At 36.0% G+C, this 72,089-nt stretch overlaps 4 protein-coding genes and 1 pseudogene across 4 annotated transcripts in view; 2 read left to right on the forward strand and 3 right to left on the reverse strand.

The window, feature by feature from the left end:
• LOC110737117 (pseudouridylate synthase 7 homolog) overlaps positions 1 to 4,367 on the reverse strand; it is an 11,868-nt gene extending 7,501 nt beyond the window's left edge. Inside the window, exons 1-10 of the mRNA XM_021917489.1 lie at positions 3,980 to 4,367; positions 3,805 to 3,883; positions 3,511 to 3,708; positions 2,553 to 2,767; positions 2,111 to 2,183; positions 1,644 to 1,700; positions 663 to 742; positions 512 to 574; positions 345 to 432; positions 49 to 151 (exon numbers count right to left, since the gene is read on the reverse strand). Coding sequence (XP_021773181.1) covers positions 49 to 151; positions 345 to 432; positions 512 to 574; positions 663 to 742; positions 1,644 to 1,700; positions 2,111 to 2,183; positions 2,553 to 2,767; positions 3,511 to 3,708; positions 3,805 to 3,883; positions 3,980 to 4,221 — 1,198 coding nt within the window. The 5' untranslated portion in view covers positions 4,222 to 4,367. The remainder of the gene's footprint in view (positions 1 to 48; positions 152 to 344; positions 433 to 511; positions 575 to 662; positions 743 to 1,643; positions 1,701 to 2,110; positions 2,184 to 2,552; positions 2,768 to 3,510; positions 3,709 to 3,804; positions 3,884 to 3,979) is intronic.
• Positions 4,368 to 17,165: 12,798 nt separating this feature from the next.
• LOC110737118 lies at positions 17,166 to 22,135 on the forward strand (annotated as a pseudogene).
• Positions 22,136 to 28,268: 6,133 nt separating this feature from the next.
• LOC110737120 (BSD domain-containing protein 1-like) lies at positions 28,269 to 30,121 on the reverse strand. The gene has a single exon (XM_021917490.1). It carries the CDS (start codon positions 29,837 to 29,839, stop codon positions 28,589 to 28,591), a length of 1,251 nt encoding a protein of 416 aa, XP_021773182.1. The 5' UTR covers positions 29,840 to 30,121; the 3' UTR covers positions 28,269 to 28,588.
• Positions 30,122 to 34,432: 4,311 nt separating this feature from the next.
• Positions 34,433 to 43,477, reverse strand: LOC110735984. Its single transcript, XM_021916152.1, has 6 exons — positions 43,417 to 43,477; positions 38,688 to 39,162; positions 38,152 to 38,244; positions 37,349 to 37,420; positions 35,683 to 35,911; positions 34,433 to 34,458 (listed from the first exon to the last, which is right to left on the reverse strand). Exons 2-6 carry the CDS (start codon positions 39,147 to 39,149, stop codon positions 34,433 to 34,435), a joined length of 882 nt encoding a protein of 293 aa, XP_021771844.1. The 5' UTR covers positions 39,150 to 39,162; positions 43,417 to 43,477.
• A 1,073-nt stretch (positions 43,478 to 44,550) lies between these two features.
• On the forward strand, positions 44,551 to 56,578 carry LOC110735985 (ankyrin repeat-containing protein At2g01680-like). The gene is made up of 3 exons (XM_021916153.1): positions 44,551 to 44,614; positions 54,152 to 54,726; positions 55,779 to 56,578. The coding sequence occupies exons 1-3, from the start codon at positions 44,551 to 44,553 to the stop codon at positions 56,529 to 56,531; spliced, it is 1,392 nt and encodes a 463-aa protein (XP_021771845.1). The 3' UTR covers positions 56,532 to 56,578.
• The last annotated feature ends 15,511 nt before the right edge of the window (positions 56,579 to 72,089 follow it).

Here is a 72,089-nt window from a genome sequence, read left to right on the forward strand (position 1 = left end):
AAGATGGGTCCAGTCCAGTCAAACATAAAAATTTAAATGCAAGGATATCTCCCTCCCTAGGATCAAGAATCATATCAATCGCAGCTTTCCACTCTCCACGAAGTAAAGCAGCTCCAATAAGATGAGTTGGTATTGAACCACTTCCAAACCTCTGTATTTATTCATGCCAATATTGCTCCATTTAGTTTGCATATCATCAACATAAAGAAATTGTGTAAAAAAAATTTCATTGGGGGGAAAATGTGCGATGAGGAATTTTTAAAGTAACGGTGTCAGAGACTTCAGCTCAGCAGCCTGACTTTTGTCAGGAATAATGCAGAAGCACAGAAAAGCAGCATAAATACCTGTAGACCAAAATAGTTAATGAATCCATGCTTTCCTAAGGCATCAGCAGATGCTTTGATAGTGTCTTCAGAATCAGCAGTAACACCTCTGAGAAGATAAGAAAGCTCTGACACCTCATACTTGATGATAAAGGACAGGAGTCCATACTTCATCAATGACATCTTACCTCAATGTTATTGTAAATCTATTGCCAAAAAGCTGCCCAAGCTGAAGCCCTTCTTTAACATAGCTAGAAAGTCAAAAAAGAAGTGTCAACAGGACATATAAGCAGATTCAAGAAGACATTACAAGTTCAGAACCCCATATTTTCACCATACCAGAAGTCACCAAGTTTTATACCAATCAACTTCGCATTGAGAGAAGCCAATCTACTAGCCCGCTGCTTGAACATAGTTACCTGTGAAGAAAGATGAAACAATGAAAGTAAATACATTGCTTTACAAAATGTGTATTGTTTCAACTTAACCAACAGAAAGTCCAACACAGTGATCAACATTTCCCAACAGCTAACTTCCAGATATGCAAAAAACGTAGGCAAAAGTTTTCAAATAAGGAGTAAATCAGGCAAAAAAACATGCACAAGGATCAAAATACACACATGAGCCCAAGCTTACTGATCAGAACATATATACGTGTAGTATGCCATAGGAGACCACATGAAGTTATGGAGTATAAAATTTGGACCCAATAACTACATATTAAAAAGAAAAGGACATGCTTTGAAAATATGACTCCTGAAAAAAAAGAAAAAAAAAGGGTTATAAGAAGGGTCAAGGAGAGAGAATAATTAGAAGAAAAAAAAAATGCTGTTCTTTTCACAGTTTCAACTTTCACATTTCCCCCTTTATACTTTCACAGTTTCACACTTTCACTCATGTTGTTTCTTAACATAAAGCAATGAACAAGTTCATAAAACTAAATAAATAAATAAAAAGACTTTAGTTAGTTGTTTGTAGAAACCAGAAAGGCCTAAGCAATTGGAGATCTGGAAGTCAACTGCTACAAAATGTGAAGAATGAAGCAATAGAAGATCAAGAAAACTGGGTACATTTATGCTTCAATGAAAACCAGTATATTCATGCTTCAATGAAAACCATTAGGCCTTGGCATTTAAATGTCACATGAACAGTGGGTTCACATATCACCACTAGCTGTTTTACAATATTATGAGCTTCCAGCAAATGAATGAAAAATTAAATTGGAGAAATGCATCGACAGAACATTAAATATCAGGGAATGGACAAAAAAGAAGAAAAAATGAGTAACGACATCAAGCTCAGCTGTAAAGAGAAACATACCTGTTGAGTGGACACAGAACGTTTATCCTTGGTGCCTGAAAATCCAAATGATTTAGGCTGCAAAACAGAAAGCAAACAAACTTTTAGTAAAGAATTGATAGTCAATAATTTATGAAAATAAAGAAATACAATTTAATATTAGGAAAATTTGTCACAACAGCCTTTTCTACAAGCAATTTTGCCATTTACAACACTTCAAAAAATGTAATTTGTAACCTTGTGAAATCAAATCATTTTATTTGATACTTTTTGGCCATTTCCTGTGTTCTGTTGCAATCATTAGATCAGGAACCCGAAAAATGCCAAAAGGTATCAAGTTTAAATAACTTTGTATTGCAACTGCCACAGTTGCCTAGTGAGGATGTCAATTTCTCAGTATGTTGCATGCCATTTCATTGTCAATGAAGCCAATGGAACCCAATCAAATTATCTGCAAAATATACACAAAGAAAAATAGGAATGGTAACCTGGACACCAAGCATCTTGCCAATCAACCTCAAGACCTCTTGAGTATCCTTGTTCTCCTTGTAAAGATGAAACCTACATGAACAGATCAATAATGCATTTCAGAAACAAGCTGGAGAAATAAGTCAAAATCAGGTAGAAACATGAAGTAACTTGAAACATGTCTATCAAAAAGATATTGATATGTCATTGTTCAATTTGAGTCACATATGAGAGTTTCGCGGGAAGCCGGGAACAATACTGGCATAAAATTAGCACACCTTTCTTGCAAATTAAAGCCAATTAGCCATATACTCCCCATCTTAGTCCTCTCTTTGATTAGCATCATGCAATATGCATTTAATTCATTATGTTTCCATTACAGATATAAATATACAATAATGTTAACCAGTCTTCAGGACAAGAAGCATCAATTCAATGGAAGAACCAGACAAATAATCATACCTGAGGAACTTGCCAAGATGCTCTGGCCAGTCATGAGAACCTCTTTTATCAAATGGCTTCTCATCCCTATCTTTTCGCTTCCGGAAATTTCTTCCTTTATTTTGATTTCCTGATGAATTAGGCCTCACTCGAATGCATTTCGATAAATCTTTAGGACCATCTATTGTGTCTGTGACAAGAAATTTCAGCTTTTCCTTGAAGAAGTTGTGCACCGCCTGTATCATCTCAAACATACACAACATAAACTTTTGCCCAAAAAAGGTTAAGTGAGAACTTGTTAATAATAAACAGGGAGGATTGACTGGCTGACTACCCAAACCATTTCCCAGGTTCGATATCAACATCTATGATATAATCCAATCACCTTCTAGGCCTCAATTCCAGCCTTTCGGAAAGACTACATACTGCTAGAAGGTGCACAATAGTGCTACCCTTTGTTACATTAAAACAGTAAATATACAATAAAAACATTATGAGCCGGAAGCAAATTATACAAATCCAAATTATAACGAGTTCACAACCATTATGAGCTGAAAGCAAATTATACAAATCCAAATAAAATTTATAATTATAACTCTATATCACTATAATTATTCTAAATGTATTTTAGCAAGTAAACCTAACTAAAGTAGCAAGCCATTTGATACAAAGCCATAGATAGGGCTGGGAATCCCTGACCCGACCCGAAGTTATTGAGAGAAACCCAAACCCGACCCAAACCCGAACAACCCGAATTCGACCCAATTTGACCTAAATTTTATATTTCATAATAATATTCAGTGTTACAAAAATTTTGATAATTTCTAAGGACAACCCGAAATCTGACCCGAACCCGACCTGCTGACCCGAATTGCCACCCCTAGCCATAGAGCACATATGATTGTATACTAAATCGAAATACAAACTAAATTCATAAGATTAATGCTAAAGTAATCGGAATTGAGAATCAAAACATTACCGTGCGGTGAACTTTATCCGAACTCGGAGAAAGAACTAAAGGAGAAATATCATGATCAACACCAGCATTAATCTTCTCAATCATTTCTTTCAGGCGATCGGCATCCGCGTCACCCACTAACAACCTAAATGACTCAATTTCTTCAGTGTAACTTTTATCTGATTGCTCAGCTACAATCTCTTCCTTGTTTTCAGCCAACTAACAATATCAAACAAAACTCAAATTTCACAATCACAAACGAATTCAAAAATTGAAGAACACCTCAACTTAAACTAATACTAATTAGGTAAATACCTCAGGAGAAACATGCAATGAAGTTAAATGCACAACATTTCCATCCAAATCAACTTCATTCACAATGAAATCCGAATACCTAAAAATTTCAACCAAATTTAAACAAAATCAACACATTTTGAACCAGAAAACAATGGAATTAACTCATTAAGAAATGATTTTTTGACGATGATACCTTTGTTTGAGAATGCCGCGAAAGCCAGGGAGTTGAGAGATGTAGCAGAGGATTCCGACATCAGGTTCATCGACACTCTTCAATGGAGCTTTGTTAATGGAGGTTTGAGAATCGGCGGGAAGATTATCGACGGCGGCGGAAGTCATTGTCGCCGTCGTAGTTGGCGTAGTCGACGGTGGAAGAAATGAGTAGGGTTTAACAAGTTTACTGCACAGAAATGTAAGTGTTCGGTTTCGGAGCATCAGAAGAGGGGTTTATGCCATTGTGATGAATTATAATTGTATACGGTGTGGTTTAAGATTCTGTTAACTTTTTGCTAAACTTACCTTTTCTCCTTTTTTTTTTTTGGGTTATAGGTGATAAATTATAATTTCTCAAAATACCCCTCTCATCTTTTATTTTTTTAAAAAACAAACTACCATTTTTTTTATTTAAAAATATAACTACTTTAAAATAATATAAAATAAAAACTGCCATTTTTTCCTTAAGGAAAGTTATATCCTAATATTAGTATAGTGTCCGTGCGATGCCCGATTTATAAATTAAATTATTAATTATTAATCTCATAGGGAAAAAAAACAAAGATAATTCAATTAGTAATAAAGGGCTCATTTACTAATAGTTGATACAAAAATAAAGGAATGTAATTTGCATAATATTTTCAGTTATTAGTATTTTTTTTATAATTTCATTTTATTAATTGAAAAATAAATGAATATTGCGCCACGTAATTATATAAGAGAAGTAGACTCATTCATAATCTATCTCCCGTTGAAAAAAAAAACAAAATTATCTTGTCATACCTTCCGCTTCAATAGCTACAATCTAATACGAAGTATATGTTTTACCCGTCGTATTCACTAAAATCTTTATTATTATTATTATTATTATTATTATTATTATTATTATTATTATTATTATAAATTTAGCATAATATAGTCTAAACTTACATAGCTAGAATGAAAAATATATAAAACTGAAATGGAAAGTATATGAATCAAAATAATCACAATTATATTATATGAGTTGGTTAATATTTTGTGTATAACTTATAGTAGGTAATTAATGGCATTGGCTACAAAAAAGGAAAAAAAGAAAGAAAAAAAAAAAAAAAGAAAAAAGAGAGAGAGAGAATTTTGGAGGGAAAAAACAGCACCACAAAATGACACGCGTCATTCCTGGTGTCTGTTTTAGTATTATGCTATTGATGATTAGCCTCCATGACTTCATCAATTTTTAAACCCACTTTTGTTTTCTTAAGAATAAGGTAGATAATATTTCAAGGAAAAAATAAATAAATTCGAGCTATATAGATTTCTTATATTGCACACAACTTGTATTGTAAACAAGCTTTTAAAAAACTAAGAAAATTTCATAATAACTTCCCAAATAACTAGTAATATGAGTAAATTCTCTAATACAGTAACTTTTAAGATTGGTTTTCTTTACAAGTACATGATATATCTCATGACATATTTAGTGTTTGAAATGAAAAACATGATGTAATGGCAGCTTATACAAACTCTGATCCATTTTTTTTCAAGTGCAATATTTTTCTAAATCAGTCGTTTTTTATTATTCATTCTTTTGTTGCTGACTCATCATTCTTTCTCCTTCCTCCTTCCCTTCTTCCTCCTCCTTCCTCTCTCAACAATCATGGCAGATTTTTCACCAAGATATCATACAACGACCCAATCACCACAACAAAACATGAGCCCCAATCTCATTTTCGACGTCCATTTCTTGCAGCTTCGACGCAGAATTCAACGAAAACCCATGGAAAAAATTGAGCAATAAAGGGCGACATGGTTAACCCAAAAGGGTAGATGTCAAAAGTTTTCTTGTGAGCTTTTCCTCCTCCATTGTTGAAGCTGCTATATTACTAAATTAAGAAATTGAAGTTCGATGATTAACAATTAACACTAGATTGTGAAATTGAAATTCGATTGTTAACGAATGACGTTTGACAATTTAATTAATCCGATGAATAAAAAAATTATAATCATCTTACCTCATAAGTTACTTTGATGGTGGAGAGAAAACTTCACACTTCAATGGAGAATTTACAGAGTACTTTAATGGCAAAAAGAAAGGGTAAAAAATGAGAATAATAATGGTGAAAAATAAAAAAGGGGGCGGTGAAAATAAAATTACATTATTATTATCCCAATTTTATTAGGTAAAAAGACAATTTTAACCCTTGAGAATGTATCTCAAGAAGAAAAACTCATAATTTTTCTTTTTTTCTTTTTGTTTTGCATTTGTGGCTTATTCAATTCGCACAAAAAAAAAATCTCGTGAAAGTCAATTGTTATAGTAAAAAAGGAGGGGGGTAAGGCCAAAAATTCAAAAAACCCTAGCCTCCTTTCTCTCTCTTCTCTCTCCTAAACTTTAGCCTCCATTGTAAATTTTGAAGGGGCTTTCATCAGATTTCGCCGGTGGAAAGCCCCAATAGTTGTTTCTTATAAGTTTTAATTTTTTTTTTTTAATTCTTAGGTTATAATAATGTCTCCCTCGAAAAAAGGGTTTATCTCCTTCAAAAGACATTCAAAAGACAAAGTTTTTTAGATCTTCTTCGAAAGAAAAGGTTTTTCGAACTCCTTCAAAAGACAAGGTTTTATTTGCGTTTGATAGGGTCTCCAATTTTACGGGGCTACAATTGATTATTGCTCGGATTTGGGTTACAAAATCATCACAAGAAATATCTTCCTCACAAAATATTGAAGCATCGACGGATCGACTCAAAAAGTTGTATGAGACAACGAATTGAGAATATGCCGAATTGTTATATCTATGTATTTGGATTCTTAGCACTTCTTCAATTAATTATTGTTTGATTTTGTTAAATCTGTTTTCATTATCATTGTTTATCAATTGTAGATGTCGTATGACTTTAATTAATGAAATTTAGTGTCCTTTAGGACTTTAAAAAGGGGGGGGAGGGGTAAGAAGCTAAAGGAAATGGGTATGCTACCAGTTTATCAAAAGAACGAAGTACCTTTTATAGCAAACAATTAGTAATGAAAATGGTTATTGATTCTGTCTATACTACTCAAAAACAGTATACCAAACATGATCTTAGCTTAAATAAAATGAGGGGACATAAAACGTCTCATGTCGTACTTGTGTTCGTGTTCATGTTCGACGATAAACTCGTTTTTGGGCCCGTTCTACATACGCACGGATTATGCATAAGTTATGATTTATTCTTAAAACTCACAAATTACTTGAATAACTTTATTTCATCGTCTTTTGACATATTAAAAAAAAATTGGCTTAAAAGATTATATAATCAAATTATCTAATTGCATGGTAGTTAATCAATAATTCGTATTAAAAAACTAATTATCAAACCTTGTTATAATATTATATTTTTACATCAAATATAAAATTCTTTACCAAATCAATTTCTTAGAGTGCGCCTAATATCTTGAAAATAATGGTCCTATGACATGCAAGCAATGTTACTAAGAAAATTCCATAATATTCCTACATGAAACTCTTTATTTTTCTTGATATATTCAAGTCTCCCTTCTTTGCAACCTCAAATTTTTCCTTTTCAATCATCATCTTCATTATAGTAACATTTTACATAGAATTTTGAGATATATTTCTCTAATTTTTTTTTTCTTTTTTGGGAACTTAGGTAGTGATGTGATAAAATCTCTAATGAAAATTTTGTATTTATACTAAAGATTGGTCGGGGGAAGATAAGGGGTCGATGAATTAAATGACGAATGTGATTAAATTGAATATAAAGATATAGGGAGAAGAGGAGAAGGTTAATAAAATTTATTTTGTTGAATTTAAGTAGAAGTTATAGAATTTAAACAGTTATTGAAGGGGGGACCCGGAGAAATTCAATGTAAATCTAAGAAAAGAAAAATGATTCTAGAGAAAGGTAATAGAGGAGGAGAACACGTGGAAACTTTGATTTTTGTTTTTAAATACTAATTAAGTATAGATAGGTCGATGACTTTAACACTAACTTGACTTGTTAATTAAACATGTTGTGCCGTGTTATGTTGACTCGTTTCATTGAACATGTTAGATCACATGACATTAAACCACCTTTCCTATGTTTGGTTTGTGTTGTGCAGTCTTGTTATATGAAGTATTAAAAATATTAGCCTCATTTAGATATTTATTATCAGCCCCATAAATTATTGATTATTTTCTTATAGATGGGATGAGTTGTGATAGTTTTATGTTGGAAATTTCAATACTAACCTGAATTGTTTAAATAAATGTATCATGTTGTGCTAACAAGTTTAATTTAATTTTATTATGTTTGATTCATATAATGTTAGTCATGTAGTGTCAGATTTTGCTTGCTCTACTTTCCACCCCATATGATTATATGAGTCATATCCTTGTAGTCTGGGGATCACCTCATCTAATTCTTTAAGAGGATTTTCTTTATTTATGTTTTCTTCTACATATAAAAAATTATTTCCTCTGTTTCAAATAGATAACACATACTTCCTTCATTTTTTTTAATACTTGCAACATACACATTTTTCACGGTATTTAAGGAAAGCAATCTCACATGATTTCACACACTTAAAATGAGGTTGAGGGATTGTAAGAAGTATAACTAAGTGTGCTATGAGCTTTAAATAAGGTTAATAGTGCAATTTTTACCACCAAAAACTTTCCAATTAAAGTGTATTGCAAGTATTGCGACATTTCCATTTTAGGGAAGTGTTGAAAGTATAAAAAATCGAAGGAAATATGTATTTAACACAAATATTAAGGAGCGTTTGGATAGATTGACAAAAGATATAAACACCCTTACCATTTACCATTTCTTTTGCTTCTAATTTGAAACGAAGTAAGAGTATATTAAAAAGAAGGTGCCCCAATTAATCTTTTTGATAAACAGGTTATTAATCAGATGACAAAGTTGTAAATAAATGGCCAAATATTAGAATGCTCATGATAAAACAGCTAACACCATGAGCGATTTTACCAAAAATATGCATTGTTCATGATAGAATCGCTATTGGTATAAGGCCCTGTTTGGCAAAACTAATATAGCGGATAGCTTTTAGCGGTCGAATAGCGAGTAGCTGTTTGTTTGTTTTTTTTTTTTTTTTTTTTGACAACGATTACAAAGAACAAAACAAAAGCGGAGCCCCATACTTCCTACAGGAGACTGCTAAGTTGTGGGCTTTTTGTACAGCGCTTCTTCTAGTCTTCACACATGCCACAAAGTCACGTTTGCCAACCGTTAATCTGATGTCCTGAACTATGTGCTTTATTAATTCGTCTAACGTTTTGTCAGGCTTTCTTAAGCCTTGGACTAGTGTTGATGAATCCGTCTTGATAATCAGGTTTCCGAATCTTGAAGGAACTTCTTGCAAAGCCTTAAGGACAGCTAAGCCCTCTGCTTGTGTAAGGGTGGTAGCAAAGGTCCTAGATGTCCTTTGTATCTGCACTTGGTTGTTCTCCTCTATCATCCATGCTATTGCTGCTTGCCAAGTGACTCCGTCATTATCTTGTCGTGACTTCCAGGCTGCATCCACACAGATTGCTATTGTCTCCTTTGTTGACATTTTTCCCATGCACTATAAAATAGGCAAGGTCACCTGTCGAATGCTTTGTTGTGTTGTTGGCTTGTGAGAAGACATGAGGGAGGTAGCTTTTTGTTGCATTATGACGTGTGACTGTGCTGCCTTCAGTATACTACTGGGGTTTACACTCACGCCATTGAAAATTATTTGATTCCTGTGTAAGCAAATACTCCATAAAATTGCTACAAATTCAATGAGTGACTCTTGGGTTGGAGTTGACAGATTCATGAGATAGTTAGAGAAGTTTTAAGATCCAATCCCTACAAGAAAGATGAGGAGGGTTAGAAGAAATAATACCAAGGTAAGAGTTTCTCCAAATCCTCTGTGAGATGTCACAGAATCTGAAGAGGTGGTTAAGATTTTCCATCTCCACTTTGCAGAAGGTACAGAAGCCGCTTGAAATAATCCTTCTCTTGGCAATTATATCCTTAGTCGCCAGAATGTTCTGGGAGATCTTCCATATGAATAGCTTCCATTTGGGGGGGGGAGATTTGTCTTCCAGAACTTTTTCCAGAAGCTTGGGGTTGCTGAGGGCTTAGGAGCTGTAATTCTGTTGTTTGTTAGGTGCCAGTAACCACTCTTAAAAGAGTAATTTCTCCTTTTGTCTGGGATCCACTTGAATTCATCTTGTTGATCTTGTTTTGGGATATGGATTGCAAGTATTTCTCTCGCAATGTTTGCATCAAATCTGTTCCAAATAATAACTGCATTCCATTTCCTGCTTGAATTAATCAAGTCAGCTACCTTAGCTGGGTGTTGGGTCGCATTTTCTTATGTTGCTTGAATTCTTTCCTTTTTGACCCAAATGTCTTGGAAGATGTTTGTGTTCATACCATTCCCTATTCTCTTACCTATCTTATCTTTGAGAGTAGAGGCTGCTCTAACATAGCTCTTAGTTGCCCATGATCCTCGAGATATTCTCTTACCTGTGTATCCCATCGTGGCAGGATCAGACCCATATCTAGCTTTGAAGATCTTACTGGCTAAAAGATTAGGTTGAGAGTATAATCTCCAGCTTTGTTTCATGAGCAGGCTAGTGTTTATAGCTCTCACATTTTTTTATACCCAATCCACCATCATGCTTGTGAAGTTGGAGTGTCTCTTTCTTTCTCCAGTGAGTACCTTTAACCCCTATCTTCTTTGCCCACCAAAAGTTGCTCAAAATGCCTTCAATCTTGCTGATGATGTTACTTGGGCACCAGAAAATAGACAAGATGTTGTTTGCTAGTGACACTACTACTCCATTGATGAGAATAAGTTTCTTTGCTTGAGGAAGGTTGGAAAATTTCCAGGAACTGATTTTTCTTTGGATCTTTTCCAGAATTATGGAGAATTTTGAACATGATCTGCCCTCCACATCCATAGGACAACCTAAGTAGTTGCCTAGTTCCTTAGTACTCTTCACCTTGAGTGGCTGCCTTAGGATTCTAACAAAACGTGAAAGAGTGTTTGGGCTGAACAGGATGGATGACTTGCTTGCATTTACCATTTCACCTGAGACAGAACAAAACTCATCCAACGTGTTTTTCACCGGTCTACAGGATCTTGGAGTAGCCTTGAAACATATAAGAGCATCATCTGCAAAAAACAAATGGTTAATAGCCGGAGCAGTCCTTGATACCTTTATGCCCTGAAGCTCTCCTTTTTCTTGTAAAATGGCAAGTCTTCTGGACAAGGTTTCCATGACCAAGATGAAGAGATAGGGGGAAAGGGGATCCCCTTGTCTCAAGCCCACCTTGGGGGAGAAGAAAAGGGTTGGCTCACCGTTGACCAGAACTGCATAGGTGACTGTAATGACACATTGCATGATCCATTGAATCCACTTAGCAGGGAATTCCATATTCTTTATAATTGACTCAAGGAATGGTCATCTCACCCTATCACAAGCTTTACTTAAGTCAATCTTCATGATTCCCTCGAAACGTCCTCCTTTTTTCTTTGACTTGACTCTGTTTAGGATCTCATGGGCTAGAAAGCAATTTTCAGCCATAAGTCTTCCTGGAATAAAAGCATTCTGGAAGTCACCAACCAAATCCGAGAGAATAGACTTAAGGCGATTCACCATGCATTTGGAAATGACTTTATACATCGAGTTACATAGGCTGATTAGTCTAAAATCCTCCACCTTTTTTTGGTTGTTTTGTCTTGGGAATCAGAGTGATATATGTTCTATTTGTTTCCTTCAACATAAAGCCCGAGTTGAAGAAGTGATGGGCTCCCCTTACAATGTCCTCTTTGATTATGGCCCAGTTTTCCTGAAAGAAGCAAAGAGGAGTGACGTTTGGGCCCAGAGACTTAAGTGGATACGGGGCGAAGACGTCTGCTTTGATTTTCACTTCAGAAAAAGGCCTCCCAGGAAAGTCTTTTAGGCCTTGGACAGGATCGGCAAGTCTTTGGCCCAATTAGCACACAATGAGTCTACAGCCTCCAAGTTTTCGTTGATGGGCTGGCATGATTGGAAAAGTTTGGAAATATAAGCTTAAAATTGGGCCTTTATTTGGACTTTGTCTGAGATCCACAATCCACTATCATCCTGGATTGTTTTGATATCCAATCTTACAGCTCTTTCCTTAACACTTTTGTAGAAGAAAGAAGTGGATTGATCCCTAAAAGCATCCCATCTCGATTTCGCCCTTTGTCTCCAATACCAACATTCCATGGTTGCTTCTGCTACGATTTCTTGCCTCTTAGCTATTTCCTTTTCACCAACACTATTATCCAAAGCTTCTTTAGCTTGCCCCATTTCAAAGTCTTCTTTGATTTGTTGCCAATTGAGGTTGTGACTTTGGTCTTTTCTCTTTAAGAACCAACTCTTGACCTCCATCAAACAATGATTCACCTTCTTTTGAGTTTTGTAAAGAGGCGAGCCTATTGTATCTTTTTTCCAGCATTCAGCAATGAAGAGTTTGACTTCTTCCAATTTTAAACACCATGCCTCCATCTTGTATGACGCTCTCCTATTTTCTTTTGGTGGATCAACTTCCAATATTAAAGGAGCATGATCAGAAAACATGATGGGAAGATTCCACACTCTTGCATCTGGAAATAGGCATTTCCATCCATTGTTTGCATAAGCTCTATCTAATTGTTCATAAATAGGGTCCTCTTTTCTATTATTGCACCAAGTGTATTTTAGCCCTATGCTATGAACGTTTATTAGACAATTCTCAATTTTCCAGTTTATAAAAGATGAAACTCCTAGGATGAGCTCTCAGCCTCCTAATTTCTGATCACTTGTTTCGAGTTAATTAAAGTCACCTAGCATAATATAATTACCCATATGGCGCTGCATGAGTTCATGCAAATCGTTCCAAACAAATTCCCTAGATGATAAGTAGGGGCTACCATACACACACGTAAAGTAATAGTTAACGTCACCTACTAGGTTTATATTACAAAGGATCACAAATGGAAGTACTTCGACCACATCAATTGATACCCTTTCCGACCAACAAAGGAACATACCTCCTTTACTAGCTTACAGCATTGAAGCCAGTACACCCCTTGAAACCCACTTAACAAAGAATGCACTCACGAGAAAACAATAAAGTCAAAAATCAAATTATTTCGGAAGAGTGCCCAAAATGTGGACACCCCACCAGCCGAATTAAAACTCTATCGCATAATCCATGGATTTCATCCTACTAAAAATTGGCGTTAGAGAGTTAACACTACACTTAGTTTCACTTAAGAAATAAAATCTACATTATACTTAGCCGCTAAATATTTAATCATTGGGAAAATTGGGGAGCTTAAATCACTAACTCCCCTACAGTTCCAACTCAAAGCACTCATTTTCCACCCAAAGGTTGTGGGCCAGCCGCGCCATCAACAGAAGCTAGGTGAGTCAGTTTGCAAGTGACTTCATCTTCCGAGTCCATGGTATCCTCCCTTGCAATAATCCTTAGCACTTGAATCCTCCTTGGTAAAATTCCTTCATCCTCTTCATCCATAAGCTTCTGCCACAGGTCATCATCATTGCTAATGCCAAACCTGAATTTCTTGCTCTTCCCCTGATTCTCCTCTTCACCACCCTTCTGCTTTGCATCTTTGTTCGACTGCACTCCCATAGAAGCCCTCTTTAGCGAATGGCTACTCGCTCCTCTCTTCCCTTTCAGATCTTTCTCCACCCAGAACTCCATTTCTTTCTTCGAGGACCCTCTTCTAAGAACCTTCTCCCTTTCCTTTTTTTGTAAAACATCTTCCTCTCCTCGTGTGAATATTATTGTTGTTCAAAGTCCGAGGATTCAGCAATTAAGGCTAAATCTTGACTTCCTATCTTGAGGATCGACTTTAAGGACTCTGGAGGGATGGATGAAGGGGCTGTGTTGAAAGATTCCACCGAAGCAGGGGAATTTGGTAGGGTAATAGATTTTTCTCTAGCATCAATGGAGAATTTGGATGAGCTTGAGGCTGGCGACACTGTCATAGAGCCTTTCAGCTTGGCAGGCATGAGTAGGGTTTTCTGGGTTAGGGTTAGTGGAGGAAGTAGTATTGTGAGCAAGCGACTTAGCCATAAGGGTGTTGATCGAGACGTACGAGTGGGTAACTTGAGAGCTACGGCAGGTTTCAAGCTCTTCCTTATTCAGCATAATTGAAGGAAAAGAGAATTCAATTTCTCTAATAAAGGGGTTAACAAGGACACTTTTTGGGCGAAAAGGATCTAGCAGAGGATTTTTAGTGTAGGTTCTATCTGTTGGGAGTAAGAGCACATTGTATTCATCGTCAATTTCCATTTTTGTGGTTGACATGTTGGACCAGACAGAGACAGTTGGTGGTTGAACTTTGGAAGATGAAAGCCAAAAGGAAGATTGGGTGGTGGGGCTTTGAAGCGAAATAAACGGGAGATAAACATGATGATTCAGGGAATAAGGGAGTTTCAAACTGGAGTTGTCATAAATGCGGGTGGTTGGGTAGCAAGAAAAGGGAAAGGCTGGGTTGAAAGAGCCAATTGGGATTGACATTGAATGATTGGAGTAAAGTTACTAGATTGATACGTGCCAAAATTAAACTCAAATAAAGATTTTGAGTCTCGAGGATGCTGACTTGGCACAGTTAGGTCCATACCGACCTTCCGGTCAAAGATAGTCAAGCTGGATGCATTAAGCTGGGAGAGGGAGTTGGGCATTGACAATAAATATGGTAAAGCAAAACAGGCTTAGCTGGGTACCTGGTTTAAGATAGCTTGACTGAATTATACAGTGTTGCTGACTCCGTTCAACATTCTCCCCGTTACCAGCGTATGTAGGAGTTTGACTTTGCTGAACTTCCAATTGACTTTGTCCTAAGGGAATTGATATCGACTGAACTGCAGCTAAACCCCTCCGCTCCCTAAGACTCCTTGATCGGTGGCTTTCTTGTGAACCTTGATATAAAGAGAAAGAATGGTTGGACTAGTTACACTTTCTTCTTTTGTATCTCTCCCTTGAGCTGGAGGTAGTGCTTGGACCTGATCTTTTGCACCATGTTCTTGCATAGGACTTTGGTTTCTATTGAGATCTTACAGGCTGCTGCACTAGCTCTCTCCACACTTCTGCTCTGCTTGATTGAGATTGCAAAGCAGGGATGATTACAGGGAAGGATAGCACTTGCTCCCCTTCTCATATAAAGTGGAGCTGAAGCCTGGGAATTAGCTTGCTGCGTAATTACTTATTTCTCGGAGTTGTTTCCTTAAGTAATAAGGGTTTAGATGAAGCCAGATGATCACATTTTCTCCTTTTGTTCCCATTAAAGCTTTCTTCCCCTTGGTTGGCTTCTACTGGTGAAACCGGTGCTATTCGTTTTGGTGAATGGTTACTAGGGCCTAGGTTTTTTGGGCTATCTGATTCACTAGAAGAAGAAGAATCAGAATTCTATTGGGTAGAATTCTCAGAGTTCTGATCATTGTTTTTTTGTTGCTGGTCTCCCCATTGCTTGAAGGGCTGAATGGTGAGGTATATTCAGAAGACTGTGAAGCTGGGCTAGGGTGAGGGTAAACTCTAAGATTAACTCTGGTTGTTCTGAATCTTTCTATGTCTTGTAATCCCATGATTCTCTTTGAGTATAGAGGAGTTGGCAATCTGGCTAGGAGAAGGTCATATTGCATGCCACACAGTCCTCTGATTCTACTGCTAACTTCTCTGTGTGCTATATGGCAGGGAATTCTGCAATGTGGCTGGCTATGGCCAATTCTCCCACGCCCATTACAAATGATGAAGACACTTTCATACCTTAAGAACACCCAAAAAGCTTTTGAGGAAGTTACTTCATAAAAGAAACCTGGAATCAAAGCTTTGTTCATTGGGATCACAACTTTTGCTCTCATGATACTATGAGGCCTATCGTCTTGAGAGGCTTGATCAAACCTGATAATTCTCCCCACCCTCTTAAGGATTCTCCTAGCTACTTGTGGTTGGCATTCCTCAGTTGGGATGCCCTCAACTTTGATCCATACTGATGACTCAGAAAGTTCATCTCTTTGACTTTCGACCCTATTAACCAGCCTTTAAAGACAATGAGAGCTCCTTTGTAGGCAGCAGTGCCTAAGGACATGAGATTATCTATATCTTCCCAGGGTCGATAGAAAAAAAAGAACAAGTACTTGGTGTGGCTAACTTTCTGCACCGTGATTTTAGTATTAGTTTTCCAGTAATGATCAACCTGATTTTGCAGCTGGATTTATGAGAATTTCCTTACATCCACCACCTTAGCAACTACCGCTAGGTTGTATTTGTCAACATCTTCCGAACTATCATGTGGAAGTCTGGGAATCCCTATTCCTATTCTGATCAGATGTTGCTAAGTGTTGTGTAGCGGCATAGAAGATAGATTGAGGGAAGTAAGAAAGGTAAGAACGAGTGAAAGATTGAAGTTAAGCAAAAAACAACTAGTTAAAACGAAGCTTCTCTAGTTGAAATGTCTAGAGAGAAGAGCGCTCTCTAAGGTTTAGAGATAGGACGACGGATTCATGGAGAGTTGCTGCAGCGAGTAGCTGTTAGAGAAATGAGAAGCTATCAATTAGTAGTGGGTAGAGGTTAGCTATCAATGTAGCGGATAAAGGTACGAGTATTTGGAAAAAAATAGCAATTGAAATATTAAAATACAAGAAAAATATATGCACAATATTTTAAAAGTAAACAAAATTTGTCAAACTTTCAAGCGCTAACATTTTTAATGTTTGACAAAAGCTACCTAAATGCTACATCTACCACTAACCGCTACATGAAACACTACCTTACCAAGCACACTTAGGCCCTGTTCTTTTGAGCTTCTGGGCACAGCAGAATAAATTTCAGCTGAGTAGAGCAGATTTCAGCATCATCATCATCATCATCATCATCATCATCATCATTATTATTATTATTATTATTATTTGATTTTTTTTTTTTAGATTTTTTTAACACTTTTTATAACATTAGAAAATGTGTTAAATAATATAAAATATTAATTATTATCATTAAATATCAGTTATTATTATCAATTAATATTATATATTAATTATTATTATTATTATGATTAATTATTACTATTAAAATAAAATATTAATTATTATCTGTTTATTATTTTAAGTAGAGCAGAGCATGACAGAGTAAAGGAGAGCAGTTGAAAAGAGCAGGGCTTATAGCAGTTCTATCATATATAGTGCACATTTTTAATATCTATAAAAACCCTAGGATTTGAAATCAAAAGAGTTACGGAGTACATCAAAACAATTCACAAAGAAGATTATTCTCATTGCCGGTGCTCATGTGGTCAGATAGTTGCTTCAGAGGTACTCTCTCTTCCTAACTGCAAATCATGTAATTGTTCCTACAATCGAGATCAGAATTTGATTTTATTGCCCTCAAAAATATCAATTTGTACATAATTTTGCTGAAATTCATTTGGGCATTGTTCAAATTAACTTTTTTTTTTTTTTTTTTTTAATGATGCTTTCAAGGATTAATATTAATTTGTTTGTAAACTAGCCAAAAAAAGTAAGATTCACCGGCTTCTATGAATCTAGGAATGGCAAAGTTGTGTTTCCTTTCTTTTTTTATTTTTATTTTTAATGTCTTGCATTTGTTATAAAGGTATAAAATGTCATTTTATGGAAGTAAGATCTTCATTTTGGTTGTTGAAACTGGGCAAACCCGTAGTGATGCTTAAATAAATATTATGATGGATTTGCCTTGTTTTTTGGCAGGTTCTTAATGATATTGTACTTTATATTTATCTTTGTTGTTAATATAATCACAGAGCCGTTTTTTGACATTTTGGAGGCCTTGGGCAAAATTATAATTACAAAAACCATTTATTTATATAATTGTTATATAGTTATGTAATATGTTAATTCGTAAATAATTTTATATAATTTGTTAAATACTTTATCACTTTATTTAATTGCACCATTTGGACATTTTCATTCACACTTCTCTTTTGATCTTCTTTTATGATTTATCCGTTAGAAAAAATATATAAATAAATATCATATTTTTATATTTACTTAAATAAATAACTAGTAATCATCAATAAATTATAACCAATCAATAATCCATAAGTATATATTTCAATAATTATATACTTAATGACACACTTAAAAAATTCGTGTTGATTCTTAGTGAGATAATGCACCATTCTTTTTTTTCTTTTTTTTTCATTCTCGTATAGAAAATATCTGTGTAAAATAGAAATGGATATACAGATAATTAGTAAAAGGAAAGTCTAATATAATAAAGTAATGAAAAAAATAAACGCAATAAGTCGAACTTTAGGTGATCTTCTAATATTAAGTCAATTTTAATAAATTAAAAAATAAGTCTAACATTGATGTCTATATTCCATGAATAATTTAAGTACTAGATTTAACTTGTGACCGGTCAAACAAGTCATCAATTGACTTATACTATAATTAACTCTCAATTAAATAAGAATTTACTTAATTAAAAACAAAATATAACTTAATATTAATTTTAAATATAAAAAATTATTTTTAATTTTAACTATAATAAATAATTTTTTAAAAAGATTGAGGTGTCGGGTTTGGTGTGCAGGGTTGAGTGGTCACAGGTTCGTGCCGACTAGGGTGGGTGGGAGTTGTGTGGGTTCGATCGATCGATTAGGTTAGGGCTAGGTGAGAGTTTGCCACATAATTGTAGTTTGAGAGTAAGGGTTGGGGTTTGGGTGGGAGTTTGCCAAATAAGTGGGGTTCGAGAGTTAGAATTATGGTTTTTGTGGGTGTTAGCTGGACTGATTGGGACACTAGGGTGTAAAGTCAAAATATATCTAATAAAAGGAACAGATGGAGTATTAGAGCAACTCCAATGGCAAGCTAATTAGCAAATTAGCTTTTTTGACCACATAAAATTCTAAAGCTAATTTTTTTGTAGCTAGTTTGTGCCCTGGCTACTAGCTTGTGGTGTTTGCCAGAGAGAAGAAGAATGGATTTTGGAGTAAGTGCAATTATTCTATGGTTTTGTCTCACACTCTTTGTAGTATGGGTGGCTGGTGGGAACATTGTTTTGGTAATTTTGGAGAGGATATGGTGAGTTTAATTACCATGCATTGGGCTATGTGAGGCGCAAGGAACAAATGGATGATTGAGGGTAAAAATTCGAATGTTGAGCAAATTATTGCATATGCTTTGAAGATTAAAGGTGGGAAAGTTGAATAACATGGGGAATGGAGGGGTGGAAAGAGTGTCTTTGTGGGCAGGTCTCCTTTGGCATCTGGTGTGGTTAAAATTATTGTTGATGCTGGTGTTTTGGGGGAGGTGGGGACGGGGATGGGTGCAGTCTACAGGAATAGTGAGGGGGTGGTGCTTTGGGGAGCTACGGTGTAGTGGAGTGAAAAATGAGAGACTAAGATTGCAGAGGTGAAAGCGGTATTTTGGGGCATGAACATTGCGAGACACAAGGGTATGAGCTGCATTGGGATCGAGAGTGATAATCTGGTGGTGATTGAGGCAATAAGGAAGCGTTTGTAATAGTATGGCTTTAGTTCCTTTCATCTGATTATAAAGGATATTCTAGATTTTTTTTTTTCTTCTAATTTTACTAGTGATTCATGGTCTTTTGTAAAGCGAGGGGGTAATAATGTAGCACACAAATTGATTTACTTTCAACCTTGGGAGTTTGGCCAATGGGTGGGGAGTGACGTAATCCCTCCTCGCATTTTGGAAATTTTTTCGGTTGATCTAGATGGTTTTTTTTTTCAAAAAACAAAAACAAAAAAGTATTAAAGTTGTCACTTCCCAAGTTATTCTCTAATAATTTTCTGTTTTACACATATCACTAACCAACTCATACAATTAACTAACTCATACAATTCTACACTTGCTAGTCTGCAACTGTATTTATAATAAAATTTAAGTGACCATCAGCTGATGTTAAAACCGCAAAGGTAACACTACCTATACGATTGCATAGTTCACACTTCACATGACACAATTAATTTGCCATAATAGCCACGACAAAAGAGTCATCCTAACCACATTTTTTTTAAGAAAACTCATCCTAACCACATTTAAGACATGATAACTTGTAATTGACTTATGTTACCATACTTTCCTTTCGTTTGTTGTAAACTCAGTTTAATTAATGTAATTTTAGCCGTTTTCAAAAGTAAAAAACAAAAAAACCAAAAAAAAACTTACAAACAAATTATACAAGCTTTGATTTGTGAAGATAGTATTTGAGAAATGAAAGTGTAAAGATGAACTAATACACCGTACTTTTTAAAACAAGTTTATTCTAAATCCTTAAAAGGTCTGCCCTGCCCCTTAATTGGACGATTGTGTATAAAGACTCAACCCATTTATTTATTAGACGGTTTCTAACCCATTAATAACTGTGGCGGGTCATGGGTCATGGCTTTTAATAGGGATTCAAGCCGTCCAACCCATTGAATTGCTCTATTGAAGCGCATTCAACGTTCTCCATTGAAGCGCAGTTGCCGTTCTCCGTTGAATATAGTTCTTGTATTCCCCATTGAAGCAGCTTCTGAGGTAAGCTGTTTGTATTTGTTATCATCATATCAAATATCCCTAAAATTATGAGATAATTGAATCAAATATCCCTAAAATTATGAGATAATTGAATCAAATTTGGTTGCTAATGTATTGCACAACACTTCAATGTTAGGATTCAACTATGAAATCAGAGCTCTTTTCCCTGGGCCCAGGGCTGCCGCCCCTCCTGCCCTTCCTCAGGGACGGGCCTGTATAATCATTGCAGTTTACAACAAATAGTATGAATGATGTGTATGAAAATATAATCGTTGCATAAAATTGAGTAAATTATTTGATGGTTGATTTGGATAGTAGAAAGTAGGATTGTCATCATAGGATCGTACAATAATAGCAAATAATATCAGAAGAAAAAACACCCTCCTCCTTACATACAAGAAATTCTTATCCAGCAAGACTAAATTTTAGTACTGACAATTTGACACAGACCATTGATGACTCTGTGCAACACAGTTATGTTATTTTATTGGCAAGTTCTTGTAATTGTCTTATTCTTATTTAAGTTTATTCTCTGCTCTTACAGTCTTGTGCTATCTTTTTTGTTTCAGAAAATGAAGCTAGAAGAAGTGAATTGTTGCCAGATACAAGAATGGTATCCGAAATTTAAATCTGTCTCTATAAAGACTGTTGTCCATGAACTCCCAGAATCCTTTATTGAGTATCTGTGTGTAGATTCGGGCCCTCTTTTGCTTCCAACTTCCGTTACAAATGAGGATGCCTTGCCCAATAGGATTCATAAACCTGAAGATGAGGAGGACTATCAAGTGTCAGAAGGATCTGAAGATGAATCAGAGCAACCACCATCGCCCCCCTCTTTCCCGGAACTTGAATTAAAGATCAAGGAATCAATTGAATCCCTAGGTGGTGCTGTCTTTCCTAAGTTAAATTGGAGTTCGCCAAAAGACGCTGCTTGGATTAGCTCTACAGGAACCCTCAGATGCACATCATTTAGTGACATAGCTCTCTTACTCAAATCTTCTGATTCAGTGGTGCATGATTTGTGCCATCCATATGATTCATGCAGTGACAAGACTTTGTCAAGACCACCTCTTTTTTACCTTGCTCTGCGCAAATGGTACCCCTCTTTGAGACCAGAGATGGAGTTCCGTTGCTATGTCTATGCTCAGCAACTTATTGGAATTTCTCAACGTGAAGTCACTGCTTATTATCCTGCTGTGCTGGAAAGGAAAGTCGAGCTCAAAGATCTGATCCATGAATTTTTTATTAATAATGTTGAAGGGGAATTTAAATCTGACAATTACACGTTTGATGTTTATGTTACAAAAGATAAGAAGGTCAAGTTGATTGATTTTAATCCATGGGGTGCATTCACATTGCCATTACTGTTTACTTGGGAGGAATTGGAGCTATCTGGAAAGTTAGAGGAAAATATTGATGTCAGAATAGTGGGAAGCCAGCATACAGTACGTCCAGGATTAAAGACTGCGGTTCCTTATGATTATATAGATATGAGCGCTGGAAGTGGTTGGGATCAATTTTTGAGGAATGCTGATGAGGAGTTGCAGCAACAGATGAGGTCTTCAGAAGCAGGTGCATAAGCATTTGGTATGCTGGAGCCTACAGGGTTTTTCGTGATGGCGTATACTTTGTAGTTTTCTTCCGAGTAACCTAATCTATGTTAGTGTATGTTTGCTAACAAGATTTTAATTTATTCTTATTACTTAAGGCTTGAGGCTATATTAATTCTGTGGTTACCTTTTTAGTGAATATTTTATTTCACAGTATGCATGTTCATTACTGATCTTCCCCTGCTCTCCTTCCTAACATCCCACCCCCTCACTCTTTCCCCCAAAAAACAGAATCAGAGGGTAATAATCTCTTGAAAACAGGCTTCCCTCTGCTCTCTGTAATTCCTCTTTTTTTCACCCTTCAATTTGGATAATGAAGAGCTTATGATATAAGTCTTAGTTGATTCTTAAATTTTCTCTTCACTATGAACTAAGGAAACGGCCCTTGGGCGCTATCAATGTATCATGCTTTGGTATGTCAACAGGGTTTATGGAAGCTGTTCACTAGGACAGCGATGTATCATTCTATAGCATTTCTGCTTAACTTACTTGCTTGTAGAAAATGTAGAACAACAAGCTCAGAAATACAGCAGGCTTCAGTAGATTTGATCAGTTTAACAAACTTGAACCTTTGTCTCTAACCTTTTATTTGCTCCAGACTCTACAAGCTCTATAATATTCAGTGTCAAGGCCAAGAAACCTGGTGAAGCAATTCACAACATAGCCAGCTAGCTTGATCCCAGTCTTGTCAGTGATTTTCATTGCAATCAAACAGGTGTGAATATTTATAGGCCATCTGAGGGAACCATCGCAGAGGGTGAGACCACAGAAGTTATTGGTGTCTAAACAAAGTTTACTTCATTATGGTTTGTGTTCTAGTTAAAAGTCGATGTTTAGCAAGCTTTACTGATGAGATTGAGTAGCTGCAGTTTTGTACTGTACTGATTATCCGCTGTTGGTTAAAAAGAGTTTGTTGATAAGTTTGTGCTTGATTTCCTGTGTTTCATTCTATTACAAATTGGTACTACGCCTTCACACTATCAACAAATTTTACATTGTTTCTATTTTTGCTTCCATTTTCATTAAAATTTCCAGCAGAAATTTGCGTCAAGTGGTGATAGCACCCAAAATAAGCATATCCAGCTTTTCTTGCTCTGTAGCTCATCTATGCCTTCTAGGCTGCTTGTTGCTGCTATTCTACTTCGTGTTTAATCTGTGGTGACACAACATCTTGTGTGAAAATTTTCCTCTTATATTTCTACGTTACATTGTCTAAGTTTTAACAATATGTTAATACATGTTTATGAAACATACAAAGTTCCACAAATTGAATGATATACTAACCCTGCAAATAAACGCCCCTATATTTCATGAACGAGCTAGATCCTGGCAATGCTAGTGAGACTATTGGATCTTCTACAAGAACGTATAGCAGCGTAGATGGACACCACCACAATCCCTACACCCACCATTATCAGGAGCACTACAAAGGCATCAGACATGTCTTCTTTCGGCTTTCAGATTTGCTCAGTGGTCGACGAATAATTTAACATATGCACATAGTGTTTTATATGACGTCTTGCCTAATGCTTAGGATGAAGGCACGAAATGGAAATGGTGAGCATCTCAAATACTCTCTCTGCCTTTTGGTTTTAGTGTTATGCTAATCTACAGCTTAAGATATTGCGTTACGTTTTTTACTTTGATATAGTTTATCCCAATTAGCGTACTAGTTTCCTTAAAGAGTTGACGAAACTTTTTAAAGCAAGCATTGTTAATTTGTTATGATAAGATTGGCACTAATCTTTTTTTCTTCAAACACAATTGTGTATTTGTGAGTATAACTTGTCATAAGAGGAAAATTTTACAATTATTTGGTTTAGGACTTTCGGTGGAGCTAATTGGAAAAGTGAGTAGAATAAAAAAGGGCAGCGAGAGTAGTAATTAAAATCAGTGGTTTAAGACTAATATAACTTGTTCGGGTTTTTCTGTTTGATTTCAAGTTGCCAATCTAAAATCCTATGGAAAACATGATTGCAATATTGCATACTAGTGGAAGACTTTTTGCGTTCAATAAATCTACGCAAAGTGAATTAGTCCCCAACGAAGACCTTTTAATTACAAGACTAACAATGAATTTCATTGACAAAAATTAATATGAAGTAAGGAGTATCTATGTATCCATCTTTTAGAAGGTGTATTATGTTACAAGACTTTATTACGTGTCACTCTCTTTCCTCTATTACACATTTACACATTATTTTATTTTTCTAGATAACGTGTCAAAATACTTGATTAGAGTACATAACCACAATCTCATTTTGATATTATGGAAAGATTCCTTTGCGCTGGTGCCTTTGTGTCCAAGACTCAAAAAGTCTGAGAAGATAATTAAAAGTATTTGTCACAAAATGATACTGACCCTCCTTGTGCCTTGTTGGCAAAAATCATTCTAATGGTATGCTCAAGGTCAGGGGATCAAGGGTTGGTAGAGAGAGGAAGAAGAAGAGAGAAAAATATAGAGGTATTCTAAAATACCTCCTTTTTATAACCCAAAAGAAGGGAAAGTGACACAAATTATGTCATGCTTAGTACTGTCAAAAACCGAACCGAACCGGTTAAATCGAACTGATTCAAACCGATCCGAATGAGAACCGAACCGATTAAAAACCGATTTTTTGAAACCGAAAACCGACCCAAACCGCATTTTAGTAAACCCGAAACCGAACCGATCTGAGTAATGTTAAACCATTTAAGAACCGAACCAAATCTAAACCGAATCGAAAATGAACCGAACCGTTTCTAACCCGAAACCCTTCGAATTGGCATAAAAACCGTTTACACCGAACCGTTAACAAATTGCAAACCGTTTGCACCGAACCGTTTATAAACCGAACCGCTTATAAACCGAATTGTTTATGAACCGAATCGCTTATAAATCGAACCGTTTACAAACCACTTACAACAACTCATCAAATTATGATTATGACACTATTAACTAAATGATCAAATAAGAAGCAGATAATAATCTGATAATAAAACAATAATACATTAATGCACTAAACTTTTATAATCTACTTCGTAATAAACTAGTAAGATCAGTATGGCTAAACATAACATGATATGTATTTATAAAATTAATGAGAATTTGCATATAATATGATGCCTCAATATGAAGTGATGAAGTCTCGGCTTGATATAAAACTTGTTAACCAGCAAAAAGTTAGAAAGTAGTATAAAATTTCAAACCAAAACTGTTTAATTGTCCGAATCCAAACGACTCGATAAAAAACCGATTTTTTGAAATTAAAAACAGACCTGAACCGTAATTTAGTAAGCCTGAAATAAAACTGATCCAAATAATGTTAAATCGTAGAAGAACAGAACCCGTTAACGAACCGAACCAGTTATAAACCGAACTAAAATAAAACTGAACCAAAAAAGAACCGAACCGTTTCTAGCCCGAAACTGTTTGAACCGGGATAAAACCGTTTACACCGAACTGTTAACAAACCGCAACCCGTCTATACCGAACCGTTTACTACCCAGACCATTTACAACTCGAACCGAATTTAAACTGGGATAAAAACCGTTTACACCGAACCGTTAACAAACCGCAACCCGTCTGCACCGAACCGTTTACTACCCGGGCCGTTTACAACCCGAACCGAATTTAAACCGTTCAAGAATAAACCGAAACCGAATCGAACCGATAATTATTTAAACCGAACTGAAACCGACCCGTAAGACATTTGAACCGATTTCAAACCGACCCGATTTCAAACCGAACCGTCAAACCGAATTGACAGTACTCATGCTGAATCAAAACCTCACATTGGTCAATTGAGTTTGACTTTGGAAGTTTGTTGTTATGATTTGCAAATATTTTACTAACAAAATTGTAAAGATTGAAATATTTTACTAACGGGCATATCTCATAGGTCAAGCTAGTCTAGCTTTACAAATCAAACTCATCGAAAGTGAAAGGGTAAGCCATAAGGATAAAGTGAAACCTCACCCCATAAAAGCCCCTAATGAGATTTGATCCTAGGATTTTTAAGGCCTCGTTTGGTAATTAGTTGATAGTTGATTAATATTGCGGGTTGTATTTACTGGTTTGACTATTTGGTTGTATTAGAGATTTGACTGGTTGTAAATTGTTGATTATGTAAAAATGTTTGGTAAATATTTGATAATTGTAGTTGTTTCAGTGTATATAATAACCAAAAACCTAAATGTTCAATTAGCTAATTTCAAAAAGCTTGTAATTATGAGGGTTTTTTTTTTTTTTTTTCCAGCTATTTACAAAATAGTGAAATTAAATTTTTAAGATGGTCAAACCTTTAATATGTCTCAATAAACTAAATATTTTTCAAAAAAATACTTTACCAAACCATGCTTAAGTCATAAGGCCAAATCCATATAGGCCAAGCCTTACTTGGTAAAAAAAATTGTGTTTGTTGCCACAGACAATACTCTAGAATAAATGATTTTCGCATGAAGACACCAACCCTCCTTGTGTCTTGTTGGCATAAATCATTTGTCTGGTTGCACTAGAACAAGGGTTCAAGGGTTGGTAAGGAAGAAAAGGAATGTGAAAAGAAAAAAAATGAGGTATTCATAAATACCTCTACATTATGAAATGTAACCTAGTAATATATAAAGTTATTTTGACGAATTATATTGCCCAACAATCCAAGTATCCATGTTGAATCAAAGACACTCCAACACAACTGTAGATATTGTTTTAGACCAAAAACAGCGTTTACAATGCTTCTGCGCGGTACTAGTAAAAGTAGTAATTACTAATTAGCTTGCAAATTAATCAACCAATCAATCTTCAGCAATGCTTTACCGCCTATTTTTCATCTCTTCCCTTAACATAATCCTCTTTCTCTCTTCTCTTCACACAAATCTGTAGAAAATCTGGATAAGGTCAGACTGCAGATATTCTGGTCTCTGTATATTTCTTAGCTTAACGCTACAACCTAAGCTGCGCTATTAGCCTATATCAGCTGCTATACATCTAATTATAGGTAAGATTCGTAAAAGGATATGGGAAGTTATAGTTGTAATGATTAAGAAATAATCCACAGCTTTCATCGGATTTTACCGGTGGAAAGCCCCAATCTTTATTTTCTTTTAAGCTTTTTGTTTCTTAGGTTACAATAATGGTCTCCCTCAAAAGGAAGGGTTTATCTCCTTTGAAAAAACAACGTTTTTTGGACTCTTTCGAAAGACAAGGTTTTATCGTTAATTGTCAATTGTAGATGCCGTATGACTTTAATTAATGAAATTTAGGGTCCTTCAGGAAAGAAAGAAAAAAAAAAAAAAAAATAATCCACGGCTAAAACAATAAGATTATCATGTAGAGCGATTCAGTACAGTAAATACTATAACTACTTAAAGTAGATCAGCGCAGACAAAGGTAATCTATCTTCTCCTTCTCCACTGCAGTCAGAGCATTTTAGCTAGTCCTTAAAAGAGCATACACGACCCTTTTATCTATCAATGCTTTACAGGCATTCCAAGATAAATGTAAGGAAGCAGACCAATATATTGGCAATAACGAGCAAAGACAGCATTTACAGTGAATCCCTGGTCAATTCTAGTATTAACGGGCCAAAGAGACTTCTGGTATAGGACTAACCGCAGGTTGCTGTGCATTTGGTGCCTTGGTGGGCTTCAGCAGCAGTGGTTTATATCGCTAAATGATTCATTATCTCATCGAGTAATAATAACACAACCCGAGCAATGATGATCGCTTGACGAGTTAAGATGCACCTTCCATATCCCTCTGTACACTTGTACACTTTCTGCTATAACCCTTATTTATGCTTCACCTATCATCAGATTTATCACCCTATATAATCTGTTGTACATTGCACTGATTCAAAAACATTCCGTGAGAACTATGAACGAAAGCAGTGAGGTCTGGGCTAAGGTTTTATCGAATTTACTACGACATCAGGTAGTGAATTAACATAGCCAGAACAATCTCCAATATACAGTTGTAGTATTTTGGTTATTACACAGATTTGCATATGATTCTTCTACTAAATAATCACGACAACGACCAAGCTATAATCCACAGCGAATCCATTATTTGTAGTCATAAAGATCGTACCATGACTCTTCTATTAATCAATAATTGATTGATGAATGTGGCACTCTAAGATAGCAATATTAGCAACTCCAAATTCTCTGAAAAACTCAACCCTTACTATCTCATTCAAATTCCAACATTTTGAATCAATATACTACTACTTGTTCTTGCAATGTACTCCGTATTCAATTTCGAATCGTTTATGACAAAGCATTCTTAGCAAATCATATACTTTATACAATGAACTCAAGGACTAAAACCACACAAAAGAATTAAACTAAATGCATATATTTGAAACTAAGCAATTACATGACAATAGACAATAAGCATATCAGAGCTTTCAAATAACAATTGCATTCTTAAAAATCAAATGCTCATGTAACCACAAAGTGTAACACTATAACATACCCTTCTCTAACTTTTCTTAATAGGTTCATCATCATCTTCAATATCCCAACTCAAATCTTCATCATCCTCAGCAACACTCAACCGTTTTCGCAATTCCTCCCGGTTGCTCGGACTCCCACCACCACCCTCAGTTTGCTTCCCTTTCTTCTCACCAACATCATCATCACTACCAAGATCCTCAATCTCATCCCAACCAAGATCCTCCTCCTCTTCCTCCTCTCCTCGAGACGGTTGAGTCGAAACCACTGTTATATCACTATCCTTACTCCCCTCTGAGGGTGTCTTCTCATCCACATTCTTCTTCTTCACCTCCTCCTCCTCATTCCCTCCCGTTTTCGCCTCTCCCTCATTCGATTCAACAACACCGCCTTCGTCTTTCACCTTCTCTCCCTTCTCCTCCTCCCCTACATTATCACCACCACCAACTTCTTCATGTTTCACTTCATCATCTTCATCATCATCAACATCCCAGCTCAATTCTTCATCCTCATTCGCTCTTTCGACTAATTTGGCCCTAACACTCTCAGCTTGCTCCAATTTATAAACCCTAAAATAATACCTAAACCAAAACAAATCATGATCAACCAAATTGGGAACAACCCTTTTATAAATCCCTTCCATAACCCCATTTTCCCTCATCAAATTCCCCATTTCTTCGCTCTTTTCCCCCAAATAAAACGACGATTTCCACTTCTCAAACTCACCCACATCCTCAAATTCCTCAACATACGTATTCACATCACATTGAATCCCCCTCAACTGCGCATCAAACCTACTATACTTCCTCCCATCAGTCGGATTCAAATTCAAACCCGGATTCGATCGCGGGCTCGAATCCGGGTTCTCAAGGTCCGAATCACTACCTTGAGCAATAATCTGAGCAGTAGATTTCCAAACAACAGATCCAATATTATCAATTGCTTGACCAACAGATTCAAGGGATTCTTGAGCTTTTGATGCACCAACTTCGAGAGATGAACTTGCAACCTCTTTGAAAACCTGGGTTTCTATCTTTAAACCAGAGCTGAATTCCTGCAAATCACGACGGTATGTTTCGATTACGGATTCGGATTTTGTTGCGAAGGTTTTGATTAAGCCGCCGACGAAACCCCATGTGGGTGGTGCTGTGGATTGATCTTCGGATTCCGGTTCGGGTTCGGGTTCAGGTTGAAGGGGTTGTTGTTTGGGAGACGATTGTGGTGATTGAGGATCGGGTTCGGGGTCATCGTCTGCGAAGACAGATTTGAAGAAATTCATTGTAGAATACAGAGGAAGGAGAGGAGAGAGAAAGGGGAAAGAGGAGGGGTGATAGAGTGCAAGTTAAAGGGATTTGGTTATTTTTTTTTATTTATTTATTTATTTTTTTTAATGATTGTGTTAGGGACTTAGGGTGTATCCTAATTGAAGTTAAGATTAGGAGATGGGTTGAATTTGTAGATTTGTAGGGAGTGCAATTGAAGTTCAATTTGGTTTAAGCAAAGTTTAAGGTTTAGGAATGGTTGAATCGGTTCAACTTTTTTCATAAACATATTATGGATTACTTATTTTTGTCGAAGTTAAAAAATATACTTTGTCTGTTTTATTTATAAGTTATAGTTGGATTTGCACATTTGTCGAGTTACAACTTTGACCATTAGTATCTTTTATTAGAGGTTAGTAAAATATATGAAAAAATTAATTTATAAAAATAGACATTATGGCAAATCCAACACCATATTATGATCATATTTATATATTATATATTGGTAAAAAAAATAAAGTCAAGTATATATATATATATATATATATATATATATATATATATATATATATATATATATATATATATATATATAAACGCGGAGGGAGTAGATTAGGTTAGACGAGAAATGTTCAAATTTCAATATTCGTTTGGTTATTGTTGTATGTCTAGGATTGCATATTATATCAATGAAAATTACATTGGTATAAGTCTTTGGAGTATATATCCTGGAGGCTAGGATAAATCCAACATAATTTTACTTAATACGAAATATGAATTAAGCAACAATAGTTTTAAAACACGTTTAAGGTTTAGTCTTGTCAATATATATCATGTCAGATGAGATTGATTCATGTTACAATACACTTTATTTCAAGTAAAGAGAATAAGTCATTAGGCTATGTTATCTTCATTATATTATAAAAATGACTAGATTAGATCAGAGTGCACGTGCAACTTTAAAATTTCAGATAAGATTACCTTAAATAAGGTGAAGAGAACGAATCCAAATTGATCTATTGCTCATATGTGCTAAACATGACTTAGATGTAACCCCCTTATGCTCTTCTCATAATGAATATATAAGGGGAAATTGTTATGTGTACTCCTGAAATTTTAAAAAATGCAACGATTTGTACTCCTAAATACTTTCAAATGCGTCGTGTACCCTTGATGTTTGTAAAAAAAATGCACCAAATACCCTGATCATCTAACAAATGCACATATCAATGACTTATCAAACAAAAATCATGCCCACACACTGACTCCCTTATAATACTATATATATGCAGTAAAACCGCCTAAAAGCATAAATTATATCAAAATTTGAACTACACAGATCATTCTAAATCCTAAACTTTTGGGTGTTAGAATCTGATTTATTAACTAAGTTTACTTGATAATTAAATGGTTTTGCATTATATTAGCATTACATTGTAATAATTTAATAGAATTTGATGCTCAGGGGGTCTCAATCTAACAAAATTACCATTTGTTAAGGGTCTAGGGTATTTGGTGCATTTTGTTACAAACCTCAAGGGTATACGGTGCATTTGAAAGTTTTCAGTGGTATGAGTTTTTCTGTAAACTAATTGATAATTTCAATACTAGTTATATTTTGTAAGAGCATTCAAGTCCTATTTTAACTTTCTAAGAATATCTCCCAATCCGAAAAAATCAAAGCACCAGACCCCATTTTAACCTAAGCGACTCCTTGGAGAGAAGGGGAGAAATGCCACCCCTTACAAAGTTGAACGCAATTGAGTTCTTAACACTTTTTTGTCCCTTTCTGTTTAAATGAGATGATTCACCAAAACATTAAGAGCAAAGCCGATGGTTGCCCTTTTCAATTGTGGTCATTATTATTACCTAATACCTCTCTTTCATATTTTAACATTACTTAACTCTCTAATTGTTTTCCTCTTACGTGATCCATCCATTATTGTTGAACCCTGTTGTTTTGAATTGAATGAATCAGATCGAATTGAACCGAAAAATTGAATAATACTTCATGATAATTATAATAGAAACACTAGTTGTAATAATAACACTTCCTATACATCAAAGTTAATTTATATTTGCGCTGATTCAGGATATTAAGGAAATTCTTCCTCAACTTTCTGCTTGCAGGATCTGTAAGTTTCTAGAGGATGGGTTACCCCCACGCACCGGCTGGCTGTGCGTGCTCAACAACGTCATTTCCTTTGTTGGATTTTTAAGTTTGTGTTTTTTGTTTGTTTGTAGTGATCTTTGTCAAATAAAAAAAAGTTAATTCATATTTACGAAATTAAATAAAACTAAATAAAACTAAATTAATCAAATGGATTTTTTATTTTATTTTATTTTATTTGTTGTTGTTTAGAGAGCCACAAGGGCGGGTAATGAGAATCGATCTCATATTACCTAAAATCGGATGAGAAGCTTTAAGCACTTGAGTTATCCCTCACTCTCAACTAATCAAATGTAATTGAAACAAAATGAATGAACTAGAAAAGTAAATTTACAAATAAGTCTTACAAGAAAAGTCCCTTGTCCCCCTTGATACATGAATACATGATACCCCTTCTAGATAATGTGATGGGACTTGAGAGAGTATACATGTATAAGTTATAAAAGAGTAATGCAAGATTACTACTGAATGCAAGAAAGAGATATATAAGTGGTAAGATTGCGTACTCAAACAAAATTTCAAACATGAAAAAGGTAATACTAATTTTGTTACACAGAGGTTCAGATAAAATAATTACATTGAAAAACAATAAATAATTAAAGAATAAGACTATACAGAGTAGAATTCAACATGATCTCTTTAGACAGCACTGGTTGCAGACATATGTGCGGCACTATGTGCAGCATTCATGTGCATATCGTGTGCCATAGCGTGATGGTGGCCGTGGTGATGATAGTGGCTGTTATGTCCATGCATGGCACGAAAAAAGGAAATTGGCAACGGTTCAAACCCCCCCAAAGGCAACGGTTTTGAACCGTTGAGTATTTGAGGGTTGCCAAATCCCAAATAAATTGGCAACGGTTCAAAACCGTTGCCAACTCAACCAATTGGCAACGGTTAACCGTTGCCATTAACCATGCCTCCTTTTTTTTTTTTTTTAAAGTAATTGGCAACGGTTAACCGTTGCCAATTGCTTGAGTTGGCAACGGTTAACCGTTGCCAAAGCCATTGGCGCACTTTTTTTTTTGTTTTTTAAACATTGGCAACGGTTAACCGTTGCCAATGACCTGTATTGGTTTTTTTTTTTTTTTTTTTGGCTGCACTAATATTGACCTGTTTTTTGTTTTTTTTTGCTGCATTAATATTGACCTGTTTTTTTTTTTGGCTGCAATATTAATAATAATAATAATTATTATTATTATATTAATAATAATAATAATAATTATTAATATTATAATAGTAATAATAATAATAATAATAATACTTATTATTATTATATATGATAATAGTAACAATAATTAGTAACATTAATAACAAAACATAAATAATTAATAATAACAATCGCAAGAGATGATATAAATTAGAAAAATGTTTCATGTATAGTACATAATTAATAAGCTAAGCCTAGGATTGATGAAGAGATGATATAGTACAAAAAGTATGACGATATTTACAAATTAAATGTGATGTAGGTCGCCAACATCTCCCGAATTACATGGAGTTCCTCGCTCGTGTATGGAAGTCCCGTTTGCCCCTTGCAAAACTTAGAATACACAAAACGTGAGTTAGTAGAAGTGAAATAATAATAATTGGGGTTAGTTATAGGTGACTAATGCTTGAGATTACAAGAAAAGAGCAAGTAAGATGTTTTGGGACGCAATTTCAACCAAAATGGCTCAAGTAAGGCCATTTTGGCTACTAGGATGCCTATTTTCTATATTTCTTGTCTATTGAACTCATAACTAGTTAAAATATGTCATTATCACTTAGTTATAGGTGACTAATGCTTGAGATTACAAGAAAAGAGCAAGTAAGTAGTTTTGGGACGCAATTTCAAGCAAAATGGCTCAAGTAAGGCCATTTTGGCTACTAGGATGCCTATTTTCTATATTTCTTGTCTATTGAACTCATAACTAGTTAAAACATGTCATTATCACTTAGTTATAGGTGACTAATGCTTGAGATTACAAGAAAAGAGCAAGTAAGAGGTTATGGGACGCAATTTCAACCAAAATGGCTCAAGTAAGGCCATTTTGGCTACTAGGATGCCTATTTTCTATATTTCTTGTCTATTGAACTCATAACTAGTTAAAAAATGTCATTATCACTTAGTTATAGGTGACTAATGCTTGAGATTACAAGAAAAGAGCAAGTAAGAGGTTATGGGACGCAATTTCAACCAAAATGGCTCAAGTAAGGCCATTTTGGCTACTAGGATGCCTATTTTCTACAATTCATGTCTATTGAACTCATAACTAGTTAAAATATGTCATTATCACTTAGTTAAATGTGACTAATGCTTGAGATTACAAGAAAAGAGCAAGTAAGTGGTTTTGGGACGCAATTTCAACCAAAATGGCATACCTCTTCAAGCTGACGTGTCTCTGTACAATGACTCATCACTATGTCATACATGAATCTCATCACGTATAGGCCACAGTCAACTCCGTTTTCCTGTTGTACGCACTAGCATGAGGAACAAAGCACATGAATCAAAATGCATAGCAAATAAGCAACATCTTAAGCATTGTAAAGTAAGAAAATCACAACATCATGGGTGAATTACCTTGGGTGCTTTCCATGTAGGACCTCGAGGAGATCGAGGATTTATCTTCTTCATGGTACTACAAAAAATCAAAGTAATAAGTTCAAATTTGACTAGTATAATCAATACATATGAGTTAAGATATGAAAAATGAATAATCAGAAGTGAAACAAACTAGATGCTTACTTTTGCAGTATGGACCTCACGAGGCGCTTTCTTACTTGAGGTAACCGAGCAGAATCAAAGTAGAAGATTGTGTTACTGGAAACACAAATCACAAGTAGGGTCCAATGATAACTACACACGAGACAAACAAATCAATAGTTAGCCTATTACAACAAATAAACTGGGAAAACAAACGAACTTGACTAGCATAATCAGACGTACTCCTCATAGTATGGGACGAATATGAACTTGTCTCCCGCACTCACTGATTGCCTGATACCCCGTTCAGCATAGTACAACACGTCAGCGAAGTTGCCTAAGATTCTAGTAGTGGACATCTGCTCAGGGCACAACCACCCAACTTGACAAGGAGATTCAAGCTCCCATATTTGCTCCTGGAGTGCTCTGCATGCATGATATCACAACGTTAATCGAAAACCAAACGAAAAACACCACTAAACTGAATAATATAAATTGAGTATCAGTTGAATTACCTCATGGATATTTGAATGAGGGAAATGTTAAGCATTGCACCACTTAGAAATTCCTTCACATCTTCTTTGAATAGCCATGCCGTTGCATCATCATCGTAGTGGAACATTTCCTTAGGAAGTTGGATTTGGATGGGGCTGTCATTAGGCAACACGCAAACACGGTTGTGCAAATAAGCTAACTCCTGAGATAACGATTGAAGCACCGTGTCTTCAACTAATGGAGTAGCTTGCGTAGCTGAACATCGTGAAGGGCTCTTCATCGACTCTTTTCCACTCACCGAGCCATGTTCACTCCTGTTCTTTGGCCCCTCCACCCTCTTCTTTGGAGTTTGGCTTTTCTTCGATGGCTAATAAGACAAATCATATAAATAGTTAGAAAAGATTTCCATCCAACTCTTGGGAAGAAAAGATTAAATCGTGAAATCTAAATCTTAATTACCTTGTTCATCAACCGTATCCAAGCAGTTGGCCATTGCACAAAACTACCTTTTGCTGCCCAGAGTGTAGTGAACTCATCCTCCTCCACGGGCACAGGTATTAAGATCTCCTCGAACATGGGAACCACAGAATGGATCCCGACAGAATAATGCTCGGGCAGAAGAGGTCGAAGATGGATCGTGCCTTGTTCGGCCGGTTGTGCACTACCATAGGCAACAACTTTCAAAGGTCCATCATATGATTCCCCCGGGTGAAGAAGTTCACAACGGGTCTCTTCCTGCACCAATTAGGAAGATACTTCATTTATATATTCATAACTAAGCATATTAGGTGTAATATAGGAGTTAAATCAAGACTTGAGCAAAAAACATGGAAAATGGGCAAGTTAGAACTCATTTAGGCCATTTCGAGCCGAAAACACTCTAAATGAACCTAAAACTTGTGAAATTGCTTTTTTTAGGTTCTTTCAAGCCAAAAATATTCATAACTAAGCATATTAGGTGTAATATAGGAGTTAAATCAAGACTTGAGCAAAAAACATGGAAAATGGGCAAGTTAGAACTCATTTAGGCCATTTCGAGCCGAAAACACTCTAAATGAACCTAAAACTTGTGAAATTGCTTTTTTTAGGTTTTTTCAAGCCACAAATATTCATAACTAAGCATATTAGGTGTAATATAGGAGTTAAATCAAGACTTGAGCAAAAAACATGGAAAATGGGCCAGTTAGAACTCATTTAGGCCATTTCGAGCCGAAAACACTCTAAATGAACCTAAAACTTGTGAAATTGCTTTTTTTAGGTTGTTTCAAGCCACAAATATTCATAACTAAGCATATTAGGTGTAATATACAAGAATTGAGCAAAAAACATGGAAAATGGGCAAGTTAAAACTCATTTAGGCCATTTCGAGCCGTAAACACTCTAATTGAACCTAAAACTTGTGAAATTGCTTTTTTTAGGTTGTTTCAAGCCATAAATATTCATAACTTAGTATCTTAGGCGCAAAAAAAAAAACCAAAACAAGTGCAAAAAAAAAAACGGAAACCGGGTGGGAAGGGCAGCGTGTGCACAGCTGCACAGCAGCCTCCTCGTTGTGCTGCTGCCTCCTGGAGAAGAAAGAGAAGGAGGAGGAGGAGGAGGAGGAGGAGAAGGAGAAGGAGGAAGAGGAGAAGGAGGAGAAGGAGAAGGAGAAAGAGAAGGAGAAGGAGAAGAAAGAGAAGGATAAGGAGAAGGAGAAGAAGGAGAAGGAGAAGGAGAAGGAGAAGAAAGAGAAGGAGAAGGGAGAGAAGGAGAAGGAGAAGAAAGAGAAGGAGAAGGAGAAGAAAGAGAAGGAGGAGAAGGAGGAGAAGGAGAAGAAAGAGAAGGAGGAGAAGGAGGAGAAGGAGAAGGGAGAGAAGGAGAAGGAGAAGAAAGAGAAGGAGAAGGAGAAGAAAGAGAAGGAGGAGGAGAAGGAGGAGAAGGAGAAGGAGGAGAAGGAGGAGAAGGAGAAGGAGAGAAGGAGAAGAGAAGAGAAGAGAAGGAGGAGGAGAAGGAGAAGGAGGAGGAGAATGAGGAGAAGGAGAAGCAGACAACAAAAACACATCACATCAACAAATTAAAGCAACACAAACTACTCAACACAGCGAAGAAACACCATTTCACAACCAACTTAACCATTTCACAACACAATCCAAAAACAAATATCATTATCCAAACAAGTAAGCACAAAATCACCTGTAGAATAGGAAAGTGATGAGGTGTCGGAGTATCAAGCCCCCTTGAGTTCGCATGTGAAGGAGTATCAATCTGCAATAGTGTATTGATAGTGAAACATTAATTAGAACCGTACCCACGTAACTCAGCATATCAAAACTTATAGAGTTGAATTCTAATCATTTACCTCCTGTTCTCCTTCTCTTCGTGGGTGGCTACTTGCGTCGGCCGGTGTTGTCGAGGAAAAGGGCAAGGTCGACAAATTCATTTGCTTTGCCCATGCATTGAACTCTTCGCGCATCTCATTGCGCACTTGTTCTTTAATTGATGCCACTGTGGCATCGAAGTTCTGTGGCGAGTTCACACTTGCTCGGGATCTTCCAGATTTGGTATATTCGGGACCCATTACCTTCTCCCATCCTAGCAAGCTCCCCCCAGCACCTAATACCCGTCCCGGATGGTAGGGTTTTCCCATAGCAAAGGTGAAGGGGTCCTTCTCTACCATCGGGACGAGCTTGCCTTCAACAAGCTCTCTAGTGTACTCAAGCTGTAGCAAAAACAAAATGGCAACATGAAGTTAGTGTTTATATAAAGTGATATACATGCAAATGAATAAGTTAGTTCACTAGTTCATAGTTGCTTACTAGCTTATCTGTCATTTCTTTGGTTTCCGGAGCCTTGATGGACCATTTTCCGGTCTTCTTGTCCCGCGAATGCATAGAGCAAAAGAAATCCCCAGCACGACTCACCAAAGTACTAGTCGTGGAGTCAGACGGCGCTGTGGAGGACCCTAGAAGCGCAGTGGGGTATACTCCTTCACTCACCCACGTATCCCTCCATTCATCATACGTCATTGCTCCCATATGATGGTGGTATTGCTTTTGCAATGCATTCCTGTAATTCTGCTCCCTCATTTCCTACATAAAAAGATATATATGTTAGTTTCATTACTAATAAAAAAGACGATAAATTACAACACAATTTTCATCAGAGTTCTTTAAACTTACAATTTCTTCTTTTTTACATTTTTTATGAACGAAAGCCTCCCAATCATCCTTCGATATGCTAGGCCATATTTGCCAAGGGAGTTTCTCTTCATCGATGACATCATCATCACTGCCACCTCCTTTCTTGTTCTTTGGTTTCCTCACAAGTTTCTTTGTGATAAACCGACGAACTAAGTTACACTTGAAGCTTCTGAATCTTGCCGCAAGTAAGGATTCAAACACCCTTCGCTTGGCGTACTCATTTGGAATGTTAAATAGACTCTGCAAGCACAAATAACAAACATTATTGGTTTGCCCATAACATAATAATAAATTGAAATTTTTTATAAATAATCACATCAAATCAAACTTACCCTGGTATCATTCCAAAACGTGTCAATCAAGCCTGTAGGTACGTCGCTCATACGAAGCGTAATGGGGATTTTGCGCGCACAAATCCCAACTTGACCAGCATACCGACGACGCCATTTACCTAAGGGTTTCCCTACCCTGTCATACTCCAAGACCATAGGACCGACAGGTTTCTTGAAAGCTGTCGTCGGACCCCTCTGCTTTTTCTTCGCTGGTGCCTGCACCCCCACTCCACTTTGATCCTCACAAAATGGCTCCACAATGGCATTATCGATTGGAGGCGCTTGCTCAGCTGCAATTTCAAAGTCATCTATCATTCTCTCCAATACATCTTGCGCCTGATCTTCTGGCTCACCCAAATCAGTTTCCTTGTTCACATTATACGGCTGGTCCCCATCATTAGATGAATCATCTGAGTTAGATTCAACATCCTCAACTCGAACACGGAATCGATCGTCCGCCATTAGATGTTAAAACCTGTCATTACAAACATAACACGTTATTAGCTGCTGAATTGTAAGGTAAACTTATAATCATATATAAATTGCTGAATTATAATACAAATAAACTCTGAAAATGGTGATGCAAGTTACTTTATTCATTTAAAAGAATATAAGAAAAATGGGCAAGTAATTCAACAATTTCATTCATTTTCACCTAAAATGTGATTTTTTTATTCTTTCTACGCCTGCAATTCAAACTAATAGAAAATATACAGTACCTCAATCTAATATTCCTTCATCGTGGTCGGATCTCATGTAATTGGCTTGGTCGTCTATCTCATTTGGCACATCAGGTCTAGGAACGGTGAAAGGTGCCGAGTCATCAAAGGCATCATATTCTTCCTCATCCTCGACATCTCCAACGCCAAGGATTCTTATTTTGCCGGCTAGCACAATAGACCATTTTGAGTCGGCAGGTTCAGATACGTAAAACACCTACTTAGCTTGAGATGCAAGGATGAACGGTTCCGCACTATCATTCAGGTTGCCAAGATCTACAAGAGTAAAGTCATCAAATTTGACGTTACGCCTGATATTATCAACCCACTTACACCGGAAAAGAGCAATCGTGAAGTCACAATAATCAAGCTCCCATATTTCTTGAATTCGACCGTAGTATGACAACTCTGCATCAACGGGTGATTTATCCTTAGCACTTGCAAACTCCCTTGACGATGCCACAACCGTTACACCACTGTTTTGGGTCGATGACGATTTCAAATCTTGACGCTCAGTCCAAAATGTGTACCCATTTATGTCATATCCCTCAAATGAGCGAACTCATCCCTAGGATCATAAGCAAGCCACCTTATTGTAGCTGTGACACTCTCATCCATTCCACCCATCACTCGATCACGAAACCAACTCACAAACTTCTTATTGTGCAACTGCATCAGTGCCCTTTCACCTTTCGACGGAAACTCATCACGTAAACTAGCCATGTGCTCTTCTAAATATGGGTGAACATCTGCAACATGGTGCAACACATATAGGTGTGCTTGTAAGAACTTCTCTCGATCAGGTGACATTCGTTTCGACCCGATTGTGCCATGACCATCAAGTCTACCTTCATGTCGAGAAGTAGGAATACCAATAGGTTCAGCAACGGCTATATAGTCGGCCACAAAATTACCAATCTCCTCGGCCACGGTCCCTTGAATCATACTTCCTTCCGGGTGAGCCAGATTCCTAACTTTATCTTGCAATGTACCCATGTGTCTTTCAAAAGGATAGCACCACCTCAAGAACACTGGACCGCACAACTTAATCTCACACACCAAATGAAGAATCAAATGCACCATTATGTCGAAAAATGAGGGCGGGAAGTACATCTCAAATTTGCACAAAGTCACAACCACATCCGCCTGTAAAGCATCAAGGGTACAAGGATCAAGCACTTTGCTACATATTGTATTGAAAAACGAACAGAGGCTTGTAATAGCTTCCCTCACGTGATTTGGCAAAATACCACGTATTGCAATTGGTAGAAAAACTTGCATCAGAACATGACAATCATGGGATTTCATACTTGTCAGCTTCAATTCTCTATTTAAGGATACAAATCTTTTCATGTTAGATGCGTACCTTGATGGAACCTTAATGCCATACAGACATTCACAAAACCTCCGTTTTTCTACCCTTGACAATGTGTAGCAAGCCGGAGGTAAATAGGTCTTCCCCTCTTTGGCTTTTCCCTCACTTTTCTTCTTCGACGCATCCGCGACCTTTCCCTTTCCCTTGCTCTTCCCCTTTCCCTTTTTCGAACCCATTTTCTTTTTCCTTTTCCTGTTCCTTTCCCTTACTAACCCTTTGCTGAACCCACAATTCTGGACGCACCCCCATCTTTTCCAAATCTAAACGTGCACCCTTTCCGTCCTTTGTCTTGTTTTGAATATTCATCAGCGTTCCCACAAGAGCGTCACACACATTCTTCTCTATATTCATTACATCAAGACAGTGCCTAACGTCATGTTCTTTCCAGTACGGGAGCAACCAAAAGATTGATTCTTTTTTAAAGAGAGCAACTGATTCCGCCGCTTTTTCAGATTTCCCAAATATTGTTCGTACACCCTTGACCCGAGCGTAAACCTCCTCACCAGTCAGTGGCCTAGGAGCAGTCCCCTCCTCCACCGTCCCATCGAAAGCCTTTTTCTGCCGACGGTACGGGTGATCGCGCCTGAGCAACCTTCTTGTCCTCAAATACACATGTTTGAAAGAATGATCAAGGCGTCTGCTTGGCGTATCATCAATAAAAACGGGACATGCCTTCTTCCCTTTATTCTTATACCTAGACAAGTTTCCATATGCAGGAAAATCATTAACGGTCCACATAAGGCTGCACGCAATGTGAACATCTCATTCTTATGAGCATCAAACACGAAAACCCCTTCGTCCCACATCTTTCTCAAATCATCAACCAATGGCGCAAGATACACATCAATGTCGTTTCCAGGTTGCCTTGGCCCCGATATCAAGAGTGAAAGCATTACATATTTCCGTTTCATGCACAGCCAAGGAGGCAAATTGTAGATCACTAAAAGTACCGGCCATGTGCTGTGCTGGGTACTAAGAGTGCCAAATGGATTCATCTCGTCCGTGCACAAACCAAGCCTTAAATTTCTGACTTCATCACCAAATTCCCCAAACTTCATATCAAGGTTCTTCCATTGCGGGGAGTCGGCTGGGTGCTTCAGCATTCTGTTTTTCTTTCTTCCCTCTGCATGCCACCTCAAGTTTTTAGCGTATTTTGGTAAAGAGAACAGACGCTTAAACCTTGGAATTATGGGAAGATACCACAACACCTTAGCAGGAGGTCCCTTCGTACCAGCATTGCAACTCTTGCGCTTGTAGCGCGACTTCTTGCATCTTGGACACTCCTCCAATTGTTCATATTCATTTCGGTAAAGAATACAATCATTAGGACATGCATGTATCTTCTTATAATCCAAACTAAATGGACACATGAGCTTCTTAGCGTAATAGTAAGACTTAGGAATTTCATTCCCATCGGGCAACATCTCACTTAACACGCTCAACAAGGAAGTAAAACTATTGTCCGTCCACCCATGCTTCGACTTAATGTTAAAAAGAGTAAGCACGGCTGATAGTTTGGAGTATTTTTTGCACCCAGGATACAAAGGCTTTTTAGAAGCCTCCGATAATGACTCAAACACGTCACCTTCAAAACCACGCATCATATCATCCACACCTTCATCCTCAACCTCATCCACATGATCATCCTCAAATCCCTCCTCAGCACCATCATCATCAATATGTTCATCATTCTTGTATTCCTCGTCCACACGGATATCATTGCTTCTATCATCATGCACATCATACCCAATAACATCCCCACTGTACTCTCCTTCTTCACCATGCCAAATCCACACATGATATTTAACCCTAAACCCACGACAAACTACATGATCTCTAATGATATCAATACTATGGACCACCTTCACATTATTACAATCAACACAAGGACAATAGAGGCACTCGAAACCCATTCTGCGCTAATAAGATGAAGCCGTCTCGCAGAACTCTTGAACCCCATTAAAGAATTCCAATGTATCACGTCTACCATACATCCATCCACGATCCTTCTCCATTAAGTAAATTGTCTCTAAACATGGCAATATATTACGAATGATAATGTATAATTGCTACATATACTATATATATAAATCAAATTCAAACACACACCATGCATATAACTTTCATATACATACACAAATGAATATATGCTTCCAAAGAGTCCTTATCACTCCAACCTTACCCATCCTTGAACGTTTACTCTCACTAGTGAATGTATGTCAACTTTCCAATTTTAAGGAAAATCCGGCAGCATTTCCCCCCAGTTCTCCAAGTACACGACGTAGGTAATTACTTACCCACATATGTACGCAGAGAACATAGTGATCGAGGAAATGGTAAGCCAAGATGTTCCTTAAAATCGAAAAAAAAAGACATACATTCACCACCTAAGTGAGAGTAAACGTTCAAGAACAGTCCCAACCGGGGACTATTCAAGACTTTCTCCTAATGAGAAAGCCTTGAACGGGTATCTAGGCACATGATGATTCAATGCAAACATTTCATATATTTATTGTTGTATTTAATTTGTCATTATATAAAACACAAATCTAATATCTAGCATGAAAAAACTTTTATTAAAACAATAATAGAGAGAAAGAAATATTTATAGCTTAGAGAAGTTTATAATTCATACCAACACAATGGATGTATTCTTTCTAACTTCCCACTTGAGCTTAATTAATGGGTAGTCTTCAAACTTAACTAGCTTGAACTTCAATTCACATATGAACCTATAAAAACGCAAAGACAAAAAACACATTAAAAGTTAGTAAGTATGTATACATCCATTAATTGAACTAATAAGGGACTATAATTAATTGTAAATTAGCCTAAACTAAACTATAATTCTTCACTTATCTAAACTAACCTATAATTCTTCAGTTATCTAAACTAACCTAAACTTACTTGAACTTAATTAATTGTAAATTCAACCTTGGTGGTAACAATCTATGCAAAAGCCAACAAAGAATAACCCAAAACATTATTGAATATCACAATGCAAGCTCAAATCAGCATAGTAATTCAAAAAACAAGAAACCCAAATAAAATACACACAAAAACCTAATTTGCTAGCTACTTACCTTGAAGTTGCTTCAATGGAGGTGAGAAAGCTCACACAGCCCTTCAATGGAGGTGAGAAAGCTCGCACAGCCCTTCAATGGAGATGGAGGGAGAAGAGAAGAGGGATTGCGTGGGAATTGAAGACACCAAGATTTGAAGGAATGAGGAAGGAGGAGGGAAAACACAGAAGGAGGGGAGCAAGTTCGCACAGCTAGCTCTTCAATGAAGGTTTGTACCTCGCACCAGGCCACTTCAATGGAGAAAGAGGGGATCAAGTTGAATGAGGAAGGAGGAGGGAAAACGCAGAACCTTTTTTTTTTTTGCAATTGAATGAATTGAAGACGTTGATGAACAGTGACAAAACCCGCAATTTTTTTTTTTGAAAATTAGCAACGGTTAACCGTTGCCATTCATGAACCTTTTATTTATTTTTATTTTTTTAAAAAAAACGCAGTTGGCAACGGTTAACCGTTGCCAATGTTAATCAATATTTTTTTAAAAAAAAAAAATTGGCAACGGTTAACCGTTGCCAACTCTGATATTTTAAATGGCGCTCACTTAAGTTGGCAACGGTTTTCATGAACCGTTGCCATAGGGGGGTTGCCTATTTCTTTTTTTCTACTAGTGATACCACCCTGAGGGACGAGACTCAACAACGATAGTGGCATCGGGCACCCCGTAGTATCGGTAACACAACACCCGTATGATGGCGAAGATGCATGCTAATGCAAACATGACACTAGATAATATGATGAAGGCCTTTAGAGCAGGTTCCATATCTTCCGATTGTGTAACAAAAAATTCTGTCTATACGAATTATACGAGTATATCGTTGGTTGCTTAATTTTGTTTGTACGACACTAAAGATTGATGTAATTTATATTTCGCAAGATTTATCAATGAAATTTGCAAGCGTACGCATTTATATATATAGAGAAGGAAAATCATGAATTGAAGACCGTGTATAACAGTAGTCATTTTAGACTTGTGTACCTTACATTAATCACATGGGATAGTTTCTGTTGTGAAGGAATTGAATTGGTCAAATTCACTTCTTGTTAAGGTTGAGTAAGTCTAATACTCCGTATTTACGAAGTCCTAGGATTTGTATATCAATGGAATATTCAAAGTCCAATTTGCGGCTTCAAAGATGTAGCTTAAGTTCCAATGTACTCATGTTATCCTTTAATCACCGTACTAGTCGATTATGCACTCTCTCTATTTCAGTGCAATAATTTGACTTTTGTATGTTTTATGTACAAAGTACTTATTTTGACATTTATTTATACCAATATGTAAAAAGCAATTGTAGTCATATAAAGAGTTTTAAGATAATTAGGCTTTATGTACATTTTTATTACCTCATTTTTTTTTATATTTCTTAATAAGGTATAATTATTGCAAATAATAATGGCCAAAGTTGTACATTAACACATATATAATGTATCTACGAGTTAAATTATTGTGATCAATTAGAACCCGAGGGAATATGTCTTCTGTCATTATCATAATTTAATTTTTCTATCTTTTGTTTTTGTAATTGGTTTTTTCTTGTTTTTTTTTATAATGATAATAATAAATTTGCAACACAATTTTAATTTAAATAAGATCTTGTTAATGAATGCCCTCGGGGCATTTGTAATATTCCGTATTTTTATAATATTTTATACTAGAAAATAGGCGATTTTCGACGGAATTATTCCGTCGGAAACACCCCGTTATCTGTCAGAAGCGGTTGTCGGAAAAGGTTTTGTAAAGAAAATGATCTTTTTCGACGGAAATTCCGTCGGAACCAATTTTCGATGGAATTTTTTCTGTCGGAAGAGATTTTCCAGCCTGGAAATTTTCGACGGAAATTCCATAGGAAAATCCTATTTAAAAAATTAAAAAAATCGCACCACCACTAGCCCCCACCCCAGAACCACCAGCCCACCCAATCAGACCTCAATGCACACCGACCCCCAACCACCAACTCACCCACCCCACACTCACACCAGCCCCTACCCCACCACCACACACCACCACCGACACCACCACACACCAAAAATTAACCCCAAAAAATCGAAACTGGCCCAAAAAAACGAAAAGCCCAAAAATACCCGAAAATTATCCCCAAAAAAACAAAAATTAACCCCTAAAATACGAAAATTAACACAACAAAATCGAAAAAAACACCAGTAGATCTACATATTTAATCAGAATTTCATTAAAAAATATAAAAAAAAACGATAATTAACCAAAAAAATTAGAGGAAATATAAATATACAATTATCTAGTAAAATTTATAAACTAACATTACAATTACATAAAAAATTAACTAGATCTACAATCTAATCTAAATCAAAACAAGATCTACAAAACAAAAACCTTGAGAGTGGGTGGCTCACGACAGTGGTTGTCGGCTTTGTTGTTGTTGCGTCGTTGTTATTGGTGTTGTGCTGTTGTTGTTGCGGTTGATGTTGGTGGTGGTTTACGTTGGTGGTGGTTGATGTTGTGGCGTTGTTGTTGTTAACAGTGTTTGATGTTGGTGGTGGACGGAGTGAGAAGAGGAGGACGGAGAGAGAGAAGAGGAAGAAGACAAGAGAAAAAGGAGGGAGAAGGAGAAGAAGACCGAGAAAGAGGAGGAGAGGAGACAGAAAGAGAGATTGAGAAGAGGAGGAGAAGAGAGAGAAAGAGAAGGAGAAGGGGAAAGAAGAGGCGGAATTGAAAAAGGGGGGGTTGGCTGTTTAGGGTTTGTTTGTTTTTTTTTTTAATGTAGATTCCGACGGAAGAAAATTCTGACGGATATAAATTCCGTCGAAATTTTAATTTTCAGAAAGTACATATTTTCCAACAGAATAATATTCTGTAAAAAATTTTCGACAGAATTTTTGAATTCGTCAGAAATATTCGACGAAAAATAAATCCGTCTCCGATTTTTTCGACGGAATTACATGTTCGTCGGAACCTGTCTGTCGGAATTCGACCTGATTCTTATAGTGTAAAATGATTCATTTCATTTTAAAAAGAATTAATCATTTAAGTATAAAATAAGTGTGTATAAAATAATATGAGTTATTAATTGAGGCAATAAATTGTTTTAATTTGGGTCAACATCAATTAAATTGTTGGATCAACTTGTAGGGAATCAAAGAATTCTTAAGAGCCCAACAAGTTGGCCTTAAAGGAGAATTCAAGGAGGAGTAGGATTAGTAATGACAGTTTTGTAAATAAGTGTTTTTGTTTTAAAAAGGGGATATAAATACCCTAAAACCTCAAGAATTTCAACTCAAAAATCAAATTGTCAGATTTTACAAAACTCCAATTTTCCTCTTATTTTTCTCTCTCCTTTTCCCCCTCCTTTTCTCTTCTCTTTCCACGCCACTCTCTCCTCCTCTCCACGCACCACCGGCGACCACCGACGCCACCACCGACGGCCAGCAGCAGCACCGGCGCACCACTGGCAGCCGGCTGACCCTCCTTCTCTCTCTCTCCTCCCTAGCGGTTTGGTATTAAAAAAAAAACTCTTTTTTCCTGATTAACTTTCTAGCTTGTTTTAATTAATTCAAAGCATGATTTTGATTATATTTTGATGTTGATTTTGGGTAGTTGATGTTGTTAAATTATTCTATAGTTTTCAGATTTTAATTTAATAAAAAAAACCCTCAATTTACAAACCCTAGAATTTGGGAATTTAATGTTTATGATTAGGGTTTGATTCTAGGTTCTTGTGGTTGTTAAATTAATGATTAGAACATGTTTTTGATGAGTTTTATTAAGCCCTCAATTAATGCTGGAATTTTTAACTATTATGTTAGGGTTTGATTAGCCATAAAAGGGAAAAAGTTCTTGATGATTTAAATATGATTTTCTAGTCTATTAGTGATGTTTTATATTAAATAAACATGCTGGAATTTTATAATACACACACACACACACACACACACACACACACACACACATACCTTTGATTGATAAACAACCAAATAATTCATTTAGTTGAACAAACAAATAAAAATAAAATATTCCCTTGAATCACTACCTAAGAAAAGAAGGAAGAGAGTAAATATGGTGCTTGAATCACTCAAGGAATATATAAATGATTATACAAGGCTTCTCCAAGAATTGTAGCATTGCTACATGATATATTCCTTTATAACAAAGAATGAATGATTACCATCCTAAAAACTCGAAATAAAAGTTGAATAATCCATAGGATTAAGAAATAATCTATCATTTACTTTATAACTTTATACTCTAACTCAAGTGAATTTGACACCTCATTTCGAAAATACCTTTTTGATCATTGCCTATACTCCTTTTATCATCATATTCATTAGAAATCAATACTAACTCCCAAGTTCCATCGATGGTACCAATCCTCTTGTTTATACTCAACTCTACTATACTCCTAGTTTGGTATCTTACTAGACTAGTGAAACTAAACATTCTTTCTTGAAAATTAGGTAATCAACCATCAACTCAATCCTAACTGCCAAAGTAATTAGGTTGATTTTAACATTTCTTCATAAATACTAGTCATTTAGGAACAAAGGAAATTTAAGGGTCAATCTAACATAGACAAATGGGCTCTCATGCTCCTTAATCTCCACTAAAGATGCTCATAGTAGAAAGTTTAGTAGGCAAGACTCTAGAAAATCTGCAAGAAAATGGGTATAGCTCACTCTAGAACAACCCTTTCCATAACAAGAGAATACAGTTCTAGCAAAAATTTTAATTCGGCGTTCAATCATACAATTTCCAATTGCACATAATATATATGATCCACATATAATACATGCTTTAATACTATTCACGTAGTCATGCAACTAAACATGCTTGAACACCATAACAAATCAATATGCACATAGGGAAGAAATTAAATTCTAGCCTATATGCCCAATTCTTACTCCTATCCAATCTCACCACATGCTCTTAAAAGCATTTAACAAATAGTTACATACATTAATCCATTGCATACCTGCACAAGTAACACACCCAAAAAATTTTGAAATTCCTTTTCTTATTTAAATAAATTCGAAAATTTCCCAAAAAAAAAAAAAATCTACCAAAACTTCGAATCCCAATTTAATAAAATTAAATATTAAATAAAATTGAAGTTAAATAAAATGGAAATATACTTATTTTAAATACTTTTCAAACTAAAATTCTTAAATAAATAAAATAATACCTTCAACCTTTAAAATATTTAAAACTTATCATTTCAAACAAGCACTTGGTCAAGTTAAAACATAGGTACCTTAAACCACGTTTTTGGCTTTAATGGTAATTAAAATCTAACCAAAGCTCCCAGATACCACTTTGTAACACCCTAGAAATTTTCCCCTTTTGAAATAGCTATTTTGCCCTTTTTAAATACAAAATAGGAAATAACCAAGGCATTACCGCCACCGTGATAACGACTAAGGCATTTATCAAAGATACACAGTGGAAGACATTTTCAAAACCTTTCAAAACAAAGTCAAAGTCCAACAATCCACCAAGCAAGAGTAAAGTCAAACCCAAGTCAAACAAAGTCAAACCTACAACTTGGAACTATTGTAGGTCCAAACAAATATTTAGAAGTAATGTGTTAGTCTCATTAAACAACAATAATAAACCAATAACCAATAGTAAACACATATTTAAGATAAAACTAGTGTAAGATTCGCTTTTCGCTCAAACCCCCAACATGAATTGATGCAACACCTGAAAAGCTTTTCTTTAACTGTCCCTACTACTCACCATACGAAATGGGTCGTCGTAGGGCCAAGATAAAAACAAGGTCAAATACACACAAAACACAACAATCAGCATTGCTGAGTACATAAGCGTAATCAAAACACACTAACATGCATACAACCTAGCAATATTTTGAAAAGTTGGTTTTTAGTTTTAGACTTCCGCCGTGTGACTTTGAAAATAGCCTTAGCCGTTATCACGGTGGCGGTAATATTTTGTTTATTTCCTAAAATGAGTTTTATTTAAAGTAAAAAGAGTATTTTAAAAGGAGGAAATTTCAAGGGTACACTACTAGAAATAAGTCTATTTCCGACGGACATGAATTCCGTAGGAAAATAAAGGATTTCCGACGGATTATTCCGTCGGAACGTTAAATTGGAATCTTCCGACGGATTTTTCCATCGGAATATCAAACTTCTTACGGAAATAAAATTCGTCGGAAAGTCGGAATTCAGGTTAAAAAAAAGAAAAAAAAAAGAAACCCTACATTAAAAAATAGGATCTCATTCCTATTTTCTCACTCCTCCATTCCGCCACTTTTCTCCTTCTCCCTCCTCTCCTCTTTCCCTTCTCTTCTGGTTTCTACTTCTCCCTCCTCTCATCTCCTCGCCCTTCTTCCTCCTCTCATCTCCTCCTCTCTCATTCTCTCTCCTCTCCTCGTCACCTCCACCAGCACGTTGCTCAAACTCGACCTTGAAAATTCCAGATCTGGAATTTTCATGGTCGAGTTTGACCATTTAAACCCAACAAAGATGAAATTTCAAAAGGTATGTTTATTTTTATTTAGTATTGCGAGTTAATTTTGAATTCGTGGGCTGTGATTTGTTTTTTTTTTGGCTTTTATTTTGAATTTCCGAGTTTGGTTTTGCTGAATTTAATTTTTGTATATTCAATTTTGTATTATTTAATTTGCTGATTTTGTTTTTGTATATTGAATTTTGTTTTTTTTTTATTTTTTATTTTGTTTTGCTGATTTTGCTTATTAGATCTGTTTCGGTTTTTTTTTTTTTTTTTTAATGAATTTTCGTTTTTTTTTCTGGGTGGCGGTGGTCTGGGTTGTGGTGGGCTGGTGGTGGGGGTGGGCTAGTTTGGTTGGGTGTCTGGGTGGGTGGTGGGTGTGTGGTGTCTGGGTAAGTAAGGGGGGTAGGGGGCAGGGGTGGGGTGGGCTGGTGGTCGTGTGGGTGGGTAGGGGGGTAAGTTAGGGGGAGTAAGGGGCAGGGTGGGGTGGGTTGGTGGTCGTGTGGGTGGGTAGGGGGGTAAGTTAGGGGAGTAAGGGGCAGGGTAGGGTGGATTGGTGGTGGTGGGGTGGGTAGGGGGTAAGTCAGGGGGCAGGGGTGGGCTGGTGGTGGGGGTGGTGGGTGGGGCTTTTTTTTTTTTTTCCTATTAAATTTTCCGACGGAATTTCCGTCGGAATTGTCCGGCGGATTTATATTCCGTCGGAAATTTTCGATGGACTTTCTGGTATCGGAAAAACCACTTCCGACGAAAAAATTCAGTCGGAATTCCGTCGGAATTGTGTTTTCCGACGGAATTTCCGACGAAAATGGCCGTTTTTCCTACAAAGGGGTTTTTGACAACGTGTTCCGACGGAATTCCGTCGGAAACAACCCTTTCCGACGGATTTTTAAGGTGTACCGATGGAATTTTTCCGTCGTAAATAAGGTGTTTTCTAGTAGTGGTATTAAAGCGTTGGATTACCTTTTAAAAATTTTCCTAAAATGGTATTAATTTGGGAATGCATGCCAAAATCACGCGTCGATCGATGTAATTAATGTTTATTTAAAATTAATATTTGTACTTTTAATTATCTTATCCAACGCCCCTAGGGCATTTGATAGTTTTACCTTTTAAATAAATGAACACATATTTTAAGCGTGCAAAAATTGTTTTTGAGCAACAAAAAAAAAAAATATAGTGAAATGATTTTAGGGATTGGACTTCAATTTTAGTTTTGTACAATTAATAGTTTGATATCCCCTTCAATCTAAAATTATTGACATAATTTGACTTTTTAAAATAATCATGCATATACTTTGTAGTCCTTATTAATTGTGATTATAATTTTGTTTTTACTAGTGTATTACCTTGCCAAAAAAAAAAAAATTAATGCTATCAAGTAAACATTGGTGAATAATTATTAATATATTTTTAAAAAGTTCTTATAATTTTTAATTATTTATCAATGGTCAAATATATTAACAAGGGAATTAAGTTTGACTATATCTAACCGAATGTAATAACTAGATAGATATGGTGAGCACATCTAGTGGAGGACCCACCCTTGAGCACAATGGGTCACGTGACACAACAAAAAAAAAGTTAAAAATAAATTTAAAAAACACGCTCCTCTAAGCCTTTGTTTGGTTGATGGGATTTGGCTAAAAAAAAAAAGAATTTCATTATTTTCATTATATTCTCATATTTGGTATGATAAATGATATGAAAATTGGTAAGAAAGGAAAATTAAAGTCTTTATAAATTTTTTACTTTACTTTCCTTTCCTCCCAAAATTAAAGGATTTTGAAATGAAAGAAAAAAATATAAGGTGTTACTCTTCTCTTCCTTTCATTTTCTGACATTTACCAAATATTATTCCCTTTGTCGTCCTTATTTTTTCCCCATTTGACTTTTCAGGGTCTTTACTTTATTTTTATACTCGTAAAAATTATAAAAATTTGATATTAATAAAATATATAATTAGACAAATTTAACAATACCCCATATAAATATATTATCTTTTGTTAATTAATGATAATTTATGGTTAAAGTTTTAAAATTTGACCCATTTATTTGCAATGAGTAAAAAAAATAGGGACATAGGGAAGAATTTGACATTTACCAAATATTATTCCCTTTGTCGTCCTTAATTTTTTCCCCATTTGGCTTTTCAAGGTCTTTACTTTATTTTTATACTCGTAAAAATTATAAAAATTTGATATTAATAAAATATATAATTAGACAAATTTAACAATACCCCATATAAATATATTATCTTTTGTTAATTAATGATAATTTATGGTTAAAGTTTTAAAATTTGACCCAATTATTTGCAATGAGTAAAAAAAATAGGTACATAGGGAAGAATTTAAAATCTCCTTCCCTTAATCGATCTCATGACCACCTGAGATCAAAGAGCAGTTCTAATCACTTGAGCTATCCCTCACTCTATCAAAGGAAGTATTTGATAAAAATATTTATTTATTTTATAATAACAGAAAAATCAAGTCAAACATAACATATAAATAAGGCAAAAGTCAAAGCGATACATTTTTAGAAAAAAACAGAAAAAGTACTATACTGTACTAATTTTGAACCAAAAAGGGCCTTAGTTTCACGGCAAAGGACACACAGACAGACAAGAACTCTCTTCCTCTCTCTTGGAAAAATCAAGTCCGGCCATCGGCCACCACCAGTCTTCTGTTCCGAACCGTCGCACCGCCAGTCGCATCATACCAGTCGTCCGAGTTTACGACCAGCCGCACCTCTCAATTTCATTATTCAAGTAACTGAGTAAGTCATTTTCATATTTAAATATTGAATTTAATGTTTTCAATTTCTTATTCTTCATGAGTTGTTGGGTTGATTTTTTGCTTAAATTAGTTGTTTATGTTACTTAATTTATCAAATTAGTGTGGATGTTCCTGAATTTGATGGTTTGTTATTTATTCAACACGATTAGGGAGTTAGGGTTTTAATTTTTTTTGGAATTGATGATTTGGCATTTCTGAATTTTTTTATTTTTTTGTTTTTTTTTAAATTAATATTATAATGTGCATTGTAATTGTTTGCCAAATTGAGAATTGTTGAGTTTAACTAAAAATGGTGAATGGTGAATGTTGAATTATTTGACTTATTTGGGTATTGGATCAACCCGAATTTGTGTAATAATGGCCGGGTTTGTCTTAGTTTGTTGAATACTTGATCGGGTAAAAAGTGTGAGAAATGGGATTTTAATAATTATACTATTCTTCAGGTTTGAATCTTTTTTCTTATAAATTATCAGTTTAATGCTCTGTTTTAAAGTTATCAGTTTAATTAATTGTGCATTGTGCTATTATTTGATGGGGATTTTCTATTTGATCATAATGTCTGATATTAGAGTTATGTTATTTCTAATTATAAAGATTGAGTAGGACTTTTGGGTTTTGATTAAGATTTTAAGTGTTTGATTAGTCTATGTGTGAATTCCCGAAATGACGTGAATGTGTGATGGTAGTTTGGTTTCGCTCATGTTTTAAAGATAGTATGCGGACATGCAGTCAATGGATGACAATGACACATCACCCATAAAATCCTGGACACGCTACGAATTAATGGTCAAATACATTAACAAGTGCATTAAGTTTGACTATATCAGACCGAATGTAGTAGACAGATATAGTGAGCGCATGAGAAGTGGAGCTTAATCCAACCTTCTCTATACTGCTGGGGCCCTAGGTTGCCCAAAATCAATCAGGTCATATTCAATCTTAATTTATACGGTTTACTTAACTGAGATTTATAAAGAGCACTATTGAATTTTATATTTTTTGAGCCAGAATAAAAAAAAATGGAAGGAGAAGCAGAGAGATCAAGAAAATCATAAGCCACCAAAAAATTATATGACGCAGCACTTGAGGGTGACTTACCTTCCTTGCTCAACTTGCTCCAACAAGATCCATTCATCCTCAATCGATACATCATCGAAAAGCCGGGCCGTTTCTCACAATCACCATTACATGTAGCAACTAGTTTGGGGCACCTAGAGTTTACCAAAGAAATTTTACATCAAAAGCCTGAACTAGCAGAGGAGCTTGATTTCTCAAAAAGATGGTCACCCTTGCACATAGCCTCATCAAAAGGGTACCTAGATATTGCGCAAGCTTTGCTCACGGAGAAGCCTAACATGTGCTTTGCTCGCAATCAAGATGGAATGAATCCGGTTCATGTTGCAGCCATAAATGGTCAGATTCGTGTACTTGGTGAGCTTTTTCGGGCTAGGATGCAGGCAGCTAGGGAGCGGGCAAATGGTGGCGAAACTATTTTGCATTTGTGCGTGAAGTTTAGTCAACTTGAGGCTCTTAAGTATTTGTTAGATGTAATGGATGCTCAATTAGTTAACTCCAAGGATAGTGATGGTAATACAGTTTTGCACCTTGCTGTGGCTACTAAACAACCTGAGGTATGATCAAAGTACTAATTACTTATCCTTCTTTTTTAATTTTTTTTAATTTCTTAATAACATTTAAGTGAATGTGAAGATGTTAGAGAATTTCCGATATCTCATATCTCTAACAAAAGACTAAGATAGAAGATGAAGTAATGACTCATATGGGAATTTGTTAAATGTAAGTGTGAGTAGTGTTTGTCCCATGTTGAAAAAGAAAGCAAAATACTTTCTGTTTATAACTCAAGCGAGCTACTCTTCTTATTGCTAATTGGTTTTAAGATGGAACCTCGTTTAGGCTCTAGTTTGTGGGCTTTTGGGTTTATGGTGTTTTGAGTAGACCGGCAATCGTGTCGTGTCGCGTCGTATTCGTTTTCGTGTCGGAAATTAAACGGGTTGGGGAAGGAACACTAACCCGACCCATTTAATAAACGTGTCGTGTCGTGTTTACCCAATTAATTAATCGTGTCGAAAACCCTTAACACTAACCCGCCTTTTTCGTGCTCGGTTCGTGTTGTGTTGTCGTGTTGAATTGAAAAATATTGGTCTTATTCAATATATTTATCAATAATTTCATAAGTACTGGTTTTTTATGTTAGGCGGGTCGGGTCGTATTAAATTCGTGTTAAGAATCTCAACACTAACCCAACTTTTTTAATTAAATGTGTCTTGTCGTGTTGACCCATTTCATTAAACGTGTTGATAACCCTTGACGTTAACCCGTTTTTTTCGTGTTCGGTTCGTGTCGTGTCAATTTTTGCCAGCTCTAGTTTTGAGGTGAGTTCTTGTTAAATTCGTAATAATGTGTATTTTATTAATATGTAATTTTTTATAATTTTTTCCATTATGAAATTAAAGATATTTAGCGATAAAAAACTACAAATAAAACGATGATCTAGTCTGAACTTATTTTTTCTAAAATAAGTAAAAATAAGTTGAACTAAACGATGCCTAATTTTGTGATAAAAGGGGCATCTTTACTCGCATTGTTGTCTAGTTTGTGACATGTGCTCGATGTGATATGGTGGGCCACCCTTATCTCAAATTGGCTCTTTACTGTAATGCAGATGGTAGATTGTATACTAAGAAACACAAGTATCGAAATAAATGCCCTCAACACAAATAAGCTAACTGCAATGGATATACAAACTCAAAATAGGAAGGATTCATCAAGAGATGATGAGGAGATTTCGCGCTCTCTCAAAGTTGCCAAAGCATTACAAGTTAAGGACACATTGGAACTTCATAACAAAAATAATCGCAACTGGCTGGAAAACCAACGTAGTGCTTTACTAGTGGTAGCATCTCTGATAGGAACAATGGCTTTCCAAGTCGGAATTAATCCTCCAGGAGGTCTTTGGCAGGATGATACAAATTTGCACATTGCAGGTACTTCCGTATTAGCTACCAAGGCTCCGGGTAGATACAATGTATTACTCATTAGTAACACAATCGGCCTTGTTTCATCTCTAAGTGTGATCATCCTCCTCATAAGCGGCCTCCCCTACAGGAAACTCTTCATTGGGATTTTGATGTTTATCATGTGGATCGCAGTTTCAGCCACAACATTTACCTACCTAATGGCAATACTACTAATCTTTGATTTAGACTTTTATAAAACGAAAAAATTTGATGTAACACCTGGACATTGGAAGACTCTTTATTTATCGCTGATTGTATGGGATTGCTTGATGGCGCTTGTATTACTTGGACATACAATACGCTTCATAGTGAAGCAGATTAGGCAGGGAGAGCAGTCCTCGATAAAATTGTACAGAAGGTGGTTTACAAGGTCTACGTATCATCCACCTGCTGTCTAATGTAACAAAATTAAGAATGTTTAACAATATTCATAACCTTTGGTCAACCAATAATCACTACTCCGTATTTGTTAGTCAAGGGGTGAGATAGTAATGTCTTTTCAAAATACCTGAATGTCATTAATTTTGGTTACATTCTTAAAATAGTTAGTGTACATGAATTTATAGAACAACTACATTGCGTGTATATTTTTTTATTGAGGGAAAAGCCGTATTAATCAAAGGACAAAATGTCCGAGAGTACATAAAGTATAATCATGTCGGGATAATGATTAAACCAAACTAGTTCAATAATGAAAGACATTAGCTTAGCAAGGTGATAAGCCATAAAGTTGTCATTCCTTTTTACATCGCGTGTATATAAATCTAGTATCGAATAAGGTTAAACACCTTAGACAACAACTAAAATTACAACTTATTTCAGCCCATTTTTGCACCTTCAAAATTGACTTAAAATACATTTCACATGGAAGTTGCAAGATTCTAAATCATTTCAGTAAAAAATTGGCTTAAAATAATACCAACTATTAACGGTGTGTGCAAAATAATACGAACTCAACTATTTGCTATTAGCGGCACCTTTTTTTTTTTATTTTTTTTTTTTGGACAAAAGCAAAGGAGAACAGTTCCATACAATTTCAGTATGTTGATAATGGGCGCTTTGTTTTGTCTCTTATTTTCGGCAATTCCTCCTTGAGTGGATCTTGCTTCCAAAAGCTTTGATCTCTTATCCAATCCATGCCATTTTTGTCATAGAGATATTACAATTCCAATTACTATTACTACATACCTCTTTTGCTTATTCTTTTTAAGTTGACCTGTTTTTACTTTTAACACTTTTTACGAACGCTATTTTCACTAGATTTTCAGAGATTTATACTTGATAGTTATGATATACGAAGTATAAAACATAGTCATACATGATCATTTTAGAATCGTTTATTTCATAATATCAACTTTTTTCTTAATTTTTTTTTCTTTATTGATAATTAGAGATATCAATCGCGTTAAACTTGTGAATTGACAAATTTTATAAATGATAAATGAAGCTAGTCAACTAAAAAAGAACGACGGGATTGTCGAAATTTGTTTTTAAAAGTTTTGATTAGTTCAAATATGTTTAGATAAAACTAGGTTAGTGTCCATGCGATGCACAAATTTAATCAAAAATTGGCAAAAGTTGTATATTATTAAGGAAAATTTTTAAATTACCACCCAAAAATGACTCCATTTTCAAAATAACCTCCCGTTTAATTTTTTTATTTATATTACCACCCCTTAAATTAAAAATTACTCACATTCCCACCTTTTTCAAAATTCCGTTGGGTTTTCCGTCTGTGGGCCCCACCTAACGGCTACTATCGCTATTTTGACCCTTTTGACTGATTTCCCCCCGATTTTTCTCTTTAAAACAGCTCTCCAAACTTCAATTTGCATTTCTTTCACCAAATTCCACCAAATTCCACTATAATTGGGGTAAATAGGTAGATTTGGGAATTAGGGTTCTTGGGACACTTCAATTGGGCGTTTTCAACAATTGGGCGTCTTCAATGGCTTCCCGTTTTCCCTGCTTTTTCTTTCAGCATCGCCGGAGTTGTTCTCACCATCGGCAGCGGCGTCGGATTTGGAGCCATTTTTCCAGACGTTAACTCTGCTTTGCTTGAAGTGTCTCCGTTGAGTGCGGCTCCTTCCTTTGCCTCTCATGGTGGTTTTAGGTTAGAAGGAGGAGAGAGAAAGTGAAGCAGGAAAATGGAGAAGAGAAGGAAAAACCATCGGAAAGAGGGAAATGGAGGTGGGGCCTCCATGGTGGTTTCAGGTAAGAAGGAAAATGGAGAAAGTGAAGCAGGAAAGAGGTTTTGCGGTTGATGTAGCGGAAAATGGAAATGGAGGTGGGGTCCACAGACGGAAAATCAGTCAAAAATCACCGGAATTTGGAAAAAGGGGGGAATCTGAGTAATTTTTTAATTGAAGGGTGGTAAAATAAAAATAAAAAAATTAAACAGGTGGTTATTTTGAAATAGGTGTTATTTTTGGGTGGTAATTTAAAATTTTTCCTATTATTAATTTAGTTATAAATCCAAAACATATATAACTTAGGAAAAATTCATGCCAATAATCCGACCTTTTGCACATTATTTTTTAATAATCCGACCTTTGGATTATTATTTAATAATCCGACCTTAGGGGGTCTTCAATTATTATTGGTCCCTACAGGTTGCTTGACTTGTTGTAGCTGGTATTAGTCCTATGTGGCTCCTACATGGCTTACAAAGGTGATATTCCTTTATTTTTATTTTATTTTTTGTTTAAAATGCCACGTCCCTTAATTGTTGGGTCTTCTTCTTCTTTTCTTTGTTTCCTCTCTTCCTTAAACGACATTGATGCTCTCAAATCCCCCCCTCTATTGTCACTGAAATTTGGTTGCAATGGCTAGTAGGAGGCACATTGGGTCGACTGGATCATCTTCGTCAAGGTCTGTTGGTTGGGGTTCGCCAAAATTGAAGTGCAAATGTGGTGTAGAAGCTGTAATTTGGACGGTGAGGAATGGCGATAATGTGGGTATGGAGTTCTATGGATGCCCTAAATGGCCTGTAAGTGTGGTGGGAAGTGACATTTTTTTGTTTTTGCTATTGAACTTAAGATAATTACATTGGGAAAATCGAATTAGGGTTTTCAAATTCAATTGATTTTTTTTTTTTTTTTTTTTTTTTTTTTTTTTTTTACAGGAGGGTGATTGTGGATTCTTTCAGTGGGTTAGTGCTAACAAAATAGATGTTGAAGATCTACGATTCCAGGTGTTTGAAAGAGATACACTACTTGCGGAAAAAGAGATTGAAATTGATTTCATGAAGGAGCAGTTGAAAAAAGTAGAGAAGAATTTGGGAATAAAGGAGGATGAGTTGAATGATACCAAAATGGAGCTTTGCCACACTAGAATTGAACTAATGAATGCGTCAAGGAATGAAAAAAACTTCTCCATTGCTCTGTTTGTGTCATGGATTTTCTTTGGTTTTCTTTTAGTGTATTTGAAGGCATGACAGTGATGTTGTGCAGATGATAGTTAGTTAGAATGAATAAGTTAGTTTAGGCAGATGATGTTGGGCATATGTGACATGTATGGTCAAAATAGCCATTAGATTATGCAAGATATGTATGCTGCAATGATTTGATGAATAAAAGGAAGTTATTTTGACAAAAATTTGCTTACAACTTTAATCATCATATAGAACTGAACACATTAAAGTTGTTATATTGAACATAATAAGTTCACAATGCTTAGTCCAAAAGACACAAAATGAACCCTGCCATGGTTCATGCTATTTCACAGTAATATGCATATTGACTTCTATAAGCCAACATGCCCAAACAAACTGTTCCCAAAAGCTTACATAAACAAAGTACAAACACTGAATGAGTTAAATACACCAAAAGTGAGTCACTGTTCATGCCACTACTTAGAAGACTATTGACTTGGTTGATGTAAGGTGGAAAGTTGACTTTCTTGACTGCACTGGAACCACGCCATAGCTGATGTTGTTCTCCTTTGATTGGTTTGGGTCTGCACACAGATACAACAACTAACATTAGTATAACATTAATTGCAAGCTAAATCAAACATACAGAAAAAGACAACATAAAGGCACTTACACTAGTCCTTGCAGATCCATCTGATGCAATGAATACACCTACACCTTCTGGGACCTGAACAGTTATAACACATCACCAATTAAGAAACAAAAAGTTACAACAATAAGCTATGTAGAACTAGGAGAATATACCTGGTTCCTTCCTCTGCCCCTGGTACTACCCCTGCCCCTTCCTACTCCCCTGTTCCCACTTGAAGCCCCTCTGCTAGAACTAGCAACATCTGAACCCCTTCCCCTTCCAGCATTGATAGCAGCACCTCCTCTACCCCTTCCACCCCTTGATCCCCTACCCATTAATATTGTTCTTCCTCCTCTACCAAGTATGGTAGGTTGAGCAGTTAATGAGTGGTGGGTTGTATCAATTTGTTGCCTAGAAGAGGGTGTAGCCTGAGTGGATTGCACAGCTGTTGGTGTAGGTTGAGGTGCAACTGCAGCATCCTTGGGAGGCCTCCCTCTAGCCCTTTTTGGAGCAGGTTTTTTGGGGTTCTCATGTGGATCTTTGATTCGATTTTTCCTTGGCCTCCCTAGACCAATTTTGATTGGTGGAGGATCAACAGGCATAGACACCACTGGCCAGTGTCTTTCACCTTGAATCGGTGGAATGGAGCCTAACAAAATCCATAAAAGAAAGGCATTAGTTCACAACAAAAACCAGAAAAGAAAGGCCAAAATGCATTCCTTAGGGGTAGATTAGTTACCTGCATACACTGACAAATAAGTGTCCCTGTAGTAGCATTTATCCACAAACAGCTCAGGTTCCTTGCCCAGAAAGTATATGGAAGCCACTGCATGGCAACATGGAATGCCAAGCATATCCCATTTCCTACAAGTACAACTCCTTCTTTCCAAATCCACCACTAGCTGATCCAAGTTATAATTCACATTGAAAAGGGTTTCAGAGGAAGGAGTTACTTCACATTGTGCAGCCTTTGCCTTCTCAGCTTCCAGCTTGGCTTGAATTCTTGGACAAAGTATTGAGGTGGCTTTCATCATAGCTTGCCTTTTCACCACCAATCTCTGCATCAAAGTAGCTCTTATGTCTTCTAACATGTACAACAAATGCTTGGTCCTTGCTTGAATGATGTACCCATTGAATGTCTCTGCTATGTTTGAAGTAATTGCATCAGTCTTGGCTGCAGGACTCAGAAAAGCTCTGCAGAATAATTCAAGCCTATGCAATTTGAAGTCATTGGCTGCATCCGCATTCAACTCAGCAAGCTCCCGAAGTCCTTCATTGTAATCAGCCATATTGTATGCCTTTGCAATTCTCCAAAACAACAATTTTAGCTCATCTCCTTTATACTTCTTATGCCAGTGAGCAAATATGTGTCTAGCACAGTGTCTGTGCTCTGCCTTAGGCAGAACAGTTAAGACACTATGCACTATGCTCTGTCAAATTAGAAAACAACCAATACAGAATTCAATTAAGCATACAGTAGGCAAAGTATATACAATTAGCTCATCTAAAGAATGAAGTATACCTAATGCTCATCAGAAATGATTGAGATCCCTTCTCCTTCTTCCAGATTCAGACAACCAGCAAGTTTCATGAAGAACCACTCCCAGCTAGAGTTGTTTTCACCTTCAACAACAACCCAGCACACTGGGAACATCTGGTCATTACTGTCCCTGCCAACAGCAGCCAACAGTTGACCCCCCCTTAAAGGTCTTCAGAAAACAGGCATCCACTGCCAAGACCTTCCTACAACCTTGCATCCACCCAGTTTTCAAACCCTCAAAACATATGAACAGTCTGTGGAAAATTGGAGGGGAAGCCTACTTTTCAGTGTCAGTTACAAGCTCCAAATCTGTTCCAGGACTGCATTCCCCTATTGCCTTCAAATACCCTCCTAGCTTATTGTAGTGGTCATGCATTGACCCATGTAACAGTTTATGGGCTGTGTACTTAACTGTGTAGGCAAAGTATTTGGTGACCAGCATCCTGTATGCCTTCCCTACACTCAATAATCTCTTTTGCTGGCCAATGTGGCCTGCTTTTAAACACATCTAGATATTGCTTTGCAACAAAGCTTGATTTTAGCTGCCTGTTCCTCCTCATATTTCTTTGACAAGTGTGAACACCTTTCACTGTCTTCACAATTATTGTAGCTCTCCTACTATCCCAGGAAGCATACACATAGAATGGACAGCTTTCTATGCATTTGACACCTAACCTCTGAGATCTGTTTTTTTTACTGACAACAATACTTACATTTCTCCCCTGCAACACTCCATATTTTGCTACAACATCCTTGAAATCCTCTCTGTTTGCAAATTTCTGCCCAACTTTCCACTCAAAAGTTGCAAAATCTGTTTCTCTAGACACTAACAGACCCAATCTTTTTCTCCTTACATGAATCAAGTTTTCCTCACCACTATCAGGTGGGGTATGAATTTCCTCATCACTCTATTCATAATCACTCAGAGGGCCAGAAGGTTCACCAACTCCAGCTTCCCCAACCTGCCGCTGTATGCTTACACCCTCAGCTCCAGCTTCCCCATACTTACACCTTTAGCTGCTTCAGATTGGATTTTCCTTGCAATATCAACAAGCTGGGCAGTTGTATCCCTTACCCTTTGCCTAGCTATGCTGTACTCTTCATCCCCACTGTCAGACTGATACTGTAGCTCCTCATTCAAAATCTCTTCAGTCTCCTTCTCATACTCATCCTCTGCCTCCTCATCATCATAATGCTCTTCACCTATATCAGCACCAACATCATAATCCTCCTCACCTATATCAACACCACCATCAAACTGTGCATGTAACACATCCACCTCCCCACTGTGATCTGTATACACTTCTCCAAAGAAAGGCTGGCTACTAACTCCTTTTCCTTTGTCAACTTCTGGGTTGTAACTAGGGTCAGCAGTGTCACTATCACTGCTAAAATCTGGTATCAAATCGTTAATGGGGATAGGGCTATCAGGCCTTGAATCTTCCCACTCAAGGTTATTTTTTGTGTTTGCAGCTGCTATGGAAGAGGGAGTGGGCTGAGATATTTCAAATGTGGTATTAGGTTTTAGAACATACTTTATTCTACATGTACTTTGGATAGATTGGGTAATGGTTGGTGGATTGGGAATAACTTCAGTGGGAGCATCTTTTTTTAGAAATGATGATCTGTCAAGGGCTTTTTGGGAAGGTTCATCAATAGTCAATGGCTGACTTTTGTTTCTTGGACTAGACCTAACTGGTGGTCCCCTCTTTATTGGTAATTTTTTTTTTCTCACAGTTTTGGGTAGGGTCTGTTTTGAGGAAGCAGGTTGTAGTTCAGTAGGAAAGGGTATTGGGTCATTCTCACCATGCAAAGCATAAACCTCCACCCCCCTGTGCTTCTCTGCCACCTGTATCATTTCCCTCATACTATCATCATCAGTCACCCTCCTCAAACCATCCACCATACTAAGTCTAGGAACTAAGTATAAAAACCCCTGAATTCTACCATCATATTTAGCACACTTCATAACCAACTCCACAAGATAAAAGGAGCATAGTTCATCAGGGTCTACACAAAAAGTTCTACCTTTCCCATTCATATAACACAACCCACCATTGTCAAGCTGCTGAAAAACCCCTCCATGCCACATTTTCAAGCTTATGTTATTACTTGATTTACGACCCATACCTAAATTAACAGGAACTATAGCACAATCAACAATCAACATTCAACAACAACCAACAACACAACAAAAACCTAGCACAATCAACAATCAACAAAATCATGAATTTCGACATAAACCAACAACAATAATCACAACATAAGACAAACAAACCACAATTCGCAAAATCATGAATTTCGAGTTTAATTGTTTAAGGTTCGACATACACTTGCAAAATTAGGAAAATTTCAGGCGTACATTAGGGTTCAAAACTTACCTTGAATGGAGTTCTTTGCAGTCCAAATATCAACGACAATGACAGCTTCACACTTTAGGGCACCGTACTCAACTGGTTGAAGCTTCAATTATGGCTGACGAACATCTTTCGCAGGCTCTGTTCAAGTGAGTAATGAAGAGTTCTTTCAAACATTAACGAGGGTGGTTGGGAGGAGGGAAAGATGACCTGGCATCTTTTAGGGGGAAATTAGAGAACCTAATGCCACGTCAGAAAGCTTAACCTTGTTAGCCGGTTACAAGTGAAAGGGAACCAATAATAATTGAAGACCCCCTAAGGTCGGATTATTAAATAATAATCCAAAGGTCGGATTATTAAAAAAGAATGTGCAAAAGATCGGATTATTGACATGAATTTTTCCCATAACTTACCATAATAGTAATATTTGATGCTTTTTAATTCATGGCACGTAGAAGGTGAATATAAGAAACGAAAGTAAGGGATGGGATATAATAAGATGAGATTAAGGAGAGAGTATAGCTTGTAGTCAAAGTGATCTTTTGAGGAAAAAAATGGTAATATCAGTTTGCTTTTCCCAACCAAATTCAAAATACATCTCATTAATTACTCAAAAAAGATAAAAATAAAAATACATCTCATCAAATAAAAAAAGCGTTATAGCTACTTAAAATAAAAATAAAAACAAAATTGATGACGTTAGCTTTAGATTAGGTGGGAAGTATTGTTTTAATATGAAGCCATCATATGGACAATAGTGATGTTGACGTGGTATGTTTTACTAATTGGTTTTTTTTCTTTTTTTTTTTGAAACAATGTTTTACTGATAATAAATACTACTTTCGTTTTTTTTAGTTGATACGTTTTGACTTTAGCATTATTCACTCACTCCTCTTTGACCGTGTTTTGTGCTTTATACGTAATGAAAAATATAGTCATGTAGGATTTTGTTAGATTCGTCATGATATATATTTTCAAAATATCAACTTTTAATAATTTTTGTTTATCGGTAGTTAAAGATATTAATGGCTGAAGTTGTGCATTGACAAATGTAACTAAATAAATGTGTCAACTAAAAAGAAACGGAGGAAGTATAGTTTTGAGGAAAAATTATAAAAAATAATACAATCTTTAAGCGGTCCGCTAAAAACAAGTCAACCTCTTAATTATTTATGAATAATACAACCTTTTGAGGGTATTTGTTTTAAACAAGACATTTCACCTGCAACGTTAATGACCAGTTAATTTTTTTTACGGCTATATCACCAAATATCACTGAGCACTTTAATAATTCACCAAATGCCATCAAGGTTTTCAAAATTCGCCAAATGCCACCGATTTTTTTACAAAATTCTCCGAGTGCCATCAATGACTAACGGTCGTTAACTTCGTTAGTCATTAAGATTAAATCATGACACATGTCATGATATGATTGGTTCATTTTAATAATTTATTTTCATTAATAAAAATAACATTTTTTTCTCGATTTTTGTGACAAAAATTAATCGGGTAAAATTTTGGGGGTTATTTTGACCCTTTATGGATTCAAATTAAGCTCGAAATTAGCAAAAAAAAAAAAGTAACCTCGTTTTGTGTGTCGAAAAAATATCGCGATTTGCGAGTCATTATTTTTTAACCATGAAAATTAATCAGGTAAAGTTTTGGAGGTTATTTTGATCCATAAATTTTCAAAAAATTAACGTAAATGATTGTATGTCAAGAAATATTTTGATTAGCGTGTAGTTTTTTAACCATTAAAATTGACCGGGTAAGGTTTTGAGGATCATTTTGATCCTTTAAGAGACTAATTTAAGCTCATATTTGGCAAAAAATTTACGTAAACGCCCCGTTTTGTAATCTTTACGGTAAAAAAAAATTACGATCTTAACACGTAAAATAGGACATTTACATTATTTTTTTGCCAATTCTGAGCTTATTTAAGACCCGTAAAGGGCCCAAATGACCGCCAAAACCTTACCCGGACAATTTATATAGTTAAAAAAACCGGCATACAAATTGAGATATTTCTCGACACACAAAACAGGGTATATATGTTATTGTTTTGCCAATTCTGAACTTAATTTGAATCCATAAAGAGTCAAAATGACCTCCAAAATCTTAACCGATCAATTTTCATGGTTAAAAAATAATGACTTGCTAATCAAGATATTTTTCGACACACAAAACGGGACATTTACGTTATTTTTTTTTGCCAATTTCGAGCTTAATTTGATTCCATAAAGGGTCAAAATAACCCCTAAAACTTTACCTGAACAAATTTCGTCATGAATATTGAGAAAAAAAATGTTTTTTATTAGTTAAAATAAAAAATGAACCAATCATATCATGACATGTGTCATGATTTAATCCTAATGACTAACGGAGTTAACGGTCTTTAGTCAATAATGACACTCGGTGAATTTTTTAAAAACTCGGTAGCATTTGGTAAATTTTGAAAACTTTGATGGCATTTGATGAATTATTAAGGTTCTCAATGGCATTTGGTGAAAAACAATTGAATTAATCTTAACAAAAACTTTATTTATGGTTTAATTAACAATTAAAATAGTTAAAATATTTTTTTTTAAAAAACACCAAAACTCACCTCCACCACCAGCCACCCCCTTCCCCGGCAACCTGCCTACAGCCACCCTCCCTGCCCCCCGGCACCGGCCACGCCTAGATTTCCCTCCCTCAGCGCTGGCGCCGAACTCCATCCCCTGCGCGTCGCCCGCCAACCGCCTAGATTCCCCTCCTCACAATTCCCTCAACCCGACACATACACCAACCTCCTCACAATTCCCTCAACCTAACGCACAAAAATCAACCACAAACACCCTCCAATTTTTCGATTTCGACCACAAATAGAGATGAATTTGGAGGTTTGGGATCTTGGGGATGGTGGGGCTTTCGTTTGGTGGTTCATGCTGTCAGGGGAAGAGAGAAGGGGCGACGAGTGGGGGAGGGGGTCGGCGCTGGCGTCATGGAAGGGGGATCTGGGCATGGCCGGCGCCGGAAGAAGGGAAGGTGGCTGTTTGCAGTTGTGCTACAGGATGGGTATTCCATTGTTCTCTATCTCGACGCCATGCTCTGCTTGTTCTCGAGTTTTTACTGGGGATATATTCGGTGATCACGCAGTGTCGTGTGCTGGTATTGTGGGTATTAAACATCGGCATAATGTTGTCCGGAATACCCTTTTTGATATCTGCTACAGATCTGGGATTTCAGCAAGGAAAGAGGTTGACATAGGGTTGTCCGGAGGGAATGACGGGGCCCTCAGACCTGTTGATGTGTTACTTTATTCCTGGGATCGTGGTTGCGATGTTTGTGTGGACCTAACTGGGTCTTCTCCTTTGACACAGACAGGGCTATCTGGCTTTGTTCCTGGACGGGTTGTGGCTGATGCGGCTCATCGTAAGCGGGTAAAGTATGAAGCTAGATGTCGGCAAATTGGATATGGTTTCATTCCCTTCTCCTTTTCCTCGCTTGGGGAATTAGAAAAGGAGGCTGTTGCGTTGTTGAAACGGGTTCAGCGGTTCTCGGCGATGCAAGACATCGGGGCGCGTGCTGTAGCATATATCTTTACTAGGGTAGGCTTTGCTATAGCTAGAGGAGTGGGGGCCCAGATTGTATCTCACCTTCCCACTAATTTATTGTAGGTTGTATGACTTTGTCTGTTTTTGAGATATAATAATAATAGTAATAGTAATAGTAATAGTAATAATAATAATAATAATAATAATAATAATAATAATAATAATAATAATAATAATAATAATCTTTTAAAAATTAAAAACATTAAATAAATAAAAAAAACTAAATTAAATTGTCAAACCAATAAGATTACGACACGTGTCTCATTTAACTTGTTAGTTAGGTTACCAAGCGATCATAACTTGTTTTAAGTGTATACCACCTAAAGGTTGTATTATTCAGAAATTATCAAAAACTTAACTTGTTTTTGGCAGACCGTTCAAAGGTTGTATTAATTTTGACAATTTTTCCTATTTTTGATTGATTTCAAAGTAATAATATATCTTAGTAAGTGTACCAACAAAAAATAATACTTCCTCTTTTTTTTTTTATTTTTTATTTTTTATTTTTTAGTTGCAACACTTCTCTTTTCACGTTTGTCGATGCATGATTTCAATCGTTAATATCATCGGAAGTGGATGGTGATGGAGGTGGATCATCAGAAAACGAACCGGAAACATTATTGCCGGCTTTTTCCAGGGGTTTAAAGTGGTTTGATTGGTCGGAGAAACCGCCGTTTAACCAAGGTAACTGGAGGTCAAAATCGGTTACCGTAACCAGTTTTACGGTAAACAGAGGCCAAAATCGGTTATTGTCCACAATAACCAGAGGTTAAAATCGGTTACTATGGACGATAACCGATTTTGGCCTCCAGTTATCATCACGGTAACTGGTTTTGGCCTCCGATTACCAGCCACCTAATTTATAAAAAAAAAACTTCACCGGAAAACTTTTCCTTCCTTGGATTTCCAGCCATCGCGCCACTTGAACCGCCGTCTCTTCCTGACCGGCCACCTGATTCCGCGCCGCCGCTACCGCTGTTGCCGCGTTCCGTTGCCACCAACTGTTTCCGGTAACCTCTACTATGTGGTTGTGGTGGTTGTGTGGAAAAAGGTTGGTGGTTAGAGTGTTTGATGAGAGAGAAAAAAAAGGGAAGAAAAAATGGGTTAGGGTTTAGTAAGGGCAATATTGACCCTTTGCTTGAAATGATGGCGGTTTTGATAAGTATGGATGGCGGTGCTTAATACCCCTATCCACCTTTTTACGCTCTTCTTTAGGCGGAATCTATTGACTCTTACGAAACAGGCCATGTTGACACTTCTTATGAATTTTTTTCGCCTAAAATATTTTTGACACCATCCTTTTTACCTATTTTTTACCTCCTAGATTCCAAGACTAATTAAATACTTCATAAAAAAAATTAATGACACATTTTCGATTAAAAATAATGACTAATATTTTTAAACAAATAATAGCTATTTAAATCGACTAATCCTAATAATATGCACATAACTTTATTCACAGATTAAGCTTGATCATCCTTCAGAGTCTATAACTGGCATTGAAGGGAGGTTCAGTTCCACCTGTATTGATGCAATTGAATTTATAACAAATAAGCGCAGCCTTGGAAAATTAGGATGTTTTCAGTACAACTTGAAGATGAAGCCTTTCAAGTTCCGATTTGGGCCTGAGAATCAGTTTGGTGGTTTCCATGGAAGCCATGATTCCAACTTTCTTACATCAATTGGAGTCTATTTTTGTCCTCTCATTGCCATCGATCCCACGACGACTGTTCGAGGAGATGATCATCGACACAATTTTGGACAGAAAACGTATGATAATGAGCTTGAATACGACGATGGCTATTAATCTATTTTGAACACTAATCATATGCCAAGTACAAGTATATTACCTATTGGAATGTTTTTGCAATATGTATGATGTGTTATGTTTTGGGTTTGTGAATATGTCAAGTATTGCCTAGCAAGAAATGTTGTTTCACATTATTGTTTGTGACTGGTTGGTTAATTAACATATTTCTCAACAGTCTTAGCTTGTATTTTCTTCTTGTACCAAAATTTCTCTTAAATTATCGATCTTAATTATTGTTTGAAGCCATCGATGTCTTCGTATTGGAAGCGCAAACTTGTTTGTAACTTAATGCGCCGTTACCAAAGGCAATGATGGAGAGACAATACGTCAATATATACAATGTTAGTGTGATGGGATATCTTTAGATTTAGCATAAGTATCAATGCGAAGGGTACTTAACGTAGACTATCCTTATATACACTGTATATAATATTATATTCATGGTTGCGGTCATTGTAATCCTAATATTATAGCTAGTGAAGTTGCTTTTGTCCCGGGAGATTGGGACTGTGGTTTTTCCCATTGTTGTACTATTGAGGAGAGATTTTCCACATAAAAATCTTGTGTTATGTTTTTGTCATTTCGTATTTTATTATTCTTCTCGATATTGCGTTTATATCTTGTTCCGTCCCCAACATATATATGTTTATGATTCTATTCTCAAATCATACTTTTCACATATCAATAATAGATAGAATGAATCTAGTTAAGTCAATACATATTAAATAGCTTAAAGTGGATGAGACTCAAAAAGTTCTAGACATGTGGAATTTGTGGTTTAATAGCTTTCAATGTTGGACTTAGACCTAATTTGCCACATGAGAACATGTTTTATGTTTGGGGTTAGCCCTTGAGAGTTTAATTTAGGCTGTGTCAACCCAAAACTCCTGGTCATAGACCGACTTAAAACTAAATGCAAGAAATAATACCAACTTGTTCGATTTGTTTTGAATTTGAAGATGTACTAAATGACTCAAAGCTCTACAAAGTTGGACTTGTCAGGCGAATATCCGGGTTTCAAAGATTGAAAATTGTGTGTAACGGAAGATTAAAGATATATAGAGCGCAGATTTAAAGATCTGATACTACTATTTTCTTCTTTTTTGGGCCTGTTCTAGCTAGTATAATTTAATCACTTTTAAAATAAACAAATATTTTCTTAATCAAGTTGAACAGAACAGTTGAAATAAATCCACTTTGCAATAAAGAACTACTATCCTATCCTTGAATTATCAAGTTGAATAGAATAGACGGATTTGTTAAATTTTGTTTTCATGGCTAAAAATAACTTAAGTTTGTTAAACCTATTTAAAGTACTTGTATAAAATTTAAGATACATATACAGTTAATTACTACTAATTACTAAAATGTCAAAAAAATTACTACTAATTACTAAAATAAATAAATAAATCTTATCTATACTTATATATCATTATATCAAATGCTGTAGCATTTTAAAGAGACTATAGGCTCCACACGTTGCTCTTCATTTTTTCTTATTTCTCATTACATGTCATCAACTTTATTTCAAAAAATTGTAAATGTATGTGATAGATATAAACAAGATCCTAACATGCAACCTCAAGTTTTAACGCTTGATGTCTTAAACAAAACTGTTTATTTTTTACTTATTTATTTATTTATTCGTTACTAATTTGTTAGTATTTTATATTGTATTTGTGTAGACACCTAAACATACCTCCTCAAATAAAGCCCGATGACGAAACAATCTTTCAATTTATGGCCTATATTGGATCGGCTCGCGTGATACTTGAATAGTTCTTTCATCCTAATACACTATCATTTCATAAGCAAATTATTTCGGGATTTTTTGGAATCTCTCGGGATACTGGTCGTGAATATAGCCAGACGGTCTTCGACGCCTGCAAAATAACGAATATTCCGTTATACGGAATATTCGCCTCCGACGATCAAGTTAGTGACCGGAAAGCGAAGTAAATATAGAGAGAGAAAGTAGAGAGAAGTTGGAGCTTTCAATGCTCTTAGAATGATGTCTTGATCCACCCCTCCCATCATAAATGATTGGGGTATTTATAGGGGTGATAACACTAGTAGAAAAACACAAATGCACACCGGTTCAAAACCTCCCTATCGCTCCGGTTTTGAACCAGTCTAGATTTGAAGGATGCCAAAAAATAGAAATTTAGCATCGGTTCAAAATCGGTGGCAATTCTTAGTTTTAGCGGTTAACCGGTGCAAATTTACATTTTTGGCACCGGTTAACCGGTCCTATAAACATTGCCGCTTTTTTTATTTTTATTTTTTGGTATTAATAACAATTGGCACCGGTTAACCGGTGCCATTAATCTGTATATATATATATATATAATATATATATATATATATATATATATATTGGCAATAATAATAATATTAATACTAATAATAATAATAATAATAAAAAACCTATACATCCTACATTAATTATACCACTATTATAATATATTATAATAACAACAACAACAACAACAATAATAATAATAATGATAATAATAATAATAATAATAATAATAATAATAATAATAATAATAATTTCTAAATTGAAATAATAACAACAATACATAGATATTAATAATCCCAAATGAAATACAATGAAGTATCATATTTATAATTCCTCAAAAAAAACAA

Source organism: Chenopodium quinoa, unplaced genomic scaffold (genome assembly GCF_001683475.1).
Source record: "Chenopodium quinoa cultivar QQ74 unplaced genomic scaffold, ASM168347v1, whole genome shotgun sequence".
In the NCBI taxonomy this organism is placed as follows: Eukaryota; Viridiplantae; Streptophyta; class Magnoliopsida; order Caryophyllales; family Amaranthaceae; genus Chenopodium; species Chenopodium quinoa.

Excerpts from the sequence above, each read along its gene's own strand:
- LOC110737120 (XM_021917490.1), bottom strand. The coding sequence starts at position 29,839 with ATGAATTTCTTCAAATCTGTCTTCGCAGACGATGACCCCGAACCCGAT.
- LOC110735984 (XM_021916152.1), bottom strand. The coding sequence starts at position 39,149 with ATGGCGGACGATCGATTCCGTGTTCGAGTTGAGGATGTTGAATCTAAC. Across the intron at positions 38,245-38,687 it reads CGTTTTGGAATGATACCAGG|GAAATGAGGGAGCAGAATTA; the intron begins GTAAGTTTGATT and ends CTTTTTATGTAG. Across the intron at positions 35,912-37,348 it reads ATCACTTTCCTATTCTACAG|GAAGAGACCCGTTGTGAACT; the intron begins GTGATTTTGTGC and ends TAATTGGTGCAG.
- LOC110735985 (XM_021916153.1), top strand. The coding sequence starts at position 44,551 with ATGGCGAAGATGCATGCTAATGCAAACATGACACTAGATAATATGATG. Across the intron at positions 44,615-54,151 it reads GATGAAGGCCTTTAGAGCAG|CCACCAAAAAATTATATGAC; the intron begins GTTCCATATCTT and ends GAAAATCATAAG. Across the intron at positions 54,727-55,778 it reads TGGCTACTAAACAACCTGAG|ATGGTAGATTGTATACTAAG; the intron begins GTATGATCAAAG and ends ACTGTAATGCAG.